Source organism: Rosa chinensis, chromosome 7 (assembly GCF_002994745.2).
Source record: "Rosa chinensis cultivar Old Blush chromosome 7, RchiOBHm-V2, whole genome shotgun sequence".
In the NCBI taxonomy this organism is placed as follows: Eukaryota; Viridiplantae; Streptophyta; class Magnoliopsida; order Rosales; family Rosaceae; genus Rosa; species Rosa chinensis.
Genome location: NC_037094.1, coordinates 16227841 through 16299929, shown reverse-complemented (window position 1 = coordinate 16299929; position 72089 = coordinate 16227841). Strand labels below are relative to the sequence as shown.

At 42.5% G+C, this 72089-nt stretch overlaps 3 protein-coding genes across 4 annotated transcripts; 1 reads left to right on the top strand and 2 right to left on the bottom strand.

Annotated features, from left to right (window-relative positions):
• Positions 1-9866: 9866 nt before the first annotated feature.
• On the bottom strand, positions 9867-11730 carry LOC112180821 (LIM domain-containing protein WLIM2b). The gene is made up of 5 exons (XM_024319381.2): positions 11380-11730; positions 10948-11038; positions 10819-10841; positions 10619-10708; positions 9867-10409 (listed from the first exon to the last, which is right to left on the bottom strand). The coding sequence occupies exons 1-5, from the start codon at positions 11512-11514 to the stop codon at positions 10089-10091; spliced, it is 660 nt and encodes a 219-aa protein (XP_024175149.1). The 5' UTR covers positions 11515-11730; the 3' UTR covers positions 9867-10088.
• A 28646-nt stretch (positions 11731-40376) lies between these two features.
• Positions 40377-43361, bottom strand: LOC112177488 (remorin 1.4). Of its 2 annotated transcripts, XM_024315779.2 has the most exons (5): positions 43003-43361; positions 41627-41647; positions 41468-41537; positions 41145-41226; positions 40377-40682 (listed from the first exon to the last, which is right to left on the bottom strand). In XM_024315779.2, the coding sequence occupies exons 1-5, from the start codon at positions 43103-43105 to the stop codon at positions 40479-40481; spliced, it is 480 nt and encodes a 159-aa protein (XP_024171547.1). In that variant the 5' UTR covers positions 43106-43361; the 3' UTR covers positions 40377-40478. The 2 variants fall into 2 exon arrangements, with proteins under 2 accessions (XP_024171547.1, XP_040365787.1); XM_040509853.1 differs by lacking the exon at positions 41627-41647.
• Positions 43362-47195: 3834 nt separating this feature from the next.
• On the top strand, positions 47196-47651 carry LOC112175167 (nuclear transcription factor Y subunit C-9). Its single transcript, XM_024312828.2, has one exon. The coding sequence runs from the start codon at positions 47280-47282 to the stop codon at positions 47649-47651; it is 372 nt and encodes a 123-aa protein (XP_024168596.1). The 5' UTR covers positions 47196-47279.
• Positions 47652-72089: the final 24438 nt, after the last annotated feature.

Genomic DNA, 72089 nt, shown 5'->3' with positions numbered 1-72089 from the left:
CTTCTCGGTCTCCGGTCTCGATCCAATCACAGAACTGCTATATAGATGCATCCGATGAGGAGGAGGAGGAAGAGGATATTGTTTTCTTTAAGGTTTGATGTACAATTTGAGTGTGCTAGCTCTTAATTTTGATGGTGATGAATATGATTTAGCATAAAAGGTAAATTACATGCTCTGTGTATGAATAAGAATTGAGAGACTTTACAATGTTTGGAGTGTTGTCAATTTGAATCTGATGTTGTGTGACACTCTGGGTTGTAAGACTTGAGAATATTTAAGGCCATATTTTGAAGTGTGGATATAAATGGTCTCATTGAAATGGATAGTCTGATCATCTGGTGATGAAATATGATGTTATTGATCGAATTCTTTCATCTTTGTAATTACAAAGTGAAAATTGTGCTAAAGGGTCTTTTAATTTCAAGCTTTGCTTCATTGTCTTTACTTTAACTTGAAATCTTGTATGGTTTCTGATTTTGGGTTTCGTCTGCCTTGCTCTCCTTCAAAACCAAATTGGGAATTCAGGTTGAACTAGTTCTGTGCATTGGAAATGCTATATTCAGAAAAAAAAAAAAAAAACTAATAATGCTTATATATAAATAGGTTCAAATATTAACTTGATTTCCTTTCAGGAAAATATTATGTTAGTAGATTCCGGATACCCTCAAATGAATGGATTTTTGGGACCTTACAAAGGTCCGAGACAACATTTTCAACAATACCGTAGGCAAGAACCAAGAAATGAAAAAGAGGTATTTAACCAAGCACACTCTTCTCTTAGAGGCGTTATAGAACGCACATTTGGAGTTTGGAAAAAAAAGTGGAAGCAATAAGAAATAGCATTACTCAAAGTTTGATGAATGCGCGTAATAACGTGAACATTTGATGTGCTACTAGAAACTATGATTTGTAATAATATAGTCACCATGATTTAAATTCATATTGTCCAATATTAATCAAATAGTCACCGTGCTTTATAAAAATTCAAAGTTAACAAAAATTAATACGGACATAATAAAGATTAAAAAGAATAACAAGATCATTTGAACAATATTGTTTTATATACAATTAATTAAGCAAAATAATCTCTCATGTCCAATTCGGTCATTCCACAAATAAAAAGCACAAGCCAGTTTGATTTACCAAACACTTTGCCACTGCTTCTGCCACTGACAGCCCTTATAAAAAGCCAGTTTACCAAACACTCAGCAGCTTTGCTTTTCAGCCACTTATTCTCAGAAATAAGCAGAAGCCAGCTTTTTCTCAAGGAACAGCCATACCAAACATAGCCTTATTCCTCTGCATCAGTACTTGATGATCCATGGCTCCATGGCTCCCTTTCAGCTCCTATTTCTCTTGAATCACTCCACAAACTACCTAAAAAGAAAACAAAGTTAAAACTGACTTTTTAAATAAAATAGCATAGAAAAGTGTAGAGGATTGCACTTTGTATTTATCGCATTTTATGCTCCTATCAACTTCCAATATTCAAGCTAAAAAAATATCGACTTCTTTTTCCAACATGGCCTGGTTTCATCCTCAGCACCCCTATAAGTAGGAGGAGGTTTTTTTTTTTTTTTTTCCAAACGGCCACTGTGGAACTTCCTCCTCCAACCTCCTCAACAATTCTTCTCCACTCAACGGCACTGGAGCTGTTGCATGTTCTGGCCGGTTATTGAAAGCAGCCCTTAGCTTTTGATAAGGATGGTGTCTTCCTAAAAACCGCCGATGAATGGTGTTGGCCATCTTTCATCCATGAACTAGCCTTGTAGGTTCTGTTTTATCAAGGCAAATAGGACATGCATTATAGCCTTTGACTACACTTCCTGAAAGGTTACCATAAGCTGGAAAATCATTGATTGTCCAGAACAGTAAAGCCCTAAGGGTAAAAGTTTTATTCTTAATGGCATCGTAAACTCCATTCACCCTTTCCCATAACAGCTTCAAGTCATCTATTAACGGTTCAAGGTAAACATCAATGTCGTTTCCTGGTTGTTTAGGACCCGATATCAATAAGGTCAGCATCATGTGTTTCCTTTTCATTACCAACCATGGAGGCAGATTATAGGTTACCAAAATAAAGGGCCAACAACTATACTTGCTACTTAAGGAACTATGGGGATTGAACCCATCAGATGACAATGCAAGTCATAGGTTTCGTGGCTCATTACCAAAATCTAGCCATTTATCATCGACCAACTTCCAAGACGCAAAATATGCAGGATGCCGAATTAAGCCATCCTTGTTTTTGTTGGTGGCATGCCAAGTTAAACTCTTCGATGTTTCAATTGATTGAAACATTCTTTTGAACCTAGGAATCGGTGGAAAGTACCACAACACTTTTGCAGGTACTCCCTCCCTTTCTTTTTTGTTTTTGCAGACTTCCCACCTAGAAATACCACATGTGGGACAACACATTTCATCAGCATACTGTTTTCTATATAGAATACAGTCATTCGGGCAAGCGTGTATTTTGGTGTAATCCATTCCCAATGCACTCAAAGTCTTCTTTGCCTCGTACATAGAGGCAGGTATCTCATTTCCTATGGGCAGAAATTCAGCAAAGGCAATCAACCAGTCGGAGTATGTTGCATCGCTCATACCATGCTTCGCTTTCAAGTTGTAAAGTCTAACCAACACATTCATCTTTGTGTGCCTATTGGTATAAGGGTTTGTTGGCATCTTCTACAAACTGCCTGAATTCGTTACCCTCTGTCTCTGCGCTATCAATATCACTATCTGATTTTGACTGAACCATAACCTCCCCATGTTCTGTTCATTTATCATAACCTACGTCTATCCCATTTAGAAACAAGTGATCATTTATCACTTGTGCAGAAAAGTCTTTCACATTTCCACATTTTGTGCAAGGACAACAAATGCGATTAGGGTCTCTAGCATTATCAACAGCAAACTGACAAAACTCCTTCACTCCTAGCTTATATTCATAAGACCTCCTATCAGCATGCATCCATGACCTATTCATCTACATTACACGAAACTAATTTATAACACAAATCAGACCTACATTTACCAAACCATTTTGAAAAGACAGTAACTTGCATTTATATATACTCTGATATCGAGTGACTAAGCAAAGCATCTATATAAACCAATTTACATGTCAGAGAAGTAAAAAACAAAATTGTTCGACTAAAAATTCATTCAAAAAGTACCTTAACTGTGCTCAGAAATATATAGGTACTCAACATCAAATTAGTTCAGTCAATACATGATCTAAACAACAATTAGCATAAATATATGGATATGACGAAATGCATCTCTTTTAATAAACTTCTAGTAGCCTACCTGTCTTATACATTCAAAATGCATTAATTAATCATGGTAAATGCAGATCAATGCATAACCATAAGACACCAAGTCAAACCATACCAAAATGTTTGGACAACATTTTCCCAACTAATAAACATGCTCCACACTTAGTTTGATGTAATATTTTATTATTTTCTACAAAATCTTACTGCCCTCACAGAGATATAGCAGCCTATTTCAATAAACAAACAACATAGATCATAAAAAAAAAAAATTAAAAAAAAAAAAAAAAACACAACCATTTTTTATGAATGATATTAAGAATACAAAGAATCATTTTTGACAAAAAAACCTTAAGCTCCCAGCAGTACTCTTGCTTAACTCTAGCTAGCTTCAATCTCCCAACTCTAATGGATAAAACCTTATACAACAAAAGCAGTTGTTAAAACCAAAACCAAAACCAAAACATGGAGCCGAGAATTTAAGGGGGACCTTCAAAATTAAATACTCCTGTTTTGTATAAACCAAAAGCATATCCAGACTAAATTAATAGAGAACTTAAATCCCTACATCAATACTTCACCAAAACTCAATGCATTATCAAAGATATTCACATTGTCAAAAGTGGGAAAAGAACTCAACATATAAGCCACCCTCATTGACCAGTTCACATTACTATGTACTTCAATTACATATCTTGATTACAAGAACAGAACACAAGGCGGTTTATTTATACTTTTAACTTAATTACTATATGTAAAAAAAAAAAAAAAAAACAGGAAAACCAGTTTCACTCTCATAAGTTTACCTCTAAAAAAGTTCAGTTCTTTTGCTCTCAAACACTGTGTAGTATACATTACAAAATGAACTGCAATTTGAGCTCATAATACGAATAATCCTTGAGCCAAAAAAACACACCCGAAGTTCAACAAAAGGGGAATGGTATCCTACAACATTGACATTCGATTTTCTTTCGAGATCCACTTTTAGAATCAGAAGCAAATTTCGACCCAGATTTGTTGTTCTTAGAACTTCGATTCCTCCCTGCAACTTGAAAACCAAAACCAACTTTAGAACAACAATACAAATCTAAACTTGTTTCATTCAAGGGAAAATCGTCCAAACAGTGTCTGAACTTTTCCAGACTATTAATTTTCGTATCTATACTTTCAAAAACATCAAAATGATACCTGAAGATTTAAACCCGATCCAATTTCCTTACCTGACAACAGTAATATCATCAACGACATTAACTTTTGAAGGGTAAAATTGGTACTTCCAAAAAGAAAAAAAATTTGAAGTTAACCCTCTCCTTCCACCTGCTTTCGAATTCTTTTCTTTCTCTCTTTCTCTGATGGTTGATTCACTTCATAATAGTGCTAAAATTCTTCGGCCTCCAAAACCTTAATCTGGTTTATTCAAATTGAAGGGCTAGGGGTCATGCATGGGCTGGGCTGGGCAGGGCTGCAAGGGTTGAGCAGGGCATATACGTGAGCTAGCGAGGCTAATGGAATCGCGGGGCTGGGCAGGCTTTGGGCAGGCGGGGTGTTGGCCATGTGTAGGGAGGCAGACATGCCCAAGCTCCAGGTTTTGCAGCTATTGGAGAACAACTTCACTGGGTCTATTACTCAAGGTATGGACAGAAATGGAAAACTTCAAATCCTAGACTTATCTTTGAACAAATTGACAGGGCCTAATCCTCTATTTAATTAAAAAAAAAAAAAAAATTTGACAGGAGCTCTACCTCTTGATTCAAATGGGTGAGAGCTTTCTAAATGGGTCGATTCCTAAAGGTTTCTTTGGTTGCCCAAACTCACTCAAGTGGAGCTGCACGAGATCGTCTGGGTCAGGGACTAAATTACCTCAATCTCTCAATAAACCATCTTGTGGGGAACATGCCATCTACCTTTTCGGCAAGATATACTTGGCAAAAATCAATTTCCCAGTTCTGCTTGAAACCTCCTTCACTAGAAGTAGAACCACTTTTGAAAAGTTCTTCCTTTATTTACTCCTCCTCTCTTGATCCTATAAAGGAAGTTCTTACTGTGGCCATACCTCATTTGCAACAAAGCTATTTCTAAACCACTATTTGATTAGACTACTGCAAAATTCTCAATCAACCTTCGTTTCATGGTTATCAACATAACAAACAATTAAAACCTCATGGAGTAATCCAAAAGAAATTAAAGATATAGTATGCGCCGCCGCTTCCGGCCTTGTCATTCTCACCGCACAGGGATAAGATACTGTTCTCAAGCGTAGAGCTTTGCCACGGTTGACAGAACTTGCAAGACCAAAGGAGAATCTTGCTGGTGTTTGGATTGATGAAAAATGCAATACAAGGACTAGGATGTCATTTTATACTGGGATTGGGATCCATCAATTGTTGTTGGTGTTGGTGAGTAATGAGGTTGGGGTGGTGAGGTGGCGGGGAGTGGAGAGTGGGTCGTCGATGTCACTGGCGACGAGTGAGGTGGAGGCGAGCTTGAGGGCATAGACGATTTAAGTGACGGAGACGAATAAGATGAGCCAAGACTAGAAGTTTCGGGGTGGCTCCGCATCAGATCTCAAACCATATGAAGTACCAATTTTACCCTTCAAAAATTAAAGCCATTGACGATATTACTGTTGCCAGGTACGGAAATTGGGTCGGGTTTAAATCTTCAGGTACCATTTTGATGTTTTTGAAAGTATAGGTACAAAAATTAATAGTCTGAAAAACTTCAGACGCTGTTTGGACGATTTTCCCTTTCATTCAATGCACACACATACATAGGTTTCCACTCAAGAAGATTTACTAAGTACCAACAGACAACAAGAATATCTGAATTACAACCAGGTTGTTCATAGAAAACATAATAAAGAAAAGATTTCACCAAAAATTCAATAAACAACTACTAACCACAAAGTCCACAAACCAATTAACAAAACGATCAAATAAGTATAATCAACCAAGAATTAACAGAGTAAAAAGAATGGTCTTTCACCAAACAAAGATGGCACCCACTTTTGGACAACTAACATTTACATTTGAAAATATACTCATCTCTTTAACACCTGACAGAAATCGGAGGACTTGACAATCATCTAACAAGATAAAGTTAGAACAACCAAAGAGAAGAATATGAACCTTTACACATGCAGTACCGATTAAGGAAGTCACACTCACCCCAAATTCCTAAATGGAACAAAAATAGAATTCAAACACATGCAGCTCAAGCATTTTTGCCCAATTCCAAACTTTACCTTGACAAACAGACCACCTCGGGCAGAGGATATCGACGATGATCTTCTTCCGCTATTGTTCCAAGTAACCCAGCTCGTTGTTCTTGTTATTGTTGAGTCTTCGTCTTCGTCTTCATCTTCTTCATCTAGATTTATCGATTAATGTACTGAGAAACTCCCCCTCCCCCTTTTTCCTCCTCCTCCAAATCCCCAAATTGAAAACCCTAATCCCATGTTTTCAGAATATGGTGTTCTAAGAAGATGGATTATGAGAAGAAGATGGGTTTGGAGATAAAGATGGGTTCGATCCATAAGGAGAAGAACACGGCGGGGGTTTTTCTTTGAGATATGAGTTTTCCGGTTTTTGTCAAAGACTAGCTACCCCTGTGTTGAAAACAATCAAGTACATTTAAGTTGTGTTGTTTTGTCGAAGATGGGAGATAATATGCCCTATTATTAATTCTTGTCAGAGTGCATGTGGTAGACAAAGTGCATTTAAGTTTAGTTTTTTATTTGTATAACCAATTCAGACAACACACAAAATAATTTGGTTGTCTGATAATATACAATGAAACTTCAGCTTAGAGATCCAACTAGCAAATCTCCCGCCTAGTGCAAAGGGGCAAACTCATTTTTCCCGCCTAGGATTGCCATCACACATTCACACAACACAAATAAGCCATTCCGTTGTAGGAGCTTTAATCGTGTACCAGCATTTCACTCAAATGTTGGCCTTTGTGGGGCTACTCACTCACATTTTGGGGTACATGTGATTTTCTTCCAAACTTGCACAACGGAAACAAAAAAATGCGTTGTATGTTATTTTGCAACTTACTCTCATACAACATATACAACAATACTGTTGTACAAGGTGAGTTAAAATTTCGACCCAAATTTGAGCAAGGTGAGGGGGAAATTTTTTTTACATTCAGACAACAGACAAATCCTTAAAACTGTTGCACAATAATCTTGGACCCAAAAAATTTTATGTACGACCTCCTTATACAACGCCAATCTCATTAAACCTGTTGTGTGAAGCAGTTTCAGTGATCACACAATGGAAAATTTTTTTTCGTTGTCTAAAAAGTGTAGTGTGATGCAGTTTTTGGCATAGTGGATGACAAATATTTTAGAATTTTTGTTTTCTCTTATAAAAAATAGTGATTAGACAAAATTTCCCTTAATTTGACAGTTTGTGACAGTAAATTTAACGGCAGTGACTAATGTGATAGACGGTGTTTAAGTTGAGTGACCAAAGTGTCTAACACATTATAGTTTAGTAGGGATGGCAACGGGGAGGGTAGGGTAAAGAGATTAAATTATCATCCTCATACCCAACTTCATTCTTCATCCCCTTACCCTCCCTAATCCCCGTAATAAGATACTGGGGATTCCCCGTCCCCGTCTCCATTGGGGATTAGGTCCCCGTACCCGCCCCAATCTCCATTAACAATATAAATAATATCATATATATATATATATATATATATATATATATTTCAGATAATTCTTATTGGGTGGATATTGGGATGGGGATCAAAATATCATCCCCGCCCCGTACCCGATTTTAGAATTCAAATACTAGGAATCCCCATCCCCGTTACCAGATTTCCCCCAAATTTCTTCCCGTTAGGGTCGAATACCCTATTGGTACCCTACCCGATGGGGATTTTTGTCATCCCTATAGTTTAGTGACCATTTATGATATTCTCCCAAAATTAAATATAAAAGATGCATAAATAATGAGATTAGTTGTTCAACTTCAAACTTCAAACCCTGATAAAAAAAATAAAAATAAAAATAAAAAAATTAAAAAAAAACTTCAAACTTCAATATCAATTAATAAAGAAGAGAAGGGAAGAGAATTGAATATGTTCTTTTTTTTGGTCAACTAAATTGAATACGTTGGAGTGGAAATTAGGGCTTTAAATAATTCTCCTTGATGGAGGCTTCAAAATGCAAGTCAGCAGGCAAGGTCGGTTTGTGTTTACTTTTGATCTGAAGAGAGACCGAAACAAGGTTATCCGTGGAGGGCCATGGTACTTTAGCTGATCTCCTGTATTGCTGCAATATTATGATGGGCTTGCAGATCTACTTGAGGTTCTCATGAATCATCTCTTCTTCTAGGTCAAGATTTCAGATATTCCGCCTACCCTAGAGGATAGGAAAATTATTATGAATATGGCTTCGATTGCATGCAAGTATCTGGACTTTGATAAGAAGCTATTTGATCACAAAGACCTGATTAGGGTTCATGTAGCGCATACTATATCTCAACCCTTCTTTCTGAAACGTATGTTGAAACTGATCCCTGGTGTGGTGAAGGAGATAACATATTTATTTGAGAAACAAGGAAAGTGCAGGGACTGTAATTTGATTATCCATGAACAGGATGAATGCCCTCTGGGGGCTACCCCGAAGCTGCAAATAACACTGAAGCACAGGTTACAATTGGGATTTCTCTGGCGTTTCATTTTTCAGGCCTCTCTGATCTCCGCTTTCAAAATGGAACCTTTTGTTTTCATGGAGTTCAAGCCCCCATACTGCCATCTATCGACAATTTGTTTGATGCTCCATCTGCACACAAACCTAGACATTCCATTGTTATAAGGAATGAGGATGTGAGGCCTGAAGAGGCAAATTTTGTGTTAGCCTTACCTCCTATAGACCAAGCTGCAGTCAAGAGAGGGTGTCCATCCTCCCCATTCACATCCCCAAAGAAACTGAAAAATCCTTTTGGAGAGAGTAGCCAGGCTACAAATCCATCCATGCTCCAAAAGAAGCTGAAGTTGCCGGAATTCCACACCAAATTCACTGCCAAGTCTCTTGGATTGATTGAGGCTCCAGGGGGAATCCTGATTCCTAAGGAATGAGTTATCAAACAAGAAGACATGCAGCCGATCAAGAAGAAGAAAGGAAGGCCTCTGGGGTCGAAGAACAAAACCCCTCCAAGATTAAGAAAGTGACTACTGAAGATGTGCCGAGTGTCATTTGCCCTAGCAAACCTCCAAGCCCTAGTGTTAAGGGCAAGGAGAAAATTTAATTTTATTTCCATTTGAACTTTGCCTATTTACATTTTATTTCTTTTATGTGAAGTTGATACCGACTTACCGACGACCTTTTTCTTCGGTATAGATGTGTCTTTTATTTTTTTAATCTCTTATGGAATGCTATGTTTGGTATGAAAGTTCGTGAACAGAGGTGTATTTAAAAAAAAAAAATTATGGGAGGTTTTTCCCGACAAATTTTGCTTTGCAAAGATTTTTCCCCTTTTATATATAAATAGTTGGGACTGTAGCGCTGGAGCCGGGTGTAATCTATTTGCACGATCACCAAATAGCAGTGAGATTGTAACAATGTAAACGATGTAGTTGGTTTTCCACCAGGATTTCTGTTTTTCTTCAGCTAGCATTTGATGGAAACGAGCAATATATAGAACCCCTTGAATTTCTGTACTCAACTCGACAACAATTTAATTCCCATAAGGGAAAATGGAACATGTCAAAAAAACTCATATGTATCTCCCAAAGCCTTGAACAATCGACGTGGTGATGCTAGCTACTTTGGGTTCAGATGGGGCGTTGTTCTCACTATTGCTCTTGCGTCTGGGCTGCATCTTGTGACTCCTGTGCTGCGGCCTCTGCTTCACCTGCTTCCACTCCTGCGTCTGCCTTTGGTTCTTCTCCCTCAGCTGCCTCGGTTTTTGGCTCGGGTAATGGAGCTACATTTTTCCTCAGAGAAGCAGTCTTGGTGAGGTGGTTGTAGCTGCCCTTCTCCTTGAACAACTGGGAAAAGTGGTGCTTGCAGTATAGAATGCCATCTAGAGCAGCACAGTTTGAGGGTGAGAGAGCGCAACCCCCATGATTACACCTAAAGCAGTTCTTGTGGTAAAACGTTCCTTCCAACGTAACCTGTTTGAAAAATTTCACAGTATTGAATCAGTTGATGAGTCTCTCCTTCAATATAAAATCTCATGTACCTCGTTAAATTACTTACAGCATCCACCCAATAACCAATTATCAATAGGTGGAGAAGTTGAAAATCTTCTATATAGTGATTCACATTGCACAATACAGAATATCTGATTTAGAGTTCAAGAAGATGTAGTTAGGACTCAAACCTTCTCTAATGGATAAACAGTTTTGGTGCAGACGGCACATTTGTCTTGAGTCCCAGAGAACATAAAGGACAATTTGCTAGGGGTCTTAGTCTGTGTACATATAAGAGAAAAATTAATGTACATAATTTAGTTGGACCGATATATAATCTAAATAGGTATACGATGCAGATGATATTGAATTAAAAGGATAAGATGTGTACCAGCACTTCGTTTGGTTTCCCACCTGATGAACCACCATGAAACAATTCATCAATATTTAGCTCAACCAGCTGGGAAAATTAGCCCCAAAAAAGATAACAAAAGTTCCTACATCATTAGAGAAAACTTACTCGGAATTTTCTTACTAGCGCTATCCTTGTAGAGTTGCTCGAAATGAGGCTTGCAGTATAGAACTCCCTCCATGGCGGAGTAGCTGCTCATCTATAACCACAACACGTACAAACAGCTGCCTCATATTCCAATCAAACTAAAATTGTCTAACTTATCTACCTATATCAATGACCTAAAACAATTCTTTCATTATGTAAAGGACCAATTCAAATTAACAACAGAATTTGAATTTTGAAATCAATATCTCTGGTCCTAAAATCTTTAACCTCTAATTTGGAGTATATATGTTGACCGTAAATTTAACATGTTAAGTTTTGAGACTATCAATCCAAAACCAGATTGATGACTTGATATTGACGACGTGACATATCAAAGAGACCATGGAAATGAAGCAGAGAATACATAAAATGTGACGTATATAAATAACCTACCGACAATTGTCCATTGCAGTGACTGCATTTAAAGCAGGTTTTGTGATAGGGAACACCATCTGCAGATACTTGTTCAATGAAATGAACAGTCTTATCACAAGCCTTGCATTTCTGCTGGGTTCCAATGAACGACATTTTTCTTCTTGTCACAGATATTCCAATCAAGAGATTAACAAAACAAAGTGATTCTTATTCGATAGGGAAAGAAAATAAGGAATCAAAGAACAAGAATGTTGAGCGTTCAGCAAGAAACCGCGCAAGTTCAATCTCTGCTAAATGCTTTTCGAGATTGAACGAGCTCGATTATTTGCGTGTTGTTTCACCCATCTCCTTTTACTTGTACGTAATTGCCAAAGGTAGATTGAAGGTCTAAAATCCAATGGATCAATGAGTGGAGATGGCGACTTGCCGGGTGAATGGAGGACACGTGAAGAAAATTCCACTTCTTTTGGAGCAGATACAGATATAATTAATTGTTCTAATTATAGGCTTTACACTCAAGGGCAGATATTTTGCTTGAATTAGTCTTTCACAGATGGGATCCATATAAGCTGTAGGAGTTTCATATATAGATGATTTACTATATTTAGATCAAATGTTGATATTCCACAAAGCTCACTAGATAGATGTATTCTTTGTCTGCTAACCTCACAATTGTTGGAAGTTGATTTTGGTCCTTTCAAATAATAGATAAGTAAATCTATACGTTTGTTTCTCAACTAATTTAGTGAAAACTTACCATAATGTGGGTTATGATCATATGATGTAGGTAGATTTTAATAAATGAAGGGCATTTCTCACGAATTTTTTTTTTTTTTGCATGGCAATAGATCAGAAAAGAAGAGTTTGTTGAAAAATAAAAACTTTTGATCACAACATGGAAATAGATCAGTTGACGGGCATCAGTAAAGTATAATTGGTGAAAGTAAAAAATTAGGGTCTGAATTAACGACAAAAGATAATTAATTTTTAATTGCATGTAAAACTACGTGGTTTTGAAAGCTATTAATGGATCTAGAAACTGTTCTCTATTTAGCATAGAGATGAGTCCCATTGTAAGCACAACATTCCGAGCTATATTTGTCAAAAAGATAAAAATGTTGTAGGAGAATCGTAATTGTGTATCTATTATTGATAATAGGAGCCATTTAAATAGGGAGTTACAAGGTACCCAAAAAGGTAATAGAATCCTATTACAATTGAATACCTAGAACACATTCCTAGTACAATTCTAAACCCTAGTTTGTAAAGGCACACATTATGTCGACATCCTTCAACACTCCCCCTTGTGCCGCTCAAACTTGGTGATGACGCTTTGATCGTTGCCTCGTTAAAAACATTGCCAGGTAACAAAAACCCTGTGGGACAAAAATAACCCTGGTCGAAAGACAAAAAGAGCACAACATGTCCTTCACTCTTCGAGATCAAACATGTAGACATCATACCTCCCCCTGATGTCAATATCTCTCCCTGATTGCTACAATCATGGGAGTTCGGATAACTTTCTTAATCCGATACTTCTCACATGTTTCTCGAATGTGGATTTAGGTAACAACTTAGTAAATAATTCAGCTACATTATCCTCTGATCGGATCTGATTCACTTCAATATTTAGAAGTGCTTGTTGTTGCTGATTGTAAAAGAACTTAGGCGATATATGCTTGGTGTTGTCGCCCTTGATGAAACCTAACTTTATTTGCTCAATGCAAGCTGCATTATCTTCATAAATGCATGTAGGTTCATTTGTGGTAGACTTCAAACCACAAGTTCCTCGAACATGTCTAACTGCAGACCTTAGCCATATGCATTCTTGCACGGTTTCATGTAGAGCAATAATCTCTGCATGATTCGAGGAAGTAACAACAAGGGTCTGCTTTGTAGACCTCCAAGATATCACAGTGCTTCCCATGGTAAAGACATAACCCGTCTGGGAGCGACATTTGTGAGGGTCAGAGAGATACCCTACATCAACAAACATCACCACCGTTTTGGTGTAAGGGAGGAGGATGACGCTGGCCACCCTTGGTGGTGGCAGCTTTGCCGTCATGGAATCTTGGACGGCGCCACTTGGGCTAATGAGATCTTTTCTCATTCTTCCGTCATTCTTTTCTCTTTGCAGGGATAGGAACAAGCTCATATCTATCGTACATTTTAAGTAACGAAAGATTGTCTCTATAGTTTATACTAGTCCAATGACGTTGCATTGGCGCGGGGCTATATCTATCCAACAAGTTCGTAACAATTGAGGCGTCCGGTCTTGTATTGTGATAAGTACAATAATACGCCTATTGTACTCAAGTAAGCACTTTTGCTATTAACACGTTTTGGTCATCATCCCTGGGACGAAATGGATCCCATTTAGGGTCAAGACTACCAACAACCATGGGAGTGCATCTTTGACTTTATCAAAATGCAAATCATTTATTGACACGGTTACAAATTCTAAATCTAGACAAAACTGTGTTCTCCCAAGGTCCTTCATCTCAAACTTGGATTTTCAGGTGTTCAGCGGTTTCCCTTAACTCTCAAGGGTTCCAATCATGTTTATCAACATAAATCGTGACAATTGCAAATCCAGAACTTGTCATGAAAACGCAGGGGCATAGTTCACCATATCTCTTCCCAATCAAGTAGTCACTTTAATGAGCGTTTCACCCTCATTGCAAACTCGCTCCGTGATCAAGAGCCACTTGGTTTGGGTAAATAAAGTCCACAAGAACCTTCATTATATTATGTATGTAGATCCCCATAGAGATACATAGTGACCACATTCGTAAGGTGCATGTTCAGTTATTTGGAAACTACCAAACTAACAAGGTAGTAGAGTGCAATGACATCGGTTAAGAGAGAATATGTCTTCTCGTAGTCGATTCCAGAGCGTTTTTGTGAGAAGCCTTGCGCTATAAGGCGAGATTATCATCTCTTTTTCTCATCACGCTATCTAACGAAGACCTATTAATGTCAACAGGTTTTATGTTAGGAGGTGTTGGCATCTCAGGCCCGAAATCCTTCCTCTTCGTTAATGAATCCAATTCAACCTGGATCGCAACTTTCCATTTAGGCCAATTTTCTCTACGTTGGCATTCTTCAATGGAGTAAGGTTCGATGTCATTGGTCTCAATAATTCCATGTCTCCATGTACACGAGTGTAATTCATAGAGATCTCTATATTCTCAAGACTTGGTTCTAACCCTAAACCCTAAACCCTAAAGGCGTCCCCCAATGATGTCTCTTAATCATAACCACAATCCAGAATATTCTCATGAGACGAATTTTGAGTATCAATGATCAATGGATCAAGTTGTGCCAAACTCGCTCTCTTCCTAGTGCGAAAATTCATCGAACCTATGGGTCTGCTACGCTCTGTAGCGGAACCTATGGCCTCTAACGCCATTATGCCACCTTTGTGATGTCACCATACCACCATCTTCTTTGGGTGGCACCATGTCCTCTTGTGGGGATATCAATCATTGCAGGCATGTTTGCAGCAGGTATATGTGATCTCGTCACTTTTAGGGGATCAAGATGAGACATAGTGGGGACAGACCACGACAATTCATGTCGTTCCTGTTGAACATTGACATTCTAATCTCCCCCTAACGACGGGAAGATTGTCTCATCAAAGTGACAATTCGCAAATCCAGCGAAAAAGAGATCGCCTGTCAAGGGTTCTACATAGCGGATTTATGGTTGGAGACTTATGTCCAACACAATTATATATATATATATATATATGCATTCGTTGCAATGACTCATGTTGATGTGCTGTGGTGGCGCAATTGGCACATAAACCGATCACTCAAATATGCATAAGTACGAGATATTAGACTAGAACCCAGTCACTAGCTGTAACGCAAATAAAAGTTGAGTGGCTGCTATGAGTCGTAGACGAATTAGCATAGCTGCATGCTATATTGCATAACCCAAACGGAAATATTGGTGCGCATTACCAATGTCCAGGCTACCATTGTAGTCCTTTAACGGTGGCTTTTCTTAGAGACCAATTGGGTGTGTACATGGGAATATGATACTTGATATCAATACCCAATGATATGCAATAGTCATCGAAAATTTTCAATGTAAACTCTCTAGCCATATGATTTGACTGAACGGGATGATCCGGGTAGTGACCCCTAGCCATATGATTTGGGCTAGGAGTTCATCTTAAGCAGCATTACGAGTGGACGATAGTGAGACAAGTGACCAGCGTGTCCGCATATCAACCAACATCATAAAGCATCTAAGCAGTCCGCAAGTTAGTTGAGTCGATCCACAGAATCCCTTTAGGTTCTCTGAGAACACATATGTCCTTTGCATAGGATGGTCTCGATCCTTAAAGTGCAGGCTTTGGGAAACGAGTGATGGGCCTTAGAAGCAACCAATGAGAATTTTGGTTGAGCCACGAAATCACAATTAACTTGAGAAGTGGAGAGAGGTGGCACATTGCCACTCTTGGCATAAATGCCAAGCTCTTGCCGTAGGGGGTGTCGAACAATTCTTAGGTTCACCCCTGGGTGAACAAGCATATTCACCTCTGTTATCGAATAACTCACTTTTACTTAATAAATTTATAATCCAACGGTCCATATCTTAAATTATCATTTAAAGATCATCTCTGTAAAAAATCAATCGAATCAGAAATCGTTTAATTATCTAATTGAATCAAATAAATGGACGGTTCTAACTACACTTACTGCTATTATGATGAACCGTCCATGTATTTCATATAAATGAATAATTAAAAGGTTTTCAATTTGATTAATTTTTTACAGAACTAATCTTTGTATTACATTATACAACTTGAATGGTTAGATTAGAAAATTAAAAAGTTATTATGCATTAATCATAAGAGAGGGTGAATATGCTGCTTCACCCCAAGGGGTGAGCCTGAGAATTGTTCGGGGGTGACGGCATGACCCTTCTCCTTGAATCAACTTTTGATTCACACTTCTTTTCACTCGAAAGAATGGATGTCCTTGTGAAGTCTTTAATAAACGGATCATCATATCATGACCTGGATGTCCCAATTGGTCATGCCAAAGCCTATATGTGTCGATGTCCCACAAATCATCTCTTATGACATTATTGGACTCAATTACTCGAATAGTGGTTACATATAACTCACTAGAGCGACACATGAGCTTCTCTAATACTTGTAGTCATTAGAGATAATGCAAAGGAACTTATGTCCATTCTCGCTATATGTTTCCACATGAAAACCGTGGGCTCTAATATCTTGAAAGTTCAAAAGGGGGACCTCAGGCCCTAGGAGCGTAGAGAGCTTCAGTGACATAAATCAATGTGCGATTTGGCAATGAGCTGGTCCTTGACCATGAATCAATCGTGATGGCCCTACCATCGTAGTCACAGAAGATTGAGTAGGCATCATTCCAAGGAATAATTACCTATGTCAAGGTATGATGTGCGTAGCAGCACTATCAGTGAGGCATTCTAGCTCTCTGGGAAACATACCTAATTGAATAAAGCTTGAAATTAAAAGAATCGACACTTTATTAATAATAGCCAACGATTACATCAAAATTTCTTGATCAAATCTAATCCAAATAAAATGAAATGTAGACAAATTGTAGTCACTCAATCCCTTTGGTAATTCCAATCAAATATGACCAGGGAAGTAGAGAGAGATGTTGGTAGAGCGAGGCTCTCTTAAGTACCACTCATCTCAATTACTTTCCTAAACATCATATTTAATTGAGTACGCCTAGTGAGAAAGAGTTAAAACCAAATGTCATTTATTCATTAAAGCACAATTGTCATTACATAATTCTTGGAAAATGAAAGACTATTTAATCAAAATCTGCGGCATCAACATTGTTGTTTTTCTCGCCAGATTTGAAGTCCATAATGATGAGATTGACGTCATTGTCATCTCCATCATCTACTTCAGCTGCGAGATGAGCCTTATGCTCTCTCATATCTTTTATATACCTTGTATTGTGCAGCTTTGTTTTTTCACTCGCATTCTAGCGCTTAAACCAATGCTCTAAAGATCCACATCTATAGCATTACCTCACTCATTAATTGAGATGCACCTTGTGCATTTGGACATCCTCCATGGATCCCACGTTGGCCAATGTTGCCACGTGTCTATGTATCTCGCTGTTTTCCTTCCTTTTTGGGGCGGTTGTATGGACCCACACGTCCATTTTATTGTCCCCTAACTTTAGGGTTCCGCTCCTTGCGCCCTTCTTTTGGTGCGCTATTATAATTAGCATCGTGAACGCTCTTAGTTCCAACGGGCCTTTGAATTATGGTTTTCACAAGTATGTTGTCAACTTACTCAGTATATGACATAATTTGATGAAACCTCGTAATCCATCTAGCATTGCATACAAGCCTATATTGCTTTGCAACCAATAGTGTTGAGACGGGGGAGGTTGAGAGAATTTCTCAATTAACTCATATTCTGTGAGCTCTACTTCACAAAATCTCATTAGTAGTGAGGTGATTCTTGACGTTATTCACCCATCGGTGATAACAAATGTCATTTGAATCTGGATTAGTGAAGTCGGGTTTTTGCATGTTTGCATTCAACATTCAAAGATGAAGGAGAATAGATTAGCTTCGGAGTAAAAACTTCCACGACAACTAATATAAGGTTTCCGAGCCTTAATGCTACCAAGAAACCAATTTCCAAGAAATTTTGGATTAGACCAAACAATGATGTTTTAATATGGTCACAATGCGGACGCTCTTAGTCTGAATATCATGAACGCACTTAGTTCATTGATTACGAACGCTCTTAGTTCGTTTAATTATGAACTCGTTTAATTATGAACACTCTTAGTTCGTTAAACATGAATCCCTACAATTCCCTTGTTAAATACTCAAAACCATGTTCATATATTCATATATTCAGAAATTCTGCAGAAAATAAAAGGAATTTAAAATACATGAAAGCAGCAACTTTAATTACAAAAACTTACGTGATGGTTCTAGGCTTGAGAACACGCGCGTGTTGGGACAGCAGTAGCAACAAGTGGCAGCAAATGGCGGCAGCAGCAAACAGCAGGTTCAGCAGCAGTTTTGGACAGCAGTAAGTAGCAGTTTCTGCAACAGGTTAGCTTCTGAATAGCTCCCACTTCGAATGGTGTACAGGTCTCAAAAAGACTCTAATAGGGCTGAAATTTGGAGGTCAGATAGAAGAGGTAGAGACGAACAACTTTTATGAAGGAAATATTTTGATTTGAGGTCCCTATCAAGAGGTTTCGGAGCCTGCAAGCAGACTGATGTGCACAGGAAAGGAGAACGATGCAGTCGGTGTGTGTTGGTGCTGCAAGGGCTGCAGGGATGCGTGCGCAGGGGCACGTAGGTGTTGTAGGGGCGCGTAGGTGCTGTAGATACAGGTGCACAAGCGAGGCTAGCATGGGCTAGGAGCTGCGGCAGTAGGCTTGCGGCTGGAGGCTTGCAGCTGGAGGTTTTCGGTAGTTTTAGTGATTAGGGTTTTACGTTTTTTTTTTCTTTTTTTTCGGATAGGGTTAGGGCTCTTACTGATAACGTGTTGTAGGAGAATCGTAATTGTATATCTATTATTGATAATAGGAGCCCTTTAAATAGGGAGTTACAAGATACCAAAAAATGTAATAGAATCCGATTACAATTGAATACCTAGAACACATTCCTATTACAATTCTAAACCCTAGTTTGTAGAGGCACACATTATGTCGACATCGTTCAACAAAAAATAAAACATGCCTAGCTATATTATCATCCTATATATGGTATATGACGTATGTGGATGCTGGCAATGTTTTTAGCAAAATGAATATAAAAACAAAACAAAAACAGTCATAACTCATAAACTCTCTCTCTCTCTCTCTCTCTCACACACACACACACACATTCATCACAAGGGCATGGTGTCAGTGCAGTGTTTAATTGATTGGCATTTCCTAAACACAACAACCAAGAGTACCACTATGCCAACAAACCCATCAAACGACAGACTTTGACCGTCGTCTGATATGAAGAAAATTTGTCGTCTATTAAGCTGATATTTGATTGACGTTCAGACGACGGTTAATGCTCGACGTCAGAAAGTGACTCAGACGACAGTTACCAAAAATATATCTGCCGTCTAAATGTTGCCAGATATGCACAAAATGGTAGTATATGTGGTTAAATATGATATAGAACAACAGTCAAATGTTGTTGTTGTTTAACTTTAGCAACAGACTTTAATAATCTTCTATTGTCTTAAAAAATATGAGTCAACAATAAAGTGTCGACTGAATGTGTAGAATTTAGAAATTTATTTTCAAAATCTGTTGTGTGAATTTCATTGACACAACATTTTCTTTCATTTATCTATTGTGTCTCTTATTCTAAAAGGACTTTTAATTGTTCTCTGATTGTGTGGATGCTTGAAATCTCTTTGTTATTTCTTATGTGTGTACTCCTTTCAAACCACAGTTGTTGATAACATTCTATTGTTTGATATTGTTTAAAAATACATTTATATGTCGTCTGAGTATGGAGATAGTTGATGTTTTATTGTTACGTCTGTTGTGAGAAAGTATCATACAGAACAAATATTCTGTCGTGGGAATGAGACTAATTAAGACTATAGACTTCCATTTTTGTCTGTTGAATCTTCTTGTTTCAGACAACAGTATTTCGCTTGAATTCTGTTGTGGATGTTCAATTGTTCCACATTTTTATATTGTGTGATTTGATTTAAAATCATAGAATTTGGCTTTAATGTGCCATATTAGAACCTGGAAATATACATAAACCACAATATATACCAATACCATTCATTTAGAAACTTGTACCATATATTCATCTAATATCTGGAAATCACTAACAACATATCCACTACAAATCATGTACTACCATTTCCATATTCCACCAATGTACATCAATTGTTGAAAATAATCTAGATTAAAATCCATCGATGCTAAAAGCGACTAATCAGCTGCTAAGGTTAAAATGATCGAAAATAACAAAAGCCGATCATTTAGTTAGGCAAAAAACCCTCCAATATCTAGCTATATAGGCATGCTGATGTCAATGTGCACAAAAACAGACCCTAACTATTCATGTACGACAAACCTCCTAGCACACTACATATATGGAAACATGATAACATGCTTCACCCATTCCGCCCAAACTTGATCAATGTCCTTTTTTGTGTAAATAAGATTTGTCCTTCTTTCCCACTGCAAAAAAAAAAAAAAACAATCAAACAAAAAAAAAACAAAAAAAATCAAAGCTCTATCATATATCCCAATGATGAAAAAGTCATAGTGAAACCATGAAATACAATCTGTTATGGTATCAAAAACATATACTTTAGCTGCAAACTCCAAATTCTTATCTTCCACTGTCTCCTTCATGTAGCGCATGATCTAATACCCACAAGTCTTACTATCTTTCTGCTCCTGAATGCCCTGAAAAAAATTACATCGTACCATATCAGAAGCACTTAAGAGTATAAAACCTTAGGTGATAAGACCCAAAAAGGCAATTAACTTACAAAAAGATTTTTCCATTGAATGGTTTTCCTCCCTTTCTTATTCTTGGGCGCATTGTAGATTTTAATGGAGCTTGTAAATCAATAGCAAACCATCAGCATATATAATGCACAAACAACTCCAAGTCATCGACTTATAAAGTGAAAAATTAGTTAACTTACTTGTCCAGAATTGTTTTCCATTCACCAACGATGAGTCGCCTCTTTAACGGATCCATGAAGTGAATGGTTTCTTCATCCGGATTCACAGCAGACAACGTCCAATGACCACTATATTCCATAAACAAAACTCATTATAAGTTTAAACTAGTTTATATAAAGTATTCACCAAAACGTAATATAACACAACATACTGCATAGTAATTCAGTTTACACACCCTGAATTATATGAGACCAAATAAATCTGCCCAGACTTCCCATTTATGAACTAATTTGATACTAAGCGAGCTCGTTCGATTGGATTTCCATAGCCACTTGCACCCGTGTGATCAGGGTCGACAAAGGCGACCATGTCATTCATCTTAGCCTTCTTTAACACATCTTGAAGGTAGCTACATTGACATTTCACAACATTTCAACTGATTTCACAAATGAAAAATCACAAAACTTGACAAATAATAGGTAACTTTAACGTGTTGCATTACCTCATGTAAAAAACAATGCAGCTGCCTGAAATTTCCAACAAGTGTGTCATAGCATAGATGTCCTTTCTAAAGACAAAGGCTTTATGTGATGTCCAAAAAGTTCTGGTCCAAAAGTGGCGTGGATGGTTGCCCCATTCCGCAATCCAATGCTTACCCAAATCCATAAGTCTTTTAAAGGTGCAGGGAGATTCGATGGCAAGATTTGCAAGTCGTCCTTATCATTAAACATATCTTTCTGTGGCCTATTAGGAATTTTACGCTTTGGTTTTTTCTAATGTTGTAAACAATAAGTTAGATTATATTCCATAATCACATATGCAGAAGTAAACACAGAGAAATTGAGTTACCTTCCCACCAGGTGCAGGGGCAATAACATGGTTCCTCGGCCAAGCGACACAAGTCCCAATGACATCCTTGACCTTCACTATCTCATCTTTTATGGGAAATGGCAGAAAAGCTTCAGGAACAATAGTTTATGTGATAGAGACGCGCAAATTCTCCTTTCCAAGTGGAACACCATGGATTGTTTGCTGTTTGGTCTCAAGGTCGACACTGATGACAGTTCCAATAGCCACAATGTTTTCCACCGTGTCAATGGCTAGTTTATACTTGGTCTCACCTAATTGTCCCTATACATGAAACAAATTAAATCCATATAGTTCTATATCAAAAAATCCATATCAGCATACCTACAAAGTTCAAGTACTTTATTTAGGCAAGCACGATATTTACCTCTTCACCATGTACTAGTGCCTCTAGTGTAGTGACATCTTCTCTAACCTCCTCTTCCAATATCGGGTTTAACTGTACCCTCTCATCATTGGGCTGCACAATTTCCTCTGCAACCTCGATGCTCACTTCATCTCTTAAAACCAACTTCTTCTTCACACCCTTCACCTCAGCTTTAATATTAGTATGTGCAGCCTTCTCCCCTTGGCGAGAACAACTCCCTTGTCCTGAACCAAGCTCATTAACTGCTGTGACAGGTTTAGGGGACTCAACAGGCAGCTCCTTCCCATCGACCTTTGCTTCTAACTTCGCAATCTTCTCAGTCCAATAAGCTCTCTCCTCAGTAAGTTTTCTATCCCTCAATCTCCTCCTCCCATGTAGTTCTTTACTTAGCTAACAAATCTTCCTTCTCCTCCTCTAGTATCTTCTTCAACGATAACCTAGTCCTCTGTTCAAAAGTCATCTTTTGCCGTTTTGGCAAGTTGAAATATAAATCGGGCTTGACATTGCCACCAACACCTCTAACCCTACCTTTATGCTCCAGATTCCCCAATGCAAGAGTGAGCACATCATCAGACCCAGATGTGGCAATTTCCCCTTCAGCCTACCTTTTCCTTAAATGTTCCTGATTCAAAATAATCGCGTTAAATGCTGCAATAGCATTACATGCATGCATATATATAAATATGAACTTGATGTCCTACATACTTACAATTTTTTTGGCTTTCTTCTCTACCTCAGGCTGTTTGAAGTTGCCATTCCTATCTTGCCGAGCCTTTATCCACATTGTAGCTCTATCAAGTTCTTCTAAAGGGACACTTTCAGATTTTGACAAATGAAAACACAATGAATTAGTTAATATTCTGTACATATCTAACCTAATTTAGTTGACTCATCTAATTATAAAACTAACCATTTCTTCCATTAAATTTGCATAACCTTTGCGTGACATACGATGAGGATATTTATTCTCCTTTTGCTTTGCAATTTGGGCTTCACGTATTTCCTGCAAACCATAACATAAGTAAATTAGAAACTGCAATGAATATTCATAGATTTTTGACCTTCTCAAAGCAAAAAACACAATGAATTTTATCAAATCAGTAACCTGGAAGGTAGTTGAAAGCCTATTAACAACAAACTGGTGCCAAGTATCCTTCGTTATGCTTGGGTAATCATCTGGAGGATTTTCTAACATTTCTGGTTCATCCATATAAGGGATGATGTACACGTTTGTTAACTTGCTCTTGAACTCTCTTCATTTAGTTGCAGCAGATGAAATCACCATTTTTAAGCTGTTTAGGCACCACAAATGCATCCTACATACATGTAGAAAAAACTAAGCTACTGTAATGCAAAGCTAATTAACATGTAGCATATATATAAACTAATCAAGCTGAAATATGGTCAGTAGGTACCATTATAGATTCCCATATCTTTTCCTTTTCATCTGGATCCACTTCTCTGCAATCTTTTATTGAGATAGGGATCTTTGTACGTGCCAACACCCCAATGTAAGACTGCATTTCTTTTGCAGCCTTACCAACAGGTTCTCCTTTTTCATTTAACTTCACAGTGAGCCTCCTTTCTCGGATAAGCTTGTTTGTAATGCAGCTCATGGTAACCATTCCTTACTCCAGCAGCTTCAATCCACCAGTTATGTTTTCATCATCATCCTCATCAGACTTCTTGGTCTTACTGCAAACAGACTTGTTCGTTGACTTGGTTGATGACACAGCTTTGTTGGACTTAGCAGTTATAGTCATGGTAGTCTGAGACTTCTTGGGGGAGGCAGCCTTTTTGGTAGTCCGACACTTCTTGGGAGAGGCAGCTGTTAATGTAGTCTTAGATTTCTTGGGGGAGGCTGCTTTTTTGGTAGTTTTAGATATGGGATTGGCAACCTTTTTGGTTGATGTCTCAGCCCTTCAATTGCAGGAATTGGTGTCGTTGGTTTTGTCCTCAATCTTTTCATTGCCACAGCCTTAATCCTTAGAGCTATGGCTCTTGTAGAACTTGATGATCCAGTAGAGGGCGACATCATCTGAAACACATAACCCAAATGCATATTGTTAGCTACATGTTAATACTATCATGATAAGAAGCAGTTAATAGTTAAACAGAATATCAATAAAAAAATTACTAAAGTAATAGTGTAACAAGAAACAAATGGATGAAAGTGGTCTATGTATATTATTCTTAAACTTGTAGGCTACTTAACAAAGCAAGAAATCAAAACAAATAAAAGCAGCCTATACTAATATCAGCCTATATAAGTAAACACGTCGACCATCCTCATTCTCAACCCATATTCCTTCATCGCCATCTCAAATATAGGAGCTAGGTAGATAACCAACTACATCATCAAAGGTCTCAATCGATGGCATTATAGGAATGAATAGATGCTGTTCCAGTTCAATATCTTCCAGCTCTTCATCATTACACCCTCCTTGGTAGTCTCTTTCCTGGCACCGTACTACCACTGACCATTGATCATCAAGGGGGTCTTGTATGTAGAAAATATGTTTCACATGGGTAGCTAAGACAAACGGATCATTTAAATGCCCTACCCTATCAAGTTTAACTAAAGTAAACCCAAGTTCATCTACTTTAACCCCCTAGCTGACTCCACCTAATCACACACTGTTAATGTCTAAAAGTCTAGCGGTAGCTGGACCTTAGTTAACGCTGATCCGGTGGGCGGACCGATACTCGTGTTGTTATTGTAGTTCCCGTTACCTGTCAAGTAAAATACAATGGGCGTCAGAGGGAGACCGCGCTGGGCGGTCTTCAGCTCTCCGATGCCTAAGTTAGTCAATGTATTTATGTTGACAAAGTAATAGTAGGTAAGTATTGAATGCGTAATTAATGAGGAGAGAGGAGAGAACCTTTTATAGGTGAGGAAGGGACTGATCTTGTCTTTGTTTTCGATGTGGGACTGATATGCTTCGGTTCTCAGTTTCAGAAGCTTCTGATGCCATCTTAGCACGGCGCGTGGCTGCGCGTTAGTGGCGATCTGGAGGTGGTCCGATGTTGGGGTTGTAGCCCGTCTGGCGGTGTGTCTGTACGTCATTCCTTTGGTTGGAATTAGTACCTTTATCAGTACAATGAGCATGGCCCATTATAGCTAATTATGCTTGCAAATGTACATGTATGTACAAGTCCCCCAAGTCCCCAGTCAAGGAGGGCAATCTTGGTTGGGGAGTTGTTCGGCGGTTTGAAGCGTTTTCCTCCGCTAGACTTGCAAGAGCATAATTAGCGTCAGTGCGTTGTCAACCGTTGGTTTTATTGAGCAAACGCTTTGTACCCTTTCGGGTGGGCCCCTGCTGGGCCCCCCAGGGAGTCCCCCACTCCCCGGCGAAGATAGACCTCCGGATGGTCGGTAATTTGTTTGATGAGGGGGAGCTGCACGGAGCAGGGGGTGTTGGGTAGCGAGCCCAATGTTTTAGCACCCAAGTGACGGGGGTCAACGTGCCTGATCAGGGCCGTCGTAGACTGATTGACTAGTCCCCGTGTCCCGTAGGGACGGTCTGACGGTAACGCCGCGTGGCGGTCGTTGTCAGTGAGGCGTAGCCTCGGGATTTTCCGTTTGGCGGATATCCCCCGCTAGATGCAGCAGCGTCCGATAGACGTGCCTGGCGGTATTTTTGCAAGATGAAGAGAAAGGTTCTGCCAGCGGTGTGTGGCGACAGTCACACTGCCTATAGGGTAGCCAGGAGGAAGTCCTGCTGGCGGGGTTTTGTCTGGCGGAAGCTTTGTCTCCTGGAAAGTGACAAGGGAGAAGTTCCGCTGGCGGGTTTACTCAGCGGAGACTTCATTCCTTGGAAGGTGACAAGGGAGAAGTTCCGCTGGCGGACTTGCTCAGCGGAGACTTCACTCGGAAGGTGACAAGGGAGAAGTTCCGCTGGCGGATTTGCTCAGCGGAGACTTCACTCCTTGGGAGGTGACAATGGAGAAGTTCCGCTGGCGGACTTGCTCAGCGGAGACTTCACTCGGAAGGTGACAAGGGAGAAGTTCCGCTGGCGGATTTTCTCAGCGGAGACTTCACTCCTTGGGAGGTGACAATGGAGAAGTTCCGCTGGCGGACTTGCTCAGCGGAGACTTTACTCGGAAGGTGACAAGGGAGAAGTTCCGCTGGCGGACTTGCTCAGCGGAGACTTTACTCGGAAGGTGACAAGGGAGAAGTTCCGCTGGCGGATTTGCTCAGCGGAGACTTCACTCCTTGGGAGGTGACAATGGAGAAGTTCCGCTGGCGGACTTGCTCAGCGGAGACTTTACTCGGAAGGTGACAAGGGAGAAGTTCCGCTGGCGGATTTGCTCAGCGGAGACTTCACTCCTTGGAAGGTGACAAGGGGGAAGTTCCGCTGGCGGATTTGCTCAGCGGAGACTTCACTCCTTGGAAGGTGACAAGGGAGAAGTTCCGCTGGCGGACTTGCTCAGCGGAGACTTCACTCCTTGGAAGGTGACAAGGGAGAAGTTCCGCTGGCGGATTTGCTCAGCGGAGACTTCACTCCTTGGAAGGTGACAAGGGGGAAGTTCCGCTGGCGGATTTGCTCAGCGGAGACTTCACTCCTTGGAAGGTGACAAGGGAGAAGTTCCGCTGGCGGACTTGCTCAGCGGAGACTTTACTCGGAAGGTGACAAGGGAGAAGTTCCGCTGGCGGATTTTTCGAAGTTGCCCCTTCGGTGGTTAATACGTGTCGTGCCTATAGCGGGTTAGCGTGCGTAGGCTTGTCTGCTAAGCATGTCCGTCTTCTAGCCTTTAATGATAGTAACTGTGGGTTTCGTAACCGAGATGACGCTTCGGGCAATCCGGAGAGTGAGTGGAGACGTATGACACGTGTACGGCTAGCAAGGGATGTCGGTATGGAGCAGACGGTCGAGGACGCGTTGGGGCCTATATAAAAAGGGGGGAAACTCTGGGGGATTCGACACTTCGTGAAAATTTTGAAAGCTTAGCCATCGTTTGTTCGAAACCGGAGAAGGAGCCTACCGAAGTTTGGATATACCACTCCCAGAGACGTCGGTCGTACCTGCGCATCACCGTGCCGGAGATTGCACCACTGAGGTTGGTATTCGGATCTCTGTCCTCTGCTATTTGTTTCTGCTAGTTTCTGGGTTTGTTGTGTTTGCTTTTCTGGGTGTGCTCTGAGGTGTGAGATGGGGTTTTTTGTGGGGGATTGAATGATGGTTGGCCAATGCGTTCATTGGTTTTAGGATTTGGATAGGCGAGTCTGGGTTGAGTGTTTGTTTACACTTTGGGGTTTCTGGGTTGTGTTCTTGATTATTTTGGCTATATCTGATGCGAGAATAGGCTAGATCTATGTTTGTGCTAACTGATGTGGGTTTTAGGGTTTTGGGATGGCTAGCGTTATAGAGATTTCGAGCAGTGAGGATTCCGGGTCTGACGTGTCGCTCAGCGCGGCGGATGGGGTTTTTATTGATTCGTTGCGTCCGTCTGCCCCTGCAGGAACCTCACTGCCAGAAGTGCTAGACGTTGAGCCGCTACAGACCATTCCCTGGGAAGTAGTTATGGGTCGGGGTTCGCGTCCGGAGAGTTCTAAGGCGGGTGAGGCCGCTGCCGCCAAAGCCAGGCACGACGAGCGTCTGGCGAGTAATAGTGCTGCCAGCGGCTCCGCTGGGGAGGGGGAAACAGCGGAGCAAAATGTTGAGTCAGCGTGGTTCCTCCCGGATGGGACAGCCGTTGACGAGGCGGGAGGGGGGATGAGCGGTGCTGCTGTCGCCCGACTGAAGCAGGCGTTTCGGCTGCCGGGGTCTGTGAAGCTGCGTCCACCGACGGCGGATGAGAAGGCGTCGATTCTCCCGACGGGGTGTGCGGCTGTGCACGAGGCCATATTCCGCCAAGGGGTGACACTTCCGCTGGTGCCCAATCTCCAAATCCTTGTTTGCGAGTTTGGCCTTGCCTTCGGTCAGATCTGTCCAAACATGTGGCCGTTGATGTTGGCGATGAACTCCTTGTGGCGCTTGTCGGGGTGCGAGGGGCCTACCGTGGCGGAAGTGCTCCATTTCTACGAGTTAGTATATGTGAAGCGCCAAGGCTGCCACGGGCAAGTAAATTTGAGTCGCCGGCAGGGAGCGCCCAAGCTGATTGAGAATCTGAGGGACTCCATGTCCTACTGGCGGGGGACTTTTTGCGTTGCTACCGACGGTTGGGAGTACCACGCTAGGTCTAACGAGGAAGGGCCGTCATTTAGGATTAAGTCCGAGTTCCAACCTATTCGAGGTTGGTGGCCGGTGTCCGCTGAAAATTTTTGACGTGCTTACGTGCTTGAACTTGTATTCTTATTAACGACGTGTTTCTCTTGTGCAGCGGGACTTCGGTATACGCTGACGCGTGAAGAAGAGTGCCGGGTGGCGAGGATCAGAGGTTGCTGGCGGAACCGAAACCTGCTTGATTTCCGCTTGCTGACTGGTTGGGAGTTATTGGTCGACCTGCGACTAACACGCTCTATTGGTGAGGATTCTACCCTGTCGTTTTGTTTTATAATTGAATTGTGTCTGACTGGTGGCTGTCCTTCCTCTCTTTTTTTTTTTTTTTTTTTTTTTTTTAGAAACTCCGCCGGGCAACAAATCAAGTCGCGACGCGTTTGAGAAAGCCATGGATCGGGCGGAGATATAAAATTTTCTGGAGGCCATGTACGCCGAGGGGTTGGCGGCCCAGCAGACTGTAGTGAACCCGGAAACGTTGGCGTTGAGCCAGTCCGAGGTTCCGGTGGTGATGGCGATGCCGCACCAGTCCCACCTTGGTGCAGATGGTCTGCCTGTGGTGCAGGCGGGTACCCAGACGGCCGGCGGGGAGCAGAGGGGAAGTGCTGCGGGTGGGCCTCAGAAGGAGCGGATGCCTGCCCAGAGGCGTGGTTCTCAGAAGGTTCAGGCGGCGGGAGAAGTTATTGTGAGGAGGGAGGAACCGCCAGTCAGGGCGACGAGGGCCGCCGCTGGGGGCCAGAGGGCGCTAGAGAAAAAGCGCCGGACGGTTGAGTCTCCTGAAGAGGAAGAGGGAGAGGAGGTGGAGGTGGTTGGTGCCCGCCAACAGAAGAAGGCCCGGCCAGCTCCTGCAAAAACGGTGGCGGTGGAGGGTGAGGCGCCCGCCGTCAGCGATCTGGACTCCTTCGCCGAGTACGCGCCATTCATGACAGAAGGGGAGCGGGAGTTCCTCTTTCATCTGTGCGAGCGGCTGGGATTCGGAGGTTTGGCGGGCATATCGCGCCCGACGGCAATTGACCAATCGCCCTTCAGCTCGGCGTTTGGTCAAATATCGGCGGGGTTACACGATATGTTCTTGGCGGCGTCCAAGCAGCCCCAGGTTGAGGAGGAGCTCAAGGGGGAAATCGGAGATCTGCAGAGGGAGCTGGCGGAGGCCAAGGAGAGACTGGCGGAGCTCGAGCGGGGACTCGCCAAGGCGGAGTGTGATTATGCGGACGCCCGCGGCAAGCTTAATGCGGCTATTCGGCGGGATCTGGAGAGGAATGAACATGTCTCCAAGATAGAGCAGGAGATTGGGCTGCTGAAGGAGAAGATAGCCGCCAAGGACAAGAAGCTTATTATAGTGCAGCGGGAGTCCGCCGAAAGGATGGCCGAGCTGAAGCGGCTGGGGGGAGAGGTTACCCGTCTGAAAGCTGAGGGGAGCACCGCTGCGGCCGCTGCTGTTGAATCATTCAAGCAGTCGGCGGAGTTTAAGAAGGCACTGACCGAAGCGGCGAAGTCTGGGGCCCGGGCCAATATAGATATGTTGAAGCGGAAGGGTGCCATTGACTTTGTAAAGGCGTCGCAGCCTGACGTGCCGCCGGTCGATAGTGTTCGTGCGGAGACAGATGTGCCTGCCCCAGCTGTAGGTACTCAGTCGGGCAGCGGGGAAAGTGGCCCACATCCGCCGGAAGGGTCGCAGCAAACTCCCCAGCAGACCCCGTCGGAGGTGTCACGTGCCGGATTTCTGGAGGCACACACCTGGCCCGACGGTACCATAGAAACCCCCAGTCCGACCGCCCGAGGGTCTGATCAAGCGAGCCGATCGGTCGCGCCGCCAACCGCTGAAGCTGCCGAGGCCGACGCCAACCGCTGACTGAGAATTCCACCAAAGTTGTGTTTTTTTTTTTTTTTTTGTAACCGCTGGGGCATCTTTGTTTGTAAAGACTGTTGTGGAATAAAGTAAATTTCTGACTTGGTTTGGTACAATGTGTGTGTAGCGTTTTGAGCTATGTTTTTCTTTTGTCGATCAATGGAACATTAAAGGAATTAAGATTGGTCCAAGTGCACTACGTAGCGGACTTGGTCCGCTGACGATCGCTGGCGTTGCCAGTTGCCCTCAGTGCTAGACTTAGGAACAATGGTTTGAATAATTCCTCGTTTCATTGGTGGCTGACTGATCAGCGTACAAAAGTGGGGTAGTACCCGTTGGGTAGCTTCCCTTAGCTAAACATTTGGACAAAAGATTTAGCTAAGTCAAGATGTGCGTGGGTAGCGGTTTGACTATTTGTAATAATACCGAAGGTGTTCAGTATTCCAAGGGCGGGCCGACGTGACGCCGTCCTTGTCCATTAAGTAGAAGGTGCCTGGGCTAACGACTTCCACGATTTTGTACGGGCCCTCCCACGTTGGGCGGAGTTTTGTTGGTGGCGGAATAACTTCCTTCATGACCAAGTCCCCCAATTGGAGATTCCGGGCTCTGACCCTGGCGTTGTAAAAACGTGATACCCGTTGCTTGTTTTGCAGATTGTGTAAATGGGCCTCGAGTCTTCTCTCTTCTAGGAGGTCCCTGTCCAAATTGACGCCGGCGCTGTTGGTCTCTGGGCAGTAGCCTTCGACTCTAGCGGTAGGTTGGGTAATTTCAATGGGTAAGACAGCCTCCGTGCCGAACATCATACAAAAAGGAGTTTCTCCGGTGGCGGAGGTTGGAGTTGTTCGGATGGCCCACAGGACTTCTGGGAGTTTCTCCGCCCATAAACCCTTGGCGTCGTCGAGCTTCTTTTTTAACAACTTTTTGATTATCTTGTTTGCTGCTTCGACCTGGCCGTTGGTCTATGGGTGGGCGACAGATGCAAACCTCAACTTGGTGCCTAAGTTGGTGGTGAAGGTGATGAGCTCGTCATTGTTAAACTGTGTGCCGTTGTCTGTGATGATTGTGTGGGGGACACCGTAGCGGCAATAGATATTCTTCCAAAGGAAGTGAATTACCTTGGCGGTTGTTATTGCCGTTAATGGCTCTGCCTCTATCCATTTGCTGTTATAATCAATGGCAACAATGATGTATTTGAACTGACCCTTGGCGGTTTGGAACTTTCCCATCAGGTCAAGGCCCCACGTGGAATGAATCCATGGGCCCACGATGATTGATAGTGGTTCCGCTGGCGCGTGTGGGAGATCTGCAAACTGTTGGCATTTGTAGCAAGACCTCGAAATCCGCCGGGCGTCATCGCCAAGTGTGGGCCAGAAGTAGCCTTGTCGCATTGTGCGGTTGGTCAGGGACCTGGCGCCCGAGTGGTTTCCGCATTACCCGCCATGGATTTCGGTTAGGACAACCCTTCCCTCCTCTGGGGTTAGACAGCGGAGATTAGGATGGCTGAATCCCTGGCGGTAGAGCTTGCCGTGCTGGATGTTGTAGCGGGTTGCTCTTCGTTGGAGCTGCCTTGCCTGGACCTTATCTTCTGGCAACGTTCCGCAGCGCTTGTATGCAATGATCTCGTCCATCCAGCTGGGGTTGACTTGCACGTTGAAGATTTCCGCCAGGGTTTTTGTAATACTTGGCTTGTCCAGGCACTCCACCCTTGTATCCGCTGGACTCTGATGTGGTTGGGCGGTTGCCAGTCTGGCCAGCGAATCAGCTTTGGCGTTCTTTTCCCGGGGGATCTGTGTGATTGTATGGAACTTGAACTTTTTTAGCAATGTTTTGACGTATCCCAAATACGCTGCTAACTGCTGGTCCTTGGCTTGGAAGCTGTTGTTGACCTGGTTGACGACTAGTTGGGAGTCGCTGAATATGTTGACGCTGTCAGCTCCTGAGTCAATGGCGAGGAGCAAGCCGGCTATGAGCGCCTCGTACTCCGCTATATTGTTTGAAGCTTTGAAGTTGAACTTTAATGCGTATTCTGCGTTCAGTCCCCCGGGTCCGGTTAAAATGACTCCGGCGCCGCTGGCCTTGGCACAGGCGGAGCTGTCCACATGTAGGTCCCAATCCGACTGTTGGGAAGTTGCCTCTGTATTGGTTACTATTTCTGTTCCGGGCATTGCTTGAGTATCGAGTTCTGGCTGACGCTTAGTAAGTTCAGCGATGAAGTCCGCTACCGCCTGGCCCTTCATGGCGGTTCTTGGTTTGTATTCTATGTCGAATTCGCTGAGTTCAATTGCCCACTTGCTGAGGCGTCCTGAGTGTTCAGGGTTCTGCATTACCTGCCTCAGCGGTTGATTGGTTAACACATGGACTGTGTGAGCCTGGAAATATTGCCTGAGGCGTCTGGCGGCAACGATAAGTGCGAGGGCCAGTTGTTCCAACGGTGCATATCTGGTTTCTGCTCCGTTCATGCCTCTGCCGGCGTAGAATACCGGGAGTTCGTTCTGGTCTTCCCTTCGAACAATGGCGCAGCTTATTGCTGTTGCCGAGACCGCCAAGTATATGAATAATGTCTCTCCTTGCACAGGAACAGAAAGGAGAGGGACCGCCGCCAGATATTCTTTTAGGCTCTGGAACGCCGCCTGACACTCCGGGTTCCAGTCGATGATCTTCTTGTGAGTTGTCTTGAGGAGTTTGAAGAATAGGGCGCACTTGTCAGTAAGTCGAGAGATGAATCGAGAAAGGGCGGTTAACTTGCCTTGGAGACACTGAACGTCTACCTTATACTTGGGGTCCGACAGGTTAAGGATGGCCTGTACCTTATCTGGGTTAGCCTCGATACCTCGCTCGCTGACTATGTAGCCCAGAAATTTGCTGGCGGTGACTGCAAAGAAACATTTTTCTGGGTTGAGGCGCATACCGTAGGCCAGGAGGATGGTTATTATGATCCTGAGGTTTGTGACATGTCCGCTGGCCTTTGTGCTCTTGACTAGCATGTCATCCACATACACCTCGATAATTTTCCCCAGATGCTCAGCGAACATGGCGTTCATCAACCGCTGATAAGTTGCACCGGCGTTCTTCAGACCAAAAGGCATGACATTGTAGCAGTAGAGGCCTTTGTCGGTGGTGAAAGTGGTGCATTCTTGGTCTCTGGGGTCCATTCTGATCTGATTGTATCCAGAGAAGGCATCCATCATGCTGAGGAGTTCGTGTCCGGCGGTTGCGTCGACCAGCTGATCGATATGAGGTAGCGGGAAACTATCCTTTGGGCATGCCTTGTTTAGGTTTTTGAAGTCGACGCACATCCGCCACTTGCCGCTGGGCTTCTTAACCATTACCAGATTTGAGATCGACTGAGGGTAGATGACCTGGCGGATGAATCCAATGTCCCGTAGTTTGGCGACCTCCTGTCCGATTGCCCGGTATTTTTCCTCATCAAAAGCCCTCCGCTTCTGTTTGATGGGATAGAAGGAAGGTTTGATGGTCAGCTTATGGGTGATTATTTCAGTGGAGATGCCAGGCATGTCCGCATAGGACCATGCAAAGACGGTGGCGTTGTCACGTAGGAATTGAGTGAGTTCCACCTCTACTTCTGGGTCTAGCTGTGCGCCTATGCGGACCGTCCTTTCAGGATGCTCGTCTGAGATGCAGACGTCCTTCAGCGATGTGTCCGGGTTGACCGGTTCCTTCATTACATATTTCCTCTCCTCATCTCTGGGATCCTCAAAGATATTCGGTGGTGGTGGGTCATTACCAACTGTCAGGATTTCATGACGGCGCGTTGACCGTGCTACAGTTGTTGAATAGCACTCTCGTGCCAGCTGTTGGCTTCCCCTCACGCAGCCTGTGCCGTTGGGCGTGGGGAACTTCATGAGAAGCATGTATCCGGCAATGATGCACTTGAGCTTATTAAGCGCTGGTCGACCAATGATGGCGTTGTATGAACTAAAACAGTCGACAATGATGAATTCCGTGTGTATCTCCGCCATATAAGGACTAGTGCCAATGACTAGTCGCATGTAATCCGACCCCAGTGGCTGTGTGATGTCACCGGAGAAACTGAGCAGTGGCTCGTGATCCTGGAGTAGTTTTCTGTTCCGCTTGAGATGGTCGTAGCAACCGCTGAAGATGACGCTGACAGCGGATCCGCTATCCACCAAGATTCTCCCCACCGAGAATTTGCCAAGAATGGCATCGATCAAGAATGGGTCGTCATGGGGTAAATGTACTCCGCGTTCCTCCTCCTCTGAAAAGGTAACAGGTTCCCAACCTGACTTCGGTAGTTTGGCGGATCTTTCGTAGTGGATGTTGCAAACTTCCTTTGGGTGGTTGGCGCGTTCATAGCGCTTTCTTGCCCTGTGAGACATGTTGGTGATTGGAGCGCCGCCATCGATGGTGTTGATGCGGCCCAAGGTCTCGACGTTGGCAATCACTGGTGGTGGTTGGCGCACCTTGAACTGCTCCAACCTGCCGTCACGGTATAAAGTTTCAATGGCTGTTTTGAGAGCATTGCAGCTGTTTGTATTGTGGCCGCTGTCTGCGTGGTATTTGCACCACTTGCCGGTGTTCCTGGGTTTGCCTGTTTTTGGGTACTTTGGAGGGGGTGGCGGTGGGATCTGATCCCTGCACTGATTGTAGATATCTTCATGTGAGGCCGTTAGGACCGTGAACACTGCATACCGCTGGGAGGACTCCGTCTGCTTGTTGTTATCCCCATGAGTTGGGCGGTTTCCTTTGTAAAAATGCTGCCCCTTCTGCCGCTTGGTTTGGTGGTGGCCCTGCTGCCACTCTCTTTTCTTGTCAGTTGGCGGTGTTGAGGGGAGCTTGTCAGTGGTTTCCTGGTGACTGGAAGATGGCTGTGTGGACCTTGCTGGCGTTGTCGGCGGTGGGGTCTCTCCATATGTAATGAACTCCGCCTGGGCGTGAATGACCGCCTCACTAATGACGTGGTCGTATGTTGCATTGGGATGGTTGTAATTGAGGTGATAGAGGAACGGTCCCTTGAGGAGCCCCTTCCTGAAGGCCGCCGATGCCATGGTCTTGTCCAGGTCGCGGCATTGAGATGCTGCCGCCCGCCACCTGGTGACAAAGGCCTTTAGAGACTCGTCCTCCCCCTGCTTAACGCCGAAAAGCTGACTTGTATTGTGATGTCCGGCGGACAGTAAGATGAAGCGGGAGAGGAAAGCATGCGACAGTGCATGGAATGAGCCGACAGATCCTGGCGGACATTCAAAGAACCAGTTCATTGCCTCGCCGTCCAACGTTTCGCTGAATAAATGGCACAAGGTGGCGTCGTCGAAGCCCTTGTTGTTGGTGACCTTCTTGAAGGTGTCCATGTGGACAAAGGGATCGGTCATTCCGCCGTATTGTGACATCTTTGGGGTTTTTGCATGTGTTGGTCTGACGGCCTGCAGGATCGCAGCGGAAAAGGGGCCGGGTCTGGAAGTAAATAGAGGGTTCCGGGTTGACGTCGGGACACCTGTCTCCGCCCGGATCAACCTCTGTTCCAGTTGGTGCATCCTGTCCAATAGCTGGGCGGTTGCGTCACCGGCAGAATCGGCCCGACTGATTTGCCGAGTTGGCCTGTGCCTAGGCATGGGCGGATCCTCCTCGGTCATTGTCCTGGTAGTCGAGCGATTGGTGTGCGGAAGTGATTCCGCCACCTGTTCTGACATTAGTTGAGGTATGGGCGGTGGTCCCATTCCTGTCAACCCAGGTGGGCTCAGCGGTACATGCATTTGTACGACCGGCCCTGGCGCTACTGTGCCGGCGTTGGGTCGACTTCGCCTGGTGCTGCGTGACTGCTCGCTCTGTGCCGGGCGGTCGGTGGCCGCCAAAGTGTTTTTTAGTTCCTCGAAACGCGTCATGAGCGCGGCCATCTGTCTCTGGGCTTCGGCCTTCTCCCTGCGCTCCTCCTCACGTTCTCTATTTGCTTTATGAAGATCCGCCAGTGCCATCTCGTACATGGTGACGAGGTCCTGCCCTGACGGGCGGCTGCTGCCTGGATTTGCTTCACCGCCGGGGTTGGCCGGGGTTGTGAATAATGCGCGGTTAACGCCGATCGCGGGGTCGGAAGGTTGGGGAATGGCGGGGAGTTCTGCCTGCTCCTCAGCGTTTCCCCCGCTATCGTTAGTCATGGTGATTGTAGCGGGATGACCTTTTGTTCAAAAGATTCCCACAGACGGCGCCAATGTTAATGTCTAAAAGTCTAGCGGTAGCTGGACCTTAGTTAACGCTGATCCGGTGGGCGGACCGATACTCGTGTTGTTATTGTAGTTCCCGTTACCTGTCAAGTAAAATACAATGGGCGTCAGAGGGAGACCGCGCTGGGCGGTCTTCAGCTCTCCAATGCCTAAGTTAGTCAATGTATTTATGTTGACAAAGTAATAGTAGGTAAGTATTGAATGCGTAATTAATGAGGAGAGAGGAGAGAACCTTTTATAGGTGAGGAAGGGACTGATCTTGTCTTTGTTTTCGATGTGGGACTGATATGCTTCGGTTCTCAGTTTCAGAAGCTTCTGATGCCATCTTAGCACGGCGCGTGGCAGCGCGTTAGTGGCGATCTGGAGGTGGTCCGATGTTGGGGTTGTAGCCCGTCTGGCAGTGTGTCTGTACGTCATTCCTTTGGTTGGAATTAGTACCTTTATCAGTACAATGAGCATGGCCCATTATAGCTAATTATGCTTGCAAATGTACATGTATGTACACACACGAAGACAGGTATCCTAAATTTGTAGTAATCCACCTCCCAAATTTGTTGTATCCTGCTGTAAAAGTCCATATCATTAGTTTTAGGGTTTTAATCCCTTGCACTAGCAACTTGCATTGCATCAGCAACCAAAAAAACCTCTCTATTTTGAACTGATCGTACTTTGTCCCGCTCCGAATTGTTAAAATCAACCTCATTCACATGGTAACCACCAAATGTAGGGACCTCCTTTTTTGGTCCACCAGCCAGCCACCTAATGGTTTCAGGAACATCATTATCGGTAAATCTCATTTCATTTGCAACCTACAAATAAATTGATATGTCAAAAGTATGGAACCACACAAGTTTATTGAACTCGAAACTCGAAATTGAATAGACATTATACTACTGCAATGAGGTCGAAGATAAGTTATGTACCCTTTCCTTGAACCAACTCGCAAAGGTAAGGTTCTGTTTGTCCTTCAACCACTTTTTTTTAACCTTGGAAAACTCAACTTTAGGAATTCCATATGCTCTCTGCAATGGCAGAAAAACTAAGCAAATGAGCAACATAACTGAACACGCGTAAGGTGATATAGTACAAATGATCGAAAACAAAACATAAGTAAAACTATTACTTACTTGAAATATGGGATTGCATCTTCAGTATTTGTGCATATGTATATATGTGTGTGTGTGTGTGTGTGTGTGTGTGTGTGTGTGTGTGTGTGTGTGTGTACGTGCGTTTTTCAAGTTGTTAGGGTTGGTGCACCAGAACAGAAAACATATCACTACTACATTTATAAAGAATTTTCTGATCTTTCATCCTCAGAAAGTATTGAGCCAAAATTGTTGTTTAGAATTCTTCATGAGCTGTTCCTTGCTTAGCTCTTGAAGGATTATCAAATCTCAAACTTTTTCTATCAAAAAGTTTTCTGGTTTTATGCTTCATGTGTGTTGATAGTTCATGCATGATTTGTGCCTTGAGGTGATTGACAACCGAGGTGAGAGTTGTGCCATCTCAAGATTGACACAGGAGAACAAGGTCGCTTATTTCGAAATAGCAAAGATGAGGAGACACCGCTGCCCACTAGATTGGTTCTAGTAGATGAGTTGTGTAAGATCTTTATGTACTTTCATATTCATATAGTGGATTGTTCACCGGCATAGTCCCCGCAGTTATTTACCTCTTTGGAGGGTTTTACTACGTCAACAGATCTTGTGTTATGTGTGATGATTTTACTTTAGATGGTTTGGAAAATTGAATAAATCGTAATATCATCAGAGATTTGCATCTTCGATTAGGACTCAATTTCTACTGCAATCCTATATTAGGATGCGAACAGACTTACACTTCTAAGACTGATTTCTAAAATTGTTGACATATTGATCAGTTGCTTTAGTTAAGAAATACATATATCCATTATGTAATTACACAAGATTTCTCCAATTTTTTGTGATTATGTAATTCTAAGCAAGTTGAAATAATCTAAACATTTTGGGTGCGAAACTGGTGATAATGGTTTTCTAGTTTCTTTATTTCTAAGTCATGCTCCTTTGTGTCCGACTACATTATTGTATAGGACAAAATACTGTTTACTTCCTATACTTATAGGGTCTCGACGTTTCAGTTCCTGACGTTTCAATTTCACCTAAAAAGTCCCTGAACTTTCCAACTTCACCTAAAAAGTCCCTGTCGTCAATTTTCCGTTAAAAAGTCTGTTATCTTGCTGACGTGGCACTATTTCAATAGTAAAATGACTATTTTACCCTTACTGACCCCAAAAAAAATTTTACTGTCTTTTCTCTTTTTTTCTATTTTAACTCTTTTTCTCTATTTTTTTAATTTGTTCTTTTTTATTCCTACTTTTTTAAACTCTTTTTTCTCTATTTTTTTAATTTGTTCTCTCTTTTTTTTCCTACTCTTTTTTTTAACTCTCTTTTCTTTCTTAAAAAAAAAAAAACTCTTATTTTTATTTTTTTATTTGTTCTCTTTATATATATATATATATATATTTGTTTCTCTTTTCTATTTACCTCTTCTTCCTCTTCCTCCTCTCTGCTCTTCGACCTTATTTTCCTCCTCCCTGATCGCAGCTCCAGTTTTCGGCCACTCCTGGAAGCCGGAATGGTCAGGTTCTCTTCCCTTCAGATCCCAGCCCCTTCGTGGTGTCGGAGCTATATCAAAAGCTTTCTCTCGATGTCAATAATGTTTCTTTGGTGTTGGTTTGCTGAGATGATGAGCCAATAGAGATTCTAAGCAGAGGATAAGATATTTGAGTTTTCCTGCGAGTTTCCATGTTTTGGTCTATTTGGCTATTTCTGATCGTAACTTTAAAGTGTTGAACAGTTTTGGCACCGAAGAAAGGGAGGTGGAAGGTGAATTGATTTGATTTGGGTGTGCTCCGATTTGGTTTGGAACCGCTGTATAGAGAGGGGTGATTAGGAGAGGTGATGCTTGCTGGCATGACGGGGATGATGGATGGATGGTGGAATGGCCAGCACTTGCTTGGAGTGGCGGGCATGGCAATAGTGATTAGGAGAGGTGGTGATGCTCGCCGAAAACTGGAGCTGCGATCAGGGAGGAGGAAAAGAAGGCCGAAGAGCAGAGAGGAGGAAGAGGAAGAAGAGGTAAACAGAAAAGAGAAAGAAATATATATATATATATATATATATATATATATATATATATAAAAGAGAGAACAAATATAAAAAAAAGAGAAAAGAGAGTTTTTTTTTTCTTTAAAGAAAGAAAGAAAAGAGAGTTAAAAAAAAAGAGTAGGGAAAAAAAAGAGAAAAGAGGGTTAAAAAAATAGAGAGAACAAATAAAAAAAAAAAAGAGAGAAAAGAGAGTTAAAAAAAGAGAGAAAAAGAGTAAAAAAAAAAGAGAACAAATTTAAAAAAATAGAGAAAAAAGAGTTTAAAAAAGTAGGAATAAAAAAGAACAAATTAAAAAATAGAGAAAAAGAATTTAAAAAAAAGTAGGAATAAAAAAGAACAAATTTTAAAAAAAATAGAGAAAAAGAGTTAAAAAAAAAAGATACTCTTTTTTTTTTGGGTCAATATGGGTAAAATAGTCATTTACTGTTGAAATAGTGTCACGTCAACAAGATAACAGATTTTTAACGGAAAATTGACGACAGTGACTTTTTAGATAAAATTGGAAAGCTCAGGGACTTTTTAGGTGAAATTGAAACGTCAGGGACTGAAACGTCGAGACCCTATAAGTATAGCGAGTAAACAATATTTTGTCCTATTCTATATGTGAAAATTGAGATACACAATACGAAGTTCAGGTGTTTTCGAGGACTCATAAGAATCATTCAAATGTCTTATACATTTAGATATGTATATCTAGATGTTGAACAAAAAAATAATTAATTATGTATAGCAACATGCAAACTCCAGCATTACAAAATGTTCTGTACTACAAATGCACTAGTGACTGAAGAAAATTGATTTTATAACTCTAAAATTTTCAAGAATGAAAACATGGTAACATCTTATTCTTTGGTGTATGCCCAGCTGCACGGTATTTCTCAGCCATCTCCTCTACCTTTTGACGTTCTTCATTTTTTGCAACTTCAACCATCATCCTCTTCTCTTCTGCTTCCTTATGGAGTTCAGCTATTTTGTTTTGCATCTTCTCAAAGTACAATGCCTTCTTCTTTTCTAGTTTCTCCTGGCCAAACAATAGATTTTCGATTAAAAAAACCAACACTAGATATATGTACTATTATCAAGAACCAAATTAATTAAAATCTCATGACGAGTCCGAGCCTAGTAGCAGTGGCTTGTCACTAAAAAAGCTATTAAAATAATTGGTAAGTTGAAGTGAATTTCAAGTTGGGTGAAAGTGTGGTGGTTGATCTAAGTTCGTTCGCCCTTCTGGTAATTAAAATTGTTGCTAAGGACGTCCTTATTCTAGAGATGGTAGAGCTCCCCATCCACAATGGGGAAGGAGTAAATCGCACATGAATGAAAAGACCTCATGAGAAAAACTGAAAAAGAGTAATTGATGCTACAAACACCATAGCAAATTAGCAATTCTCATCAAGATTGTAGTACTACTTATGTGGTAATATATTATGTGTTCATATCAAAACGCATTCTGAACGTCATTTATTTAAAATTAACAAATTACCTCATACTTCCTTTGCTGCGCTTCAATACATGCTTGCTTGCTGCGCTCCCACGTTCCAACATTAGATAACTTTTTATTTGCCCTTTCAATATAAATTTCATGTACGGTTAGTAATAGTAATCGATTATTGAACATACCAACTGTAGTAACAATATAAATCATGCTAATATTAACACGCTTTACCCTTTTTAATTTTATTTTTTAAATCTCTAACCCACCTCACTCTATAACGGACTTAAATTATTTATGCTTTTACTATTCACTATGAAGATTTGGAAAAATATCGTGCAGTGGATTAGCATAACAATTTGATTGACTCTTACTTGTTTTCCACTTTTGCCTTCTCGCTATCTTCCCATGCTTTGATTAAACCCACATTATTCGTTGACAAAGCTGCAATTACAAGATTAAGTATTAGTTTGCGAGAACAATATCTTTCTGTTAATAAAAAAAATTAATTCAAGATAGTGCCCAACAATTACCTTTCGCTACACCTGCATCCTCTGCACAAACAACCAAAAAACTCACATCCTTAGAAGAATTTTAGTACTCAAATGCATGGAGACCTAACTGTATATTTCATCATGCCACTACACCAATCACTGCCCAAGTTTCGCCACTATAAAAGTATTAGGGATAAAATTACATCCAAATCTGTCCCTATAACATTTGCAACCTACATTACTAAGGTTTATATATATATATAGATCTTATCCAGAGAGTGGAGCTCTGCTTTGAAATTAATGTGTGAAGTTTGAGTTTTGGGTCACTTTTCGGTTGTATATCCACATCTCGACCGTTCAGTTTTTAGATATTAGTGTATAGATCATCTATGCAAATTTTCAGCCAAATTGATGATCGTTAAGGTATTGATAACTGCCTTAAAGCTAGTACGGTTCAGGATGACAGATTCAGTCCGTCCATTGGTTTAAGCGAGTTAGATAACTTAATGATCATCAATTTGGCTGAAAATTTGTAGAGATGATCTATACACTAGTACCTAAAAACTGAACGGTCGATATGTGGATATGTGACTGAAAAATGACCGAAAACTCGAACTTCACACATTAATTTCAAAGCGGAGCTCCGCTCTAGATAGAATCTGTATATATATATATATATATATATATATATATATATATATTTACACATTCTTTTTGGATTGTTTGCGGTGTCTCAAAAGCTTTTTAGGCCCAAAGATATATCCGCTAGGGGTCTGGATGGCCAACAAGGCATTGCAGCCTCTTCTTGGCCACATTTATAGTTTAGTAAATAACACTAAGAACTAGTTTAGGATTGCTGTGATTTAAAAGAAAAGAAAAAATTGTTGCTGTAAATTAAAACAATTTTGTGTTTGGTAAATATTACTTTTAAAGCAACTTCTAAAAATAACATTTGGGTTGCTTCTAAAATCTGTTGTCAGTGACCTATAATTTTCAATTAAAGTCGATTTTATTTATTTACTAAACACAATAAAATCTAAAATTATAGATAAAAACTGATTTTTTTTAAAGCGAAACAATTCCAATCAGTGCTTAACCAACCCAATATTTAAACACAGAACGTGAGGGTTCCACATCTTAAATATTCCCATGGGAAAACCCAGTGCATCATAAACGTACGTGGTTCTTATGTATTTCTTATTTCATCACAAACATCACTCTACTCACGAATAATAATAATGAAATTAAAAATGCATAAGAAGTGAACTATAAAAATCAAGCATATTAAATAAAATTAACCTTTAATCGTTAATTAATTCAGCATGCATGCATGAAAAATAAGTGAACGAGAGAGAGAGAGAGAGAGAGAGAGAGAGAGAGAGAGAGAGAGAGAGAGAGAGAGAGAGGTATTTTACTTCGAGGCTTTGCAGGAGCAGCATGATGCACCCCATGATGAGAACCATGATGGGAACCGCCCATCGCTGGAGGCATTGGAGGAGCAGAAGGGGCTTGAGCCATGGCTTCTTGCCAGCCAGATTTATAGGTAGCTCTGCAGCAGTCTTCTCTTAAAGAATTCTATATATACATGCATATGAAGGTAAAACTCCACCGCACCTCAATGTGTTTGTCACCTGCCTTAATTAAGTTTCGTGAATTAATTTAATTAGAACACAGAAACAACGAATGAGAAACTAATTGATTGATATTAGTTTCGCTCCTTGTTCTTCGTACGTTCTTCCTGTGATCTAGGAGAGGAAGGTAATCAAGAAAAGAACTCGGGAAAAAAAATTTTAAGTACGCCGGTGACAAGTAAAATCTAAAATCTTTTATTTCAAATTGTATAAACCTAAAATTAAGCTCAACCACAAAAAAAGATAGAATCAAGAGCCGTGGACATTGTGTTATAGCTTGCAGATAGATAGGGGTAATCATGTGACAATTAATCTAACCTGTGTAATACTCTTTTTGAGGATTTTAATTTGTTTCTAATTTTATCATATAGAGTAGCCAAAATTAAGTCCAAATAAAGACGGTGAAAATGTAAAAAAAAAAAATGACAAAACCCTAAATGTATTTACAATCTTGCTATTTTTCTCCTGAAATAGAGCTGTAAAGGTACGTGGATTTTGAAGTAAGGTATTTCTTTAAGAATCCTACTCCACGTAAGATATTTCTTTAAGAATCCTACTCCCCTTATATACAGAAATGTCTACTCACTTAAGGGACAGTTTTTAAGAGACTGTGAGGGACAAGTAAATCTGACGGTTAAAAATAAATGCACAGTTTTAAGTTATTATAATTTCTGTTTTTATATTTAATACATGTGGTTAAGATGCATTTGTCCCTCACAGTCCCTTAGGTGAGCAAATCTGTATATACAGATATCTGTTACACTTTTAAGTTTGTAAAATGATTCAAGGAAAAATATGTGTAGAGAACAAGAGTCGATACTACATATATAACTGGGAAAATCGTCCAAACAGTGTCTGAACTTTTCCAGACTATTAATTTTCATATCTGTATTTTGAAAAATATCAAAATGGTACCTGACGATTTAAGCCCGACTCAATATTCATACCTAAAAACAGTAAAAACATTAACCCCGTTAAATTTTCAGGGGTAAAAGCGGTACTTCTTAAACAAAAAAAATTAAAAAAATTTGGAGTTCTTCATACCTACACCATGCCAAGCACAGAGTCAGAATGGGCAGCAATCTCTACAGTCGCACTCCAGATCCTTCACCTCCATCGTGACTCGTCTTGTTTTTTGTTGCTCCCAAACCCTGAATCATGGTCTCTCTAATACGAACCAATTTTGCCGAGTTAATAGTGGAGGGTAAAAACAAAAGCAAGAAAGGTGAAGAGAAAATTAAAGCCTGCCCAACAAAAGAAGGAACAAAAATACAAACTTTCTTTCTGCAATTTATGGTTTCTGGGAATTTTCACTGAGGGTTTTTGACTGTGCTAGAGCTTAGTAACAATTCTTGTTTTGAAAGTCCTTGTTTTTCTCTGTGAGTTCCAAGGTTCTCAAATTTTCTATCGATTTGTAGTTTCTGTCTTGATTTGGCAGACAATTTGTTTAGTCCTTGAGCATCTCTAATGGCAGACAATAACTCTCTGTCTTCCCCTAGATCCACTTCATCTTTCTTCTCCACTCTCTGCCTTCTCCAATGACCCCGACTTCCATTCTGGAAACTAAGCCACTCCTTGGTCTAAGAAACCCATTCTGGTATGAATCAAACACACCCAAAACCGCAGAACCCGAAACCAAACGCCACTGGGACAAATTAGACTCCAAAGGCATTGGCCTTGCCATTATTGATGCTCTAATTGACGGTGATGGCTCTGATCCAAAACCATCAAAGCCCCAAACTTGAATGGTTATTTTTGGTTCACAGCTCAAGATTCAAATCCCTCCTCTGCCATCCTCTGTTCTTCCCTCTTCTGAATCACCAAAACCCGAAGCCAGATTTTTCTCACCATGATTCTGGGTTCCCCAAGACTTAAAAGAAAGAAACCCGAAGCAATATGATACAGCAAGTTCATCATCAAAGAAAGAAGAAAATAAACAAGAAATATATCGATAATCGAATACAAGTCGTTGATGACTTCGTTCTGTTCATCTTCTTGGTAGGTGGCTGGTGGAGGTTCCATCTCTCTGTTTCTCTCTGATGGATACAAGAAGAAGAAGACATAAGGTTATTAAGTTCAACCGTGTGAAATCACTAGTAGCGAACAAATTTGTTTATTGAAAAAGGAAATGATTAGTTGCCAACAATTGTTGACCCAATGGCTAAGCAACTAAGAAGTGGATTAGATTGCCCGAGTTCGAACCATGGCAAGGTTTTTTTTTTTTTTTTTTTTCTATTTCGTTTTTATATTTGTTCGGTTTGGAGAAGATGAATACTGAAAAGACAAAAATACCCTTGAAAATTTAACAGGGTTAACGTTTTTACTGTTCCTATGTATGAATATTGGGTCGGGCTTAAATTGTCAAGTACCATTTTGATATTTTTCAAAATACAGGTATGAAAATTAATAATCTGGAAAAATTCAGACACTGTTTGGATGATTTTCCCTATATAACTGCAAGTTTTAGTAAAACTGTACTCACAAGGGAAAAAGAAAGTGCGGGGTTTAAGATATACTGCAGATTTCACATTATTGGTAGCTTATATTTGTATAATTGGATTGCAAGCTAGGCTAGCTCGGAGGTGAGCAATTTCAGAGCATATATCCTTTTCCTAAATCCAATTCATGATCCTCCTTCGCTCCAATGGCAAGCTAGGCGCGACACCACGGTGACTGTTTGAGGAGAGGTTCTTGAAAATAATTTGGATTCAAAGAGCGACAACCCGCACTGTTGAGGAAATCCATATCAGAAAACCCTAGAGAATAACCGGCCATGGAAGGAGCCGCTCTCTCTTTTTGGATCTTTTGAACTGAAAAAATGGTTTAGCTTGAGTGATGTTGTGACTATAATCCAAGGTCCTTGATTGTTTCGGACGTTGCTTGTGAATCATATCATTGCAATAAGAATATCTCTACGCAATCAATTAAAACTAGGTTTTATACAACCACGTGGTGTGGTGTGTTGGTCGAATGGCCTAGTCTGGAACCCCCAGGTCTAGCGTTCGAATCCCAGCTCCATCCCGTGGCCAGCAGATTTGAGGGATCCTTTGGGTTCGTGCGTCTGCGGTGCAGTGGATTAGTCTGGCTTTGCCAGGCTTTCGCCGCAATGTCGGTGCAGGTGTCCTGGCGCTGGGATACCACTGCATGGGTGTGTGAGTTACTAACAACTAACCCGATCAAAAAAAAAAAACTAGGTTTTATACCTTGTATTGTTTTTTAAATTATATCAGTCCAATATGAATGCGCTATCTATTAAGACTGACTAGGTTTATATTTAACAAATAAACATAGACCATATCTCACCAAAACCTACCTATACTCCAAACCCAGTCCACAGTTCTTTAATCAATTAGTTTAAATCCTAACCGAACACTATAATTAAGGCTTCAAACACAACCAAATAAAATTGGGCTTATTTGTTTACTAGCTACTAGTTTAATATAGACCATATCTCAACAGACCCCAATGATGAATGTACCTAGCTACAATCTGGAGGCAATATTCTGAAAACCAAAACATTTAATCATTAAAAATTTTAAGCCAAACATAAAGTGATAAAACCACATTTAGAGATGATTAAAATAGAAGAGCAATGAACCATGATCTATTTGAATATATGTGCATAATTTTTTTCCTTGCCAAAATGGGAACTTTGTCGGCAAGGATCTTTGTTGCCCTAGTTACTGTGGAGGCCATTGCATGCCTTTTTATACTGACGTACACACATTGACCATTTTATGTTTCATCATTATATATGCTTTGAATAATAAAAGGCAAACCAAATGTTTAATGAAAGTCATATACTATCATTAAAAATTTAACTCAGCACTTGTTAATCTAATTAGATTTAATTAGCCGGCTTAAGCAGGCTGGCCTGACCTCACCTGCCGACTTCCTCGCCCCCTTCATTATGTACTACATAGCCCTATATAACTGGAACTTCCATATCACATAAGTCCATTCAGTTATTCCCTTCACACATCACTTAAACCGAAAGAACAACGTAAAAGTTCGTCGAAAGCGATCAATTACCTTTACCTCTAGTCTTGGAGTTCGAAGAAATGAGGCAAGCAGGAAAGTACTCGGGTTTTATGATGTGTGGAGGCATAGCGGGGAGAACCGGACCGCACTCGTTGCCGCTTGCGAGGATCAAGAAGATCATGAAGAAGTCCGGCGAGGACGTGAAGATGATATCCGGGGAGGCTCCGATTGTGTTCTCAAAGGCGTGTGAGCTGTTCATAGAGGAGCTCACACGGAGGTCTTGGGCGACCACGCTGCAAGGGAAGAGGAGGACGCTGCACAAAGACGATGTGGCCTCTGCCATCGTGGCCACCGATATCTTTGATTTTCTTGTCAGTATGGTTTCGGAGACTGCATCTCATTCTGAAGATGGAACAGTACCGGAGGAAGAGGAAACAGTGGGGTCGTCATAGTTTCTCTATCGCTCAGAATTAGTTATCGTAAGATTGTACCTGTACAAGTACATAGTACTTACGTTATTCTAAATATGTATATGTCTTTAATTATATATGCACGTATATTTTTGACTGTTGGCGTTTTGTTGACTCAAAGTTGATATATGCACTTACATTATTCTAAATATGTATATGTCTTTGAGAGATTATTCAGAGCACCGCCGTGCACTTGCACCAACATAAATGAATGGTTAGATTGAATTAAATACATTTTTTGTTTATTAAAAATAAAGTTGATAATAAATATTAAGGGTTGAGATTATTTTATAAGGGTTGGGTCACTTACACCGTCGGTGCATAGAATAATTTCTATTCTTTAAGTATAACCTAGCTACATCAGTTTCGGTGTAGATTTAATTAGAAGAAGATAAGACAAGAGTCGAACTCTAGCTAGCTGAGAGTGTGGAGTAAGTAGTCTCGATATTTAGTTTGAACTGTTACTGACATTTCAGAACATTATTCGATGTCCACTCCGATCCAGAGTTATAGTGTTCAAACTTCAAAGTGCAAAATAATTTTCTGAAAGTTTAAATACACCATTAATTAGGGTCAGCGGTATTTTAATTTGGTCATCGGTTCAACCTCCACACTGTATTTAAAGAATTGTAGTCTCTACTCTGGAAAACATATCTGGAAGATAATTTCCCAAACCCTTCAAAAACTACGAGCGAAAATTACATATTCATTACCCTGCAGGCTACCATAGTCTGAACCCTCAATGTATATATGACATATAAGTTCCAAGTGTCTACCAGTACTTTCTAGCTAGCTAGCTAGTTGCTAATTAATTAAAACACATTCCACATACTACTATATATATAATTGATTAGCACCTAGTTTAGGCTGAGAAGCAGCTAAAAACAACATTAATATCACTACCGGCTCCATTAGAAACCGTAAAATGATCACTATTCTCCAGCCGCAGTGCTTGACCTGCACCTCCCCGAGCTTTTCTCTCCTTAACCTCAATCCTTCTCACGGCAGCAGACTCGCTGCCACCGCCGGTCGAACTCGAACTTTTCCGATTCTCATTCCCAGCAGAAGCCGCCTCCTTTCTTTCAATCCTCCGCCTCAAAACATACTCTTCCGGAATAAACACGTCCATAATTATATTGATGATTTTTGTATTAGTGTAACTAATGCTTATTCCAAATACACCAGATGGTGATATTCTATCTGAAGTTCTGAACCCATATATTTATAGGGGTGGATGAACAGAGACTGAAGGTGATACCGTGGGCTGGGGACCGATGTTTTCGGCGCAAACAAGGTAATTAGGAAGTTCAGTAGTGGAAGAAGTTCAGGTAGTGGAAGAAATGATAAAACCAGGGACAATTGTTTGGTCTCGCAAGAAAGCTGTGGGTTTTTGCGTGCAACGGTTGCATGTTAAAGCAAGTGTAAAGCATATGGGTTTCGGTTTCAAAAAACTGACACTGCTCACTGCTGCATCTATGGGATTCTGTGTATCTTGTCTCACTAATTAGTTTATTAATTTGTTTGTTTAACCAGGCGTAATATATATTTTTTGGAGTGTTTTTATCAGAAAATTATTCTATACATGTAGTGTCTGGAGACTTGGGTGACTGACAATATTATACCCAAACTTATAAAGTTATCAAAATAATACACAGACTCAATTTTTCATATCTCCATCGTACCCGCAATCATTTTCAGTCACAGAGCTGTCAAATTTACCACGTGTGACGCATGTGAGCCATAAAATGAAGATAAAAATATTGACCACGTGTGACCCATGTGAGTCATAAAATGAAGATAAAAATATTGATTTATCATTTATTTGGCATTTTACTTATTATTAATAATATATTCCTATTTACTTTTTATTTTTTTAATCATTTTTTTCTCACTCTCCAGCTCTCGTCTTCTTCCTATGCACTCTCGCCCAGCCCCCCTCCCTTCAACTCCCTTTCTTCAACTTTTTCTTTTGATCTGATCAAAAGTGTTAGTGACACACAAATGGATCAAACTAGTAATTAAGACTCTTTTCTTGCCTCCTCTCTTTCCCAATTTCTGCTTTCAGCTCTTCAATTCTAAAGGAAATCTCTGCCTACAAGGTCATTCGGCATCAGCTCCGGTTTCACCATCAAACACGCCGAGGATCGTATCGGCGAACTTTTGCAACTTGGAAAAGTTCACAACATCATCAGAATCACCGCTCCTGAGAACGCTTACCAACAAGTCATCTCTCTTAGAATCCCATCATCCAACCTCGACCAAATCAAGGTCACTGCGGGTACCTCTTGAGAGAGAAAATGGTGGAGGGCAGGTGTTAGAAATTCGTGCTGGGTTCAAGAACATGGAGGAATCAACGATTGCTAAAATTTTCTTCTTTTGCTTTTTAGCTGGGTTCAAGAACATAAATACGATGAATTTATGTGTTCAAGTGTTGCAATCTAGTTGTTTTCTTGTCCTTTGAATCTCAAATATTTGTTTTTGTGTTTTTGATTGATTTCAACTTTTTGATCTATTCATTTGGTTTTCTTCTAAATGGCTTTAGTTACTATCCGTAAATTTTTGGGCTTAGAAATCTGGGTTGGCCATTTAGTGTTCATATCCACCCGGTTTTGGGTGTTGATGATGAGATTGTGAAGCAGATTCTTTGGTCTATATGCTACGCGTATCATCTCCTTCTCACCTTGGTCTGGAATCGAAAGGCACCCCATGATTTTTGAGGCATTTTCTGAATCCAAGTTTGGGAATGAGTTGGTCAGTTTTTTTGTCCGAGTGTTATTATTTTGGAAGGATTTGAGGATTTGATCGAGTTTAAGACTGATATCAGTTAAAAAGTCTTTTTTGCCCTCCTTCAACAGAGAAATTCTTGCATAGGGGCTGCCACACCATGTGGCGGTGCGGCCCTCCAATAAAAAACCAGAAATTTTCCCCCTTACCGAAATTGCCCCTGCTTTTTAAATGTACAATACCCAAAAGACCTCCTGCTAGGCAGTGATTGGTCTGCCGCGCCACGTGGTGGTGTGGGTGCCCCACGCAAGTCTTTCTCCCTTCAACAAGCCATATGCGTTGCACGTGGTCAAATTTGACAGTTCCATAACGAAAAGTGACTGCTGGTATGACAGATATACTAAAAATTGAGTCTGAATATTACTTTGATGACTTTGTAAGTTCGGGTATCATATTGTCAGTCACCCAAGTCTCTAGACACTGTTGGTGCAAAAACTTTACAGATAACATTTTTTTTAATAAGTGTTATCCAGTCATTTATTTATGTTAGTGCAAATGAATGTCGGTTTACTTAATACTCTCTTATTTGATATCAGTTAAAAAGTCTTTTTTGCCCTCCTTCAACAGAGAAATTCTTGCATAGGGGCTGCCACACCATGTGGCGGTGCGGCCCTCCAATAAAAACCAGAAATTTTCCCCCTTACCGAAATTGCCCATGCTTTTTAAATGTACAATACTCAAAAGACCCCCTGTTAGGCAGTGATTGGTCTGCCGCACCACCACTGCCCCACGCAAGTCTTTCTCCCTTCAACAAGTCATATGCGTTGCACGTGGTCAAATTTGACGGTTCCATAACGAAAAGTGACTGCTAGTATGATGGATATACGAAAAATTGAGTCTGAATATTACTTTGATGACTTTGTAAGTTCATATATCATATTGTCAGTCACCCAAGTCTCTAAACACTGTTGGTGCAAAAATTTTATAGATAACATTTTTTTTTAATAAGTGTTATCCAATCATCCATGATGATATGATTTATGTGCAAAAATATAAGATCTCAGTGGATAAGTAACAATTGGTATCATAGCCAGGTTGGGCTGAATTTCACTTGCGTCGCGTCATGTTGGGTCAGCTTGAACAAGGTGCAGTCCAGCACAATATGACTCTGATACCAACTGTAGAACTTACCCAACTGAGCCCAATGGGCTCCCCACTGGTTGCGAGATTTTAGAGGTACAAGGGTATGGGAGCACCGAACTGATAAACTAGTTTCTTTTTCGCCCAGCAATGTGGGTTGCGCTCAGTATATATCCTCCAGCGCTTGCACTGAGCTACGACCTCAGCAGAATGTCGTAGTGTGATCTTTCTTAACCTGTGCCTTCACAATTTGGTGTTATGACAAGCTGACAGCATCTGATTTCCGCTGTCGAAAACTGGAAATTAATCTTTCTAATTGGAAAAACGGGATACCATAGTTTAATGAGCATAGTTTTGGCCATAATTTAAGCCGAACCAGAGACGAAAGTGGTACGTAAGAGCCAAGAACCAAGGATCCAATTCCTAAGTTCCTTGAGCTTGAACCCTGGATCATATATGCAATGGGGCTAGCTCTCCTTGTATCATGGACCAGTTTTTGTCATTACAATTTGCGAAGTTGAAATAGAGAGAACCCAGAACCAGAAATTGTACGTATCTATGATATAATTATTTAACCTATCGTCGCCAGGCCTTCATCATCACAATTCACAAACAAGAAACCAATGTAGGAAAAACTGACTGCCAAGTTCCAAACACAAAAAGGCCTCGGTGATGGTGGCAACACATGGTATCAGAGCTAGGTTAGGCTAGAACCGCCTTGACCAAGGTGCATCCTAGCTCAACATAGCCCTGATACCACTTGTCGGAGGCAACACCGATATTGTCCTCAACTTGATCACCTTTCAGGTGTGAGGTTTTTCAGGCCTCGATGACATTAGTGAGGAATTGCTCAATTATAAATTATATTATTTTCTGTCATTTTTTCAATGTGGGATTGATTCTCTATTCCACGACCATATAAAACTAACAAAGATTTCTGACCGCTTCTGTCGCTTATAAATTAAAGCACAAAGCAAATGTCTACAATTATGTCAAGCAAACGAGTAGTAGATTTCAGAACAGAGCCAAAAGGTTTGATATCAGTGTCACACTGATATTTAGTATTTGGGACGAGTTGCAATCCTTCAAACTTCTGATTCATAATTTTCCAGAAAGGAACTGAAGAATATTATCTGTCCTTATTTGAATTAGAAAGCTGTCTCAGAAACTAATTATCTTTTGAAGTCTTACAGAGCATACAAGCAACCCTTCAAATTATCACAAACAAGAAACCAAGGTATCAAAATTGGAAGAAATGAAATCTTTAAGTTCCTTGAACCGTGAGTTCTATGTATCCAATAGACTAGGTCTCCATTGTGGTATTTAGATTCCTGTTATATGTCATGGATTTCACTACTTGCAAAACAGAGTTTGTCACTGCAACTCAGAGAGTTACAATACTAGATCAGCCCAAAAGACGTACTAGGTTCAGGAGCGCGAAAACATTCGTATAGTAAATCATCAACAAGTGGTATCGGAGCTATGTTCGTCCGAACTCCAACCTGAATCAGAAGCATATCCTAGCTCAAGATAGCTAAGGTACCACTTGCTGGGGAATGAAGTAGTCTCTGCAACAATGCAAGGTCTTACTACTAATGTTGTTCGTCGGCCTCATATACTTGGCATGGTTATGTCAGTTTCTCTCGATGTGGTAGCGGTTTCCATTCAAAACCCAAACTCTACAAAGATCCCTAATATCATCTCCTTTACTTCTGAAGCGGAATGGTTAGAAGTTAGAACACATTGATGAAGCATGTGACAAGGCTCAACCTCAGAGGTAATCAGTAAGGGCTGTAAGGAGATTTTGGTAAAGGTAACTTGTATTGTCAGTTTATCAGGTTTTTTTTTTTTTTTTTTGGTCTGATCAGTTTATCAGGTTGATTCAGAGGTAACTCGTAAGTTTAGGAAATTATTTTGAACAGATTTTATATTAATCACTGTGTCTGCTGATGGACTCATGGTGCTTCATTCTCCACGAAGAAAAAAAAAGGACTCATGGTGCGTAACTTGCAAAAGTAAATTAACCCCTTTGGTTTTACTATAATTTTTCGTTTCATAGAATCATAGAATGCCAATGACTAATCCTGTCACTGTCCATGGTGGTGGGTGAAAGTGGCCTTAGGAAGCTTCACCTTTTCTTCCACCAAAAGGCGTTGAAGCAATTTATTAGAATTTGACCCCCTCAAAAAATAAAAATAAATAAATAAATAAAAAAGCCTTACTACAATGTTCTTTTTGTTCAAGTAAACCCTAATTTGTATTTGGCTCAAACTCTATGTTACTTGCTCTAGTGGTAATAGGGTTAAATTAGGAGGATCTAGATTCCTAATCAATGTACGATTACTTTCCTTGTATGATTGAGATTCTAAGCATTGTAATCCTCTATATAAAGAGGTCTTTATTATCAATGAGAATACACTGCAAATTCCTCTCAAATTCAGTTTCTCTACAACACGTTATCAGCACGAAGCCCTAACCCTGAAACCTTAAATTCGTAACCTTCAAATCTTAGAAACCACCGCCGCCTACCTTGAAGCTCTCAATCCCAGGAACCCAGAATCGGCAGCGCCACCCCCAAAACCGATCGGAATCAACCTGAACCAGGCACTCGAAGTGTTCAAACCTGCCTCCCAAGAAGAATCCGAAGACCTCCTGCGTGGTCTGCCATCTTCCCGTCCACCCTTCACTGCCACCTTTTGTCAGTAGCTGCACCTCGTCCCCAGACTCCGGAACCTGAAAAATCACCACCGGAATAGGCCTAAGTTCAACCGAAACGACCACCGGCATCTACCTGACTCGAACCAGCAGAAAAAAAAAAAAAAAGGAACCTTGCGCAACCCAAGCCCACTTGCAGCGGCCAAGCCGCCTGCCCACGTGCACCTGCCAGAGAAAAAAAAAGGAAAGAAAAGGAAAGAAAGAAGTGGGCCGGAAAGAAGAAAGAAAAACGAAAGAAAGTGGTGGGCCGGAAAAAAGAAAAAAAAAAGGGAGAAGAAGCCCACGCCCACATTCGAGGTATTTTTTATTTAATTTCTTTTGCTTCCGTAATTTCAATATCTTTTCTTTTTCTTGGGAACTTCCAACATCCCTTCTTCTACCCCCCTTTCTTCTTCATAGGGGAGACCAAAAAGCCGAACTGTGGGGGTTCGTTGGAGCTTGTAGAGTCCTCCAAACTTAGAGTTTGTTGAGAAGAAAAACGATCGACCACATACATCGTTGTTTCGATCTAATCCAATTGGAATCGGATTTTCTTGGAAGCGACTACGCTCAGAAATTTTATAGTTTTTCGTGGTAGCCCTCTTCGCTCCGAAACTAACCCTATTTTCTTGTTGTTTTTCAGGATGAGTAACCTGAACAAGTTGAGCTTCGCTCCACTAGAGACAACAGGCGCAGGATACCACAAGTGGGTCCGTGATGTGCGCCAGCATCTTAAGGCTGATGGGATCCTGAGTATTTTCCAAGAGCCAAGTCAGGACGTGCTTACTCCTCAACAAGTTACTGCTTTTGAAGCAAATAGAGCTAAGAAAGAGGCAAATGAAGCTAAAGTCATCATTCTCATGACAAGGCACATGAATGACGCGCTCCAAAATGAGTCCCTCAATGAGGAAGACCGAAGAAAACTATGGGTAGAACTCGAGCAGCGTTTTGGCAACGTCCGTGATACCTTGCTTCCAAACTTAGAAGTGAGATGGCATAGCCTTCGCTTCTGTGATTTCAAGTCTGTACTTGACTACAATTCTGAAGCACTTCGTATCAAGTTTATGCTGGAATTCTGTGGACAGAAAATCACTGATACGATGTTGATCGAGAAAACTCTCTCCACCTTCCTCGTCTCTGCATTGATGATAGCCAAGAACTATCAGATTGATGTCAATGCTAGATGCATCACAAGATTTCATGAGCTAATTGGTGCCATGAACGTAGCTGAAAAGCACGACAACATACTTGTGAAGAACTATAACTCTAGACCCGTGGGAACCAAGCCAAATCCAGAGTCTACTTATAGTCGGGCCTCCAAGGGAGAACACAAGGAGCGAAACCCTAAGAGTAGGGATAATCCTGGATGTTCTGGTCCATATTCTGGCCCTAAAGAGGAAGGAAACCGCCAAGATAGGCGTGCACCGAACCGTGGAGGTAAATGTGTGAAGAGAGAGAGAGGCTAAGCCTCAGGTTATGGTGGTGACGCCACCAAAGGCAATAATCGTTTTCATAGCGCTCCCAAAGCGCCTCGATCAAGGGAACCTGACCATAATGATGCTTGTCTTAGATGTGGACTACCTGGACATTTGGCAAGGGCGTGTAAAGCATCCCAGAACGTTGCAAACGCATACAAGATGTATTGTGAAGCAAGGGAGGCAAATTACATGGAACAAGACGATCAAGATGGCGATCTCGATCTAAGGGCGGAAGACTACAAGGATCAAGACCCAGAAAATGGCGATTTTGATTAAGTCTTTTTCTTTTCCAAGAGATGTAGGCAATTGTCATATTATTATAGTAAATGCCAATGGTACTAGTCTTTCTTCATAGAGGCATACTTAATGAAAGTGTGATGTCTAGGAAGGTTTTGAGATAAGTGGTACTTAAGTGAGGTCTGCTCCACTGACATCTCTCTACTCACCTGGTCACATTTGAATTGAAATTACCAAAAGGAGTTAGATGACTACCATTGTTTTGCATTAGCTAGTTTATTGGATTAGATTTTCTTTGGTCAAAGAAACGATGATGTAATTCCGTTTGGCTTATTAATAAAAGTTGAGTTCTTTTCTTTATGACTCCTTTTTAATTACGAGCTTTTCTTTTAGGAATGGATGAACTTCAATGTCTTACGGATAGTGCGACTACGCACACCATTCTACGACATAGGCAATTATTCTTGGAGATGTTGCCTACATATTCATCTGTGACTACGATGGCTGGGCCATCAGGTTTAGTTCAAGGACATGGAATGACCCAATTCCTATTGCCAAATGGCACCTTGATTAAAGTCACTGAAGCTTTCTACACTCCTAAGGCAAATATAACCTATCCCTGAGAACGTAGAGATCTTTGTTAATTACACTAGTGTACATGGGACGTGAGAAAGAAACTTCATCATCATTGATGATGTATTCGCGTATTCAGTGGCGTGTGAGATTATTGAGACCGATGACATCGAACCACGCTCCATTGATGAATGCCAACGTAGAGCTGGCAGGCCAAAATGGAAAGGTGTGATCCAGGCAGAACTTGATTCTCTAGTGAAAAGAAAGGTATTTGGCAATGTTGTACCAATACCGCCCAACACCAAACTAGTTGGTTACAAATGGGTATTCGTTAGAAAGAGTAATGAGAAAACGAGATTGTAAGGTACAAAGCTCGCCTTGTGGCGCAAGGCTTCTCACAATGCCCTAGAATCGACTACGAGGAGACATATTCTCCAATAATGGACTTCATTACGTTCCGCTACCTTGTCAGTTTGGCAGTTTCCGAAAACTAAACATGCAGCTTATGGATGTGGTTACTGCGTATCTATATGGGGATCTAGATACGGAAATATACATTAAAGTTCTAGATGGAATTCAGCTACCCAAATCAAGTGGCTCTAAACCACAGAGCGCGTTTGCAATTATATTGAAACGCTCACTATATGGATTGAAACAATCCGGACGGATGTGGTATAACCATCTAAGTGACTATTTGATTGGAAATGGATATGTCAACAATGAACTATGCCCATGTGTGTTCATAAAAAGGATAAGTTCCGGATTTGCAATAGTAGCGGTTTATGTCGATAACATGAACATAATTGGCACCCTTAAAAAGTTAAGGGAAACCGCTAAACACTTGAAATCTGAGTTTGAGATGAAAGATCTTGGGAAAACATGGTTTTGCCTCGGTTTAGAACTTGAGCACCACAGAGATGGTATCCTAATTCATCAATCAACTTATACCCAAAAGATGCTTAGGCGTTTCAACACTGACAAGATTAAGCCTTCAAGCACCCCAATGTTTGTACGTAGTCTTGATCCAAAGAATGATTCATTCCGTCCAAAAGATGACGACGAAGAAGTCTAGAGGAAGAAGTGCCCCATCTAAGTGCAATAGGCGCATTATTGTACTTAGCACAATGCACAAGACCGGATATCTCATTCGCTGTGAACTTGCTAGCTAGATATAGCTCTGCGCTAACACGACGCCATTGGACTGGTGTTAAAGATATCTTTCGATACCTGAGTGGTACAATCGATATGGGCCTGTTCTATCCATACAGAGAGAAGATGGATTCAGACTCATCTAGTGTCAGGGACACCACATATGGTGGACCGCATTCCCTCTCCCCACCCCAAAACTATATAAGTGTTTTGGAAGGTTTTGCTGACGCTGGGTACCTCTCTGACCCACACAAAGGTCACTCCCAAACTGATTATGTTTTCACCATAGGAAAGACCGTGATATCTTGGAGGTCTACAAAGCAAACCTTAGTCCCTACCTCTTTGAATCAAGCAGAGATTATTGCTTTTCATGAAGCAGTTCGTGAATGTATATGGCTTAGGTCCATAGTTACGCATGTTCGAAGCAATTGTGGTCTGAAGTCTACCACAGATGAACCAACAAGCATTTATGAGGATAATGTTGCTTGCATTGAACAAATGAAGCAAGGCTACATCAAAAGCGACAACACCAAACACATATCACCTAAATTCTTCTACAATCAGCAACAACAGAAGCTCTTCAAGATCAAAGTGAACCAGGTTCAATCTGAGGACAATGTGGCAGACTTGTTTACTAAGTCATTGCCCAAATCCACATTCGAGAAACATGTGGCAAGAATTGGCTTGTGAAATTATTTGAACTCCCATGATCGTAGTCATCAAGGGGAGCCGCAGATATCAGGGAGAGATGTCTACGTGTTCGCCTCAGATCGTGAAGGGTGTGTTGTGCTCTTTTTCCCCTTCGAACGAGGTTATTTTTTTGTCCCACTGAGTTTTTGTTACTGGGAAAGGTTTTTAACGAGGCAACGAGAGAAGAACCACGTTTGGGCAACACAAGGGGGAGTGTTTAAGTAAACCCTAATTTGTGTTTGACCCAAACTCTAGGTTACTTGCTCTAGTGGTAATAGGATTAAATTAGGATGATCTAGATTCCTAATCAATATACGATTACTTTCCTTGTATGATTGAGATTCTACGTATTGTAATCCTCTATATAAAGAGGGCCCCTATTATCAATGAGAATACACAACAAATTCCTCTCAAATTCAGTTTCTCTACAACACTTCTAAGATTGTTTATACAATAACTTATGGACGAGCCGAACTTGACTTCTTATTGATAATAGGAAATTTATACCGCCAAACTGAATGATAAAAAATTACTTACTAACATATTATGGAGATAAAGACACTTATAAAAAGTTTTTATCTAATTGGATATCTTTATATTTTATTTGAATACCAGGGATTATAATTGTACATAAACCCCCACAAGGCAATATAAAGAATGTAATTTCTTCTAATCATTTTTTCATGGGATTTTGTCCATTTAACTCAATTGTAGGGATTTTTTTTTTTCCACTTTACCCTATTAAGTTTTTTTAATTCCCCCTTACCCAAAACACTCTAACGAGGTCTTCCTTAATACCTCATAAAGTCTCTTTTTTTTGTTTTTTGTTTATTTTTGAGACTATTTTACTCTCACCCCTTTGTTACATAGAGAGAGAGAGAGAGAGAGAATGGAAGAGAGAGAAACCATAGGAGATTTCGCCGAAACCCAGTCACCGGATTCCGACCAACTATAGCAGAAATCCGGTCACCTGCCGCCGCCCACTGGACTAGTCTGAAAACCTCACCGGAGATCTCATAGGTCGCCGGTTTTTGGCTCCAAAACCAGCTAGTGTGCAAACTGTCTCTTTTGAGCTTGTGATTGCCCAGGAGTGCCAGCACCGTGGGGTGCAGTCGTTAGGGTAGTCCCTTGACCTGACTTCTTCTTCAAGAGCTGTGGACGAGGAGAGCACCAACCTCGCCACAGGGTTCTTCTCTAGCCTTTCGGAAAATGACTTTTGCCTTACGGATAAGGACTTTGGGTGTGATCTCTTCAATCACCAAATCGATACTCAACGTTGTAGGTTGAGCAGACCAATCACTGGGAAGTTCTGAGAAAGCACGGGGTTTGCTAAAGTGTATCTTTAGCTTCGCTGGGTTGCGAGGGCGTTACCCTTACTTTGCTGGTAGTATCTGTGGCAGTAGCACTGTCAGTCGGATCGGAGAGACTAGGACTGAGAGTACGGTGGCCGGGTTTCAACAGGGTTGAAGGTTTGCTCCGAGGAGGCTTTGTAATCGCTGGGATTGATTGATTCGAGAGAGGTCTTTAAATTTGCCACTTAACCCTGTATTTATACTCCTAGGGTTTCGACTGCTCCTTGCCTCAGAAGGATTATTAATTGAAGTTTCCTATTCAATCTCTGCTACTCGATCCCAATAAGGTTTTGTTTTCCTTATGGGTTACAGAATGGGCGAAGCTATACCCCAAACCCGAGTAGGCTTATTTTTGAGCCGCGGTATCAGCCCGCTGGCTCAAACCTACCAAAGGATCCTACTATTAATGCTCAGATCCAGCGGTAGCCGGATCTTTGTTTAACGCGGGTCCGGTGGGCGGACCGTTACTACAAAGATTGGATGACTTTTGCTTGTTGTAACACGAGAGACAGGGCGTCAGAGGGAGACCGCGCAGGGCGGTCTTCACTTCTCCGATGCCTAAGTCAGTCACTGTATATGGGCAGCATAATAATAAATGAGTAGTAATTGCGTAATTAATGAGGAGAGAGGAGAGAACCTTTTATAGGTGAGGAAGAGGTTGATCTTCTCCTTGTTTCCAATGTGGGACTACTGTGCTTCGTTTCCCAGCGTCTGGAGCTTCTGATGCTGTTTTGACGCGGCGTGTGGCGGCGCGTCAGCGGTGATCTGAGGACGGTCCGGGGCTCGAACGGTAGCCCGCCTGGCAGTGCTTCCATGAGTTACCTCTTTGGTGGGAGTCGGTACCTCAGGCGGTACCATGAGGGTGGCTGATTATAGCTAATTATGCTCGTTCTGGCATATGTAGGTACAAGTCCCCAGTCAAGGAGGGCAATCTTGGTTGGGGAGTTGATCGGCGGTGTGAAGCGTTACTTCCGCTAGACTTGCAACAGCATAATTAGCGTCAGTGCGTTATCAACCATGGATTTACTGAGCGAACGCTTTATACCCTTTTGGCTGCCCCTGCCAGGCCAGCCACAGAGTCCCCCACTCCCTAGCCAAGACAGACCTCCGGATGGTCGGTGAATTGTTTGTTGAGGGGAAGCTGCGTGGAGCAGAGGGTGTTGGGTAGCGAGCCCAATCTTAGTACCCAGGTGACGGGGGTCAACGTACCTGATCAGGGTCATCGTACATTGTTGACAAGTCCCCGTGTCTCGTAGGGACGATCTGACCGTAACGCCGCGTGGCGGTCTGTCAGAGTGAGGCGTAGCCTCAGGATTCGCCGCTGGCGGATACCCCCCGCTGGATGCAGCAGGAAACAGCGTCACGCAGACGTGTTTGGTGGTGGTTAATGAGCGGCGTTGCATTCAGTAACGCATAGGTTTGCAAGATGGAGGGGGTTCTGCCAGCAGTACCGCGCATAGCGGAGGGTGCCTCTTGCAAACCGATAAGTGGAAGTCTTCTATCGGGGATCAACTTAGTAGATTTCGACAGGTTAAGTGAGAAGTTCCACTGGCGAGGTTTCGCTCAGCGGACTCCGATACTTGGAAGATAACAAGTGAGAAGTTCCACTAGCGGGGTTTCGCTCAGCGGACTTCAATACTTGGAAGATAACAAGAAGTTCCGCTAACGGGATTTCGCTCAGCGGAATTCGATACTTGGAAGATAACAAGTGAGAAGTTCCACTAGCGGGGTTTCGCTCAGCGGACTTAAATACTTGGAAGATAACAAGAAGTTCCGCTAGCTGGATTTCGCTCAGCGGACTTCGATACTTGGAAAATAACAAGTGAAAAGTTCCACTAGCAGGGTTTCGCTCAGCGGACTTCAATACTTGGAAGATAACAAGAAGTTCCGCGAGCGGGATTTCACTCAGCGGACTTCGATACTATTGACGCCTTCCTCCCCTAAAGTTGTGGCTTCCATTAGACGCTTCGTCTGATGGTGGTGCACACGTGGCGAACCCCAGGGTTAGCGTGCGGAGGCGTACATCCTCCGCCTAGCCGTCTCCTCGCCATTAATGTCAAGTAATGATGGATTTCGTAACCGAGGCGATGCCTCGGTTAATCCGGAGGGTAACTGCAGTTGTGGGACGCGTGTAAGGCTGACATTTGATGTCGTTTTTTAACGGACAGCGTAGGATTGTTTGACGTTGACATAAAAGGGGGGGAAGGTATCATTTTTGACACTGCTCTAAACTTTGAACTGTGCTTTCGTCGTCTTCAATCGTTCTGCCTCTGAGATAGGAGAAGAAAGGTGAGGTGATACTGCCGAGTTTTCGTACGTGGAAGAACCGACGACCTCCGGCCTCGAAGACTAGTGTGCACACTGCTGTCAGAGACTCCATTGTTAAGGTTGGTATTCTGGTCCCTATCCCTGTTTCATTGGGTGTCTGCTTTGGTGGATTTCTGGATTTTAGGTGTTTTTGTGATGTCCTTTGTCGATGTGCTGTGAGGGTGTGAGAGTGGGTTTGGGGGAGGGTTGTATTTGACAGAATTGGGGTTGTTAGGAATTTTCTAGATGGTCGAATGTGGGTTTGGGTGCGTTTGTTCTTATTTTGGTATTTTTCTGAGTTTGAGTGTTCTTGATGTTCTTGGCCACTGACTGATGTAGGGATAAGTTAGATCATGTGTGAGCTAACTGATTTGGGTTTTAGGGTTTGAGGATGGCCGACGTCATAGAGATTTCAAGCAGTGAGGATTCCGGCTCGGAATTGTCGTTCAGCGCGGCGGATAGGAATTTTATTGACTCGTTATGTCCGTCTGCCCATGCAGGAACCTCACTGCCAAAACCGCTAGAGGTCGAGCCGCTGCAGATCATTCCGTGGGACGAAGTTATGGGTCGTGCATCGCGTCCGGAGAGTTCTAGGGTGGGGGAGGCGGCCTCTACCCACACTTTGCATGAAGAGCGGCTAGAAAGTAATAGTGCCGCCAGCGGTTCCGCCGGCGGGGGAGGTGTAGAGGGGGAAGATATCGAGTCAGCGTGGGTGTTAGAGGACGACACCCCTGTTGACGAAGCGGGAGGCAGGATGACCACTGTTGCCGTCAACCGGCTGAAGCGGGTGTTCCGGTTGCCGGGAGTGGTGAAGCTGCGCTCACCGACTGTAGAGGAGAAAGCTTCAATCCTGCCAGCGGGCCACTCCGCGGTGCACGAGGCTATTTTCCTCGAGGGAGTGACATTCCCGCTGGTGCCCAACCTACAGATCCTGGTGTGCGAGTTCGGCATCGCCTTTAGGCAGGTGTGCCCCAACATGTGGCGGTTGTTGCTGGCGCTAAACTCGCTGTGGCGGTTGTCTGGGTGAGAAGGACCGACCGTGGCGGAGGTGCTGTACTTCTACGAACTGGTGTACGTGAAGCGCCAGGGTTGTAGAGGCCAAGTAAACCTCAGTCGTCGCCAAGGAGCGCCCAAGCTGATCGAGAACCTGAGGGAATCAAAGTCGTACTGGCGGGGTTCCTTCTGCATTGCCACAGCGGGATGGGAGTATCAAGCGAGGTCTAACGAGGGGGAGCCGACGTTTAGAATTAAGTCGGAGTTCCAGCCCATCCGAGGTTGTTTGTCGTTTCCGCTGAACACGACTGGCGGGGTTGATGTTTTTTTTTTTTTTGTGCTGATAGTGACTTGGTTTGTGCAGCGGGGTTGCGGTACAATCTGACTCGTGAGGAAGAGTGCCGCGTAGCGCCCATCAGGGGTTGTTGGCGGAATCGCAATTTATTGGACTTTCGTCTCCTTACCGGTTGGGAGCTGCTGGTAGCTCAACAACTGACGCGTGTGGTACGCCTGAATTAAGCGTACAAAATTACCCTGCAAAAGACAATTGTTAGTATAGGATAAGCAGGGATCGTTCAGTCCGGGGATTGAGGGTACACCTGTAATTGCAAAAATAAATTAATAAAAGTAAAAAGTATTATGTACAAAAATAACAAATAAAGAATTAAAATAATAAAGTAAAAAGTATTATGTACAAAAATAAAACAAAGAATAGAAATATATACAAGTTAATGTAAAAATGGGGGATTGGAGTTTTCAAAACGCAAACAATAATAAAAGAAAGAAAATGTTTCAATTTTTAGGGATTCCAAATCAGATGTATGGACGTTGAGAACTTCGTAATCCACCACTAGCTAAGCTAAGAGAAAGACAATTTAACCTAATCTTCAATTACTAAGGCATGTGAATGAAACCAATCAAGAACTTTAGGATCGCCGCTAAAGCCTTATTTTTCCCAAAATTACTTAGAACCGTGAACGCACTGCATCCTAAGCTTGCTTATATGCAATCAAGGTGTAGAACTCTACCCTATCAAATTAACTCATTAAGCACACATAAACACAATAAGCTCTTTGGAAAGATTGATTTTAGAGTACAAAACTAGTGAGGAACGCCATCCTAGCATGCATTCTATTTGTTTGATTTCACCTAACATGTAGGCTTTACTACTTGAGTGTTTTAAGACCGTGAACACACTGCACCTAAAAACTAGCTCCAATTACATGCTCATATTTTAGGTGATCAATCTAAGACATAAACATATAAAATATTTTATAAAACAAAATCAAACAAAGCATTCACAGAACCTTGTAATCGAAAAAGAGATTCAAAAGCTAAAAATCCATCACATAACTAGGGTTTCATACTAGTTCTCAACAAGAAAATTACTCACTTATAGTTTGGAAATCCAAAAACATATACATATTGAAATTGAAAAGTACAAAAGGAATAAACCGTAGAGGGACGATCTCACTTTGATTATTCTTCAAGAAAGCTTGAGGAGTCTTCAAAGCAGGAGTACGACAGGATGATGGAAGATGATTTGATGGAAGAGATGTGTGAGAGAATGAGAGGAGAGGAAATGGTGAGACAAGGAAGATGGAATGGATGAAGGAATGTGTATAGGAAAATGGAAAGGAAATGGAGAGACAAAGAAGATGGAATGGATGAAGGAATGTGTGTAGGAAAATGGAAAGAAAATGGAGAGACAAAGAAGATGGAATGGATGAAGGAATGTGTATAGGAAAATGGAAAGAAAATGGAGAGACAAAGAAGATGGAATGGATGAAGGAATGTGTATAGGAAAATGGAAAGAAAATGGAGAGACAAAGAAGATGGAATGGATGAAGGAATGTGTGTAGGAAAATGGAAAGAAAATGGAGAGACAAAGAAGATGGAATGGATGAAGGAATGTGTGTAGGAAAATGGAAAGAAAATGGAGAGACAAAGAAGATGGAATGGATGAAGGAATGTGTGTAGGAAAATGGAAAGGAAATGGAGAGACAAAGAAGATGGAATGGATGAAGGAATGTGTTTTAGAATGAGAGGAGAAGGTGTTTATATAGGGAAGAAAAAGAAGAGCGAAATGATGAGTGGAAGAAAAATAATGAAAGTGATTTGTAAAATATGGAAAAGATAGAGAAATGATGAAATGAAAGCAAAGCATGAAGGTGCAGCAACATGGAAGTGATGATGATCTATTAAAGATATTGTAGAAGAAAAATATATCCAAGGAAAAAGAGAAAAGCATCTAGCTTTCTTCATGTGGGTAGGAAACATGAACATGTGAATATTGAGCTGTTTTTATGTCAGTTTCTGCCCCTTTATTCCTTCAAATATTTCTCCAACAAGACTTCATTATATGCTTTCGACTTCTTCATATGAAATGTTCCACTATGAGTGTAGATCATCCTGACAAATTTTCAGATTTTTATTCCATGCGGTTGGGCCGAAAATGCTGCTGAACCTCTTACAGGTCCAATTTTCCAGTTTTGCTTCTGTAGAAAATTGGACTGATTGTTTGAAGGCCTTCCACTCATAGTTTGCTCTGGCACTCTTCATAAGAAATGATCCTTGGGATTTCTAGAATGAATCTGGAAAGTTTCAACTCATTTGGAGTTCGGATGGTTAGTCTGCCACTCCTCATTTCTTGTCTAGCTCGCTTTCTCATTGGCTCAATTTCTCCAAGACATGCTTTGTCAGGCCAAAATGCTCATTTTGGGGCCAAACAGCTCATTTCATCATCATCTACTCCAATGTACCTAAAAAATAGAAATTGAGTTAAAAATCGATTCGTTAAGGAATTAACTAAGCAAAATGTGAGGAATTAACTATTAAAATACCACATTAAAATGCTCCTATCAGCTTTCCTGTTTTTCGGTACTTTCCCGGGGGCGATGGTGGGATCTGATCTTTGCACTGATTGTAAATTTCTTCATATGAGGCCGTGAGGACCGTGAATACTGCATACCGCTGGGAAGACTCCGTATGTTTGTTACGGTTGTCCCCATGGGATGGGCGGTTCCCCTTGTAGTGTTGGTCCTTTTGTCGCTTGTTTTGGTACTGGCCCTGCTGCCATTCCCGCTTTTTGTCAGTTGGCAGAATGCTGGAGGTTTTGTTAGCGGTCTCCTGCTGACTGGAGGAGGGTTGTACCGACTTTGCCAATGCTGCCGGTGGCGGTGGGGTCTCTCCATATGTGATGAATTCTGCTTGAGCATGAATGACCGCCTCACTCATGAGGTGGTCGTATACCGCATTTGGATGATTGTAGTTAAGGTGATAGAGAAATGGCCCTTTGAGGAGTCCCTGCTTAAAAGCCGCCGAAGCCATTGTTTTATCGAGATCACGGCATTGAGATGCTGCCGCTCGCCACCTTGTGACGAACGCTTTCAGTGTTTCCTCCATGCCCTGCTTGACGTTGAACAATTGGCTTGTGTTGTGGTGCCCGGCAGACAGTAGGATGAACCGGGAAAGGAAAGCGTGCGATAACGCCTAGAATGAGTCAATGGATCCCGGCGGGCATTCGAAGAACCAATTCATTGCCTCATTGTCCAGCATTTCACTGAACAAGTGGCACAGGATGACGTCATCGAATCCCTTGTTGTTGGTGACTTTCTTGAAGGTGTCCATATGGACGAAGGGATCAGTCTTACCGCTGTAATGCGACATTTTTGGGGTCTTCGCATACGCTGGTCTGATGGCCAGTAAAATTGCCTTGGTGAATGGTCCTGGCCTGGACGCGAAAAGTGGATTTGAAGACGGCGCTGGGGTTCCTGATTCAGCCCGGATCAACCTTTGCTCCAACTGTTGCATCTTTTCCAGTATTTGAGCGGTTGCGTCGCCGGTGAGGTCCAGCCTGGTACTCCGCTGAACTGACCCTCGTCTGGGGGCGGGTGGATTGCCCGAGGTCTCGAGCGGTGGGTGTGTAGTGATGACTCTGCCTCCTATTCCAGCGTTTTCTGGGGTACAGGGGGTGGTCCCATTCCCGCTAGCTCTAGTGGGTGCAGCGGGACTTGCATATGCATGACTGGTGCTGGTATCAATGCTCCTGTGCCGGGTCGGCTGTACCTGGTGCTTTGCGACTGCACACTTCGTGCCGGGTTGGCGGTTGCCCCTAGCGTTTTCTTTAGCTCCTCAAAGCCGGACACGAGCGTGGCCACTTGCTGTTGGGCCTCAGCCTTCTCCTTGCGTTCTTGTTCACGTTCTCTGTTTGCCTTGTGAAGATCTACCAGTGCCAGTTCATACAGAGAGGCAAGGTCTTGGCCTAGCGGGCGGCTGCTACTTGGGTTTGCCTCACTGCCGGGGTTGACCGGGGTGGTGAATAATGCGCGGTTGATGCCTACCTCTGGGTTGGTGGGTTGGGGAATGGCGGACTGGTCTGCCTGCTCGTCAGCGTCTTCCCCGCTACCGCTAGTCATGGTGATTGTGGCGGGATGTCTTTTGTTCAAGGCTTCCCACAGACGGCGCCAATGTTGATGCTCAGATCCGTCGGTAGCCGGATCCTTGTTTAACGCTGGTCCGGTGGGCGGACCGCTACTACGAAGATTGGATGACTTCCACTTGCTGTAACACGAGAGACAGGGCGTCAGAGGGAGACCGCGCGGGGCGGTCTTCACTTCTCTGATGCCTAAGTCAGTCACTGTATATGGGCAGCATAATAATAAATGAGTAGTAATTGCGTAATTAATGAGGAGAAAGGAGAGAACCTTTTATAGGTGAGGAAGAGGTTGATCTTCTCTTTATTTCCGATGTAGGACTACTGTGCTTCGTTTCCCAACATCTGGAGCTTCTGATGCTGTTTTGACGAGGCGCTTGGCAGCGGCCACGGGCGTCAGCGGTGATCTGAGGGCGGTCCGGGGCTCCAACGGTAGCCCGCATGGCCGTGCTTCCATGGGTTACCTCCTTGGTGGGAGTCGGTACCTCTGGCGGTACCATGAGGGTGGCTCATTATAGCTAATTATGCTCGTTCTGGCACATGTAGGTACACCTACCAAAAATACTTTTGGGCTCAAACATTGCCCCCCAGGCCCCGAAATCAGGCCCATGAAGATGTAACTGATTGAAGGGGACTAAAACGACGCGCCGGTTGCTGGAAACGATGTCATTAATGAGGGTCGCATCCTTTCGTTTGCAAAATGTCTTTCTGTCGTATCGTTTCCCTCACAAAATTCCTTATTTAAACTTACGGCCGCAAGACCTGTCACATCAGAAGCCCCTCCAGTCTCTTAAACCCAGAAAAACCCATTTATTCCGATATCTCCTTCACAGAAACCCAGAAATGGCTTCCCCGAAGAAAATAGTCATCGATCAAGAGGAAGAGTTAAACGAAAAGGTTGCCCATACTTGGGGAACCAATATCGGTGCTCGAATTCTCCTCCAAACATCCATCCATCAACCCCTGCTCCTTCGATTCTCTGACTACCAAACCGGACTGGGGCCGGCACAACAAGATGCTATTCCAGCCGACGCTATCGCTCTCTATGGCCTACCAGTCCGCCGACCCATTCCGGTCCTCCGAAGGACCCTTGGAGATTTCAGTAGCTGGGGCGCCCAGAACCATCGTGCCAAAATAGGGCATTGGCCATCCTCCATCAGTCCAGCAGAGACCCCTTGGTATTGCGAAACGCGGGCGCTAGATCTAGCTCGCTGGAACGCAGCAGGTATCACACATACCATCGATCTATGTTTCCATCTTCCTCGCGGCAGCAATCGCTCGCCGCTCGCTGCCTTTCTTTGTTTCTGGAACACCGCCACCAACACTTTTGACTTTAGATTCGGTCAAATGAGTATCACCTTGCTGGATATTCTTGCCATCACTGGCTTGCCCATCGATGGTGAGCGCTATCTCCATGGTCAATTCGATTCTGTCAATTTCACTTCGACCATGGCCCAACATGGTTGCAGCACCCACAATGGCTCTTACCCACGATGGTTGGCATATTATAGCCGGGAGCACACTGCGACCGGCTGAATTGCTTTTCTAGAGTATTGGTTTTGCAAGTGCTCCCGGCTGAATTGCTTTTCTAGAGTATTGGTTTTGCAAGTTCATATTCTGCATCTCTTCCTGCAAGCCCACTGGTACTTGGACCATTCTAGCGACGGCCCTCTACAACTGTCGCAACGTGGGGCTCGGGCAACCGGTACTGGGAACACTCTACCGCATGTTATATCAAGCCACCATGCATCCGTTTGAGACCAGCATGTCTGACCCCTTTTGGATTTTGGACTTCTGGATCCAAACCTACTTTCCATTCTTCCGCCGCGATGACATTCCACTGCTTTCGCCGGCCGACCAACTCTTGGGTCAGTGGTTCAGTCGCAAGGAAAGGTACTCATCCCCTCCCTATTCCGAATGTTTTTCCTATCTGTACCTCCTGGATGAGATGTCGTACTGTGATATAATAATGGATAGAAGATTCCCACCTCTACTTGAATATGGCTTCCTTCCTGGCGATCCTCGCTACACTGATCGCACGCGCTTGCCTTTTGCACCGCGCGATCTCCTGCTCGGACATCAGGATCACTGCTGAGGAACTCAACTACGAGCTTTACGCTCTGAACCACTTTGCTTCCAATTCGGCCTTGTCCAATTGGTGTCATTTCCCCTGTACGACGCCTGGAACTACAACACATCTTGGCGCAGATTCGGGCCCCCCCTTCAGGCCTGTGCCGGCACAAAGTATGCTCGCGCTGGTTGATCTCCCTGACTGGGCTTGAGTTATTGACGCTGTTGACAGGACTGAAGAAGGATACAAAGATTGGTGGGAGAAGGTCTCCGTCAATTGCTGGGGTCAACGGGATGATGAACTCTTTGCAGCCATCTTTGGAGAATTAAAAAGCCCCTATCATACCGATGTTGAAATGCTCGCTCGCTTCTCCGAGGATGCCCTACAATCCCAGCCTCTTCCAGCAACACAACCGGCGCGAGCCCCTAGCCAAGCTCAAGCTGGAATCGTAATCCGCGACCCCCCCCCAGAGGTGAGTATCTTAGTTCCACCTTCCGTACCTTTCTACATTACTTTGTTTTCACTCACCCCTCGCTGTATCAGGGGAGTGTGCCACGCCCTGGCAGTCGCACAATCAGTACCTCCCCTACCGCTGGCCAGTCTGGAAAGCAGAAAACGGTGGTCGCTGAGACTGAAGTTGAAGATTCTTCCTCTGACGACGATAATCCACAAACTGTAAGAACCTCATACTCTTAAGATTATGCTCATTTGTTCTCAGAGCTATGTTTAACTTTTCGATTCTGGCAGGTTGCCGCCGCTTTGGCCCGCAAACGTAACCGCTCGGACCCTCGCACTGACCCATGGGAAGAGGATGAACCACTTGCTAATAGACTGGTAAGAAATGGGAAACTCACATTAGAAATCCTTCATCTTTTAGCCCAACTCCTATAACTGTTTCACTCGCAAGTTCGTCGCCGGTCCTCTAGACATGCTGGGGAAGGCTCTTCGGCTGCTGGTGAAGGGACATCTACCTCGCAGGCCCAAGCGCCCACAGATTCAGGTAAACCTCCACCTCCTGCCAGCATTGCTAGCGATGCGCCAGTGGCCCCTATTCCTGTACAGATCATAGACGACAGCTCGTCCGAATTGGAAGAGGGAACAGCTCCTTCAGACGTATCACCCGAGGAACCAATCGCTGCACAACCCTTAGCGCAGATAGCGCCTGATCCAATTCCTGATGAAACATCTCAAGAGCCTGCCCCGATAGCAATCCTGCACGAACCTCCGGCCGTAGAGGTACGCTTATTCCAAAGCATAATGCCTTAGTCCTCACTTTGTTTTCTGTGTCCTCTGATAATTGTTCCCCAACCACAGAGTCCTGGTCTTGCCGAGGAAGCAATTATTGGTGCGGAGATACCTGTCGCTGATCCTGCTGAACCAGTGATGAAGATATAGTGATCCAAGAGCCTGCCTCCCCATGCTCTTGAAGTGGGAGCAGGGGTAAACGCGGAACCGGAGCTGGAGGCAGCCCCTATCATAGAGCCTCAGGAGGCCCACGCTGTCGCTGATGCGGCTGCTGATGCTCCACCGCCTGAGCCTCCTTCCAGACTGGAAAGGCTTGCTCGCGTACTCGAAGTGGACCCCCATGGGCTATAGATGAAGTGAGGGATGGGCTACAACGATTCCTGAGTCCCGACATCTTGCTACCGGGCGCATCTGCTAGAGCTCAGGAATACTTGATAGTTCTTCGCCGTGAGCGAACTATCACTGAGGCTGAGTTCACCGAGATATACGAGCTGCTACAAAACCTCCCCGAGCGGATTAATGAAAGAACAACCGCAACCACACAAGCCAGGCAAGCTCAGGCTCACTATCGAGGCCTCTTGCAACAGACAGATGCTTCTCGCAACTTCCTGGGCGACAGGGCTATCCTCGTCAGAGACTTGCGGATCACGCAGAACCACCTTCGGACCCAAATCCAGGAATTTCAAGCCCAATTACCCGCGGTGACGGCCCAACTTGAACATGAAGAGCCCTTGTTAGAGCAGCCCCTAGCAGCCTTTGAAGCAATGTCCCAAAATTTAGCTCAGGCTCGTGAAGCAACCCGACAAGCAGAGCGAGCTGCTGCCGATGCTAGTTTCCATCTGGATGAACACCTACTTCACTTGACCCATGCGGACCGAAAACTTTAGGCCTCTTATGTTAGGCCCATTTTGCTTTGTATGAACAATATTATAATTAGAATTTAATATTTAGCCCACTTTATTTGGCCCAAATACTAATTCAAACTTAGGTAATTTATTACCTCTTTATTGATATCGAAACTGTCAAAAAGATAATCCCAAATTGGGCGGTTATCTCCTCGAAGACTGCTCCGCTTCCCACGCGTTTTCGACTCCCTTCATTTCCGAGATTCTAGCATTCAATTCCATTGATTCTCGTCTTGATGGCGTTGAAAGTACTTCAACTGCCCATCACGCATTTGAAATGACTGCCCAAGGAGCTATAAATACCCGTACTTAGGGAAATCATGAAGCCAAGCAACCATGTCTTCTCCAGAAATAACTTTACGGGCCTTGTTACTGTTCCTTCAGTTTCTAAAATCTTCCTCCCGTGATTTCACCCCTCGCCACAAAT

What these genes read in the sequence shown, in the direction of transcription:
- LOC112175167 (XM_024312828.2), top strand. Translation starts at nt 47,280, where the DNA reads ATGAGGCAAGCAGGAAAGTACTCGGGTTTTATGATGTGTGGAGGCATA.
- LOC112177488 (XM_024315779.2), bottom strand. Translation starts at nt 43,105, where the DNA reads ATGGCTCAAGCCCCTTCTGCTCCTCCAATGCCTCCAGCGATGGGCGGT. An exon ending in TGCTCCTGCAAAGCCTCGAA is followed by an intron (nt 41,648 to 43,002) that starts GTAAAATACCTC and finishes TTGTTTGTGCAG; the next exon opens with AGGATGCAGGTGTAGCGAAA. An exon ending in CGCAGCAAAGGAAGTATGAG is followed by an intron (nt 40,683 to 41,144) that starts GTAATTTGTTAA and finishes TTGTTTGGCCAG; the next exon opens with GAGAAACTAGAAAAGAAGAA.
- LOC112180821 (XM_024319381.2), bottom strand. Translation starts at nt 11,514, where the DNA reads ATGTCGTTCATTGGAACCCAGCAGAAATGCAAGGCTTGTGATAAGACT. An exon ending in ACTGCAATGGACAATTGTCG is followed by an intron (nt 11,039 to 11,379) that starts GTAGGTTATTTA and finishes TTGTGGTTATAG; the next exon opens with ATGAGCAGCTACTCCGCCAT. An exon ending in CGCTAGTAAGAAAATTCCGA is followed by an intron (nt 10,842 to 10,947) that starts GTAAGTTTTCTC and finishes GTGGTTCATCAG; the next exon opens with GTGGGAAACCAAACGAAGTG.